The 72,089-nt window shown below is 37.0% G+C and overlaps 2 protein-coding genes across 2 annotated transcripts; one reads left to right on the top strand and one right to left on the bottom strand.

Annotated features, from left to right (window-relative positions):
• The first annotated feature begins 20,602 nt into the window (after positions 1-20,602).
• Positions 20,603-20,818, top strand: LOC119046718 (barrier-to-autointegration factor-like). Its single transcript, XM_053670562.1, has one exon. It carries the CDS (start codon positions 20,603-20,605, stop codon positions 20,816-20,818), a length of 216 nt encoding a protein of 71 aa, XP_053526537.1.
• A 15,177-nt stretch (positions 20,819-35,995) lies between these two features.
• ZNF570 (zinc finger protein 570) lies at positions 35,996-71,741 on the bottom strand. Its single transcript, XM_037141866.2, has 5 exons — positions 71,583-71,741; positions 70,742-70,816; positions 67,920-68,046; positions 67,507-67,602; positions 35,996-38,020 (listed from the first exon to the last, which is right to left on the bottom strand). Exons 2-5 carry the CDS (start codon positions 70,772-70,774, stop codon positions 36,663-36,665), a joined length of 1,614 nt encoding a protein of 537 aa, XP_036997761.2. The 5' UTR covers positions 70,775-70,816; positions 71,583-71,741; the 3' UTR covers positions 35,996-36,662.
• Between the last annotated feature and the right edge of the window lie 348 nt (positions 71,742-72,089).

The raw sequence follows: 72,089 nt of genomic DNA, 5'->3' as shown, positions 1-72,089 counted from the left end.
AATTCTATATATAAATTGGTCAATACACAAACCTAAACATGATAAAGTTTTATAGAACTAAACACAGACATACATGACTACAAGTAAAACTAGGAAAATATAAATAATACCAGTGGATTACATCAGTGTCAATATCTTGGTTGATAGTGCATTACATTTTATAAGATGTTATTTCTTAGAAGTCTGGCTAAAGTCTACACAAGACATATATAATTAAATATACTAAATGCTAACTACTCATTTTTCTTTTGCTTTCAAGTTTTCTCAGTAAACTCTTGATTGGATAAAGCTTGCTCTGCAATAGATTCCTAATGAAAGACTATGGGTATTCACACATATTAAAACTATTTGTCTATAGCCATGTAATGGACAAAAAATGGCTGGAAATAAAATACCTGACCCACATTATCACTTGAGGTTTACAAAATCTGTTCCATCTCTGCATTTCTTTTTAGTTTTTGAAAAGTATGTCATTGCCCTCTCCTCCCAGATGAATGGAGAAACAAATGACAACTAAGACTATATTAAAATTTTGAAAATATTTGCTTCACATTTCTATCTAGCTTCATTGTTTTATATTTTAGAATTTTCTAATATATTAATTAAACTTTTATATACTTTAGAAATAAGCCATCTTTCATCTCTCTTTCCCTAGTGCTTACCATTTTCTAAAATGCAGCCAATATGTTTTACTCAATTGAACAAAACACTTTATAAAAAACATACAAATTAATAATCATGTTTAATGTAGACAAATACTTTGAAATTTAAATATATATGTATTCTTTTAATTAGAGAAGTAAAGCAATATCAATTGGTAAGTAGAAATTTACAATATAAACACATCAAATCTTTTATAAATTTAACCCTTGTAACCATTTTCACTGAAATTCTATTTCATCTGACAAAAAAAACCCACTTTTTTGTTGAAAATTTCCATAAACTATATTTATCCATCATCTTTTAAAAAAATTTTTAATAAATTTTGTTTAGTTATTTTTCAAGTACATTTTTTTAATATATTTCTCCCATCCCACCCCACCCCCCGCCCTGTCTCCCCCTCCCTCCCATTTCCACCCCCACCCCCCCAGTCCTCATCCCTGTGTCTTTCATACTTGTTCCTCAAAATCCCTCCCCCTTTTTCCCCTTAAATTCCCTTCCCTCTCCCCTCTGGTCCCTGCCCACTTGTTCTCTATTTCAGTGTCTTTGTTTTTATTCTGTTTGCTTGTTTGTTTTATTCTTTAGCTTCCTGTCAAAGGTGAGATCATATGGTATTTGTCCTTCAATGCCTGGTCTATTTCACTCAGCATAATGCTTTCCAGTTCCATCCATGTTGTTGCAAAGGGTAGTAGCTCCTTCTTTCTCTCTGCTGCATAGAATTCCATTGTGTATATGTACCACAATTTTTTGATCCATTCATTTACCGATGGGCACCTAGGTTGCTTCCAGCTCTTGGCTATTGTAAATTGTGCTGCTATGATCATTGTGGTGCATAGGTTCTTTGAAATTGATGTTTTAGGATTCTTGGGGTATAATCCTAGCACTGGAATTGCTGGGTCAAAAGGCAGGTCAATTTTTATTTTTCTGAGAAAATTCCATACTGTTTTCCATAATGGTTGTACCAGTCTGCAATCCCACCAACAGTGAACTAAGGTCCCCTTTTCCCCACAACCTCTCCAACATTTGTTGTTTGTTGCTTTCTCTATGATAGCCATCCTGACTGGTGTAAAGTGGTATCTCATTGTGGTTTTAATTTGCATCTCTCTGATAGCTAACGATATTGAGCATCTCTTCATGTGTCTCTGGATATTCTGTATGTCCTCTTTAGAGAAGTGTCTGTTCAAGTCCTTTTCCCATTTTTTAATTGGGTTCGATGTCTTCCTAGAGTGGAGTCGTGTAAGTTCTTTGTATATTTTAGAGATTAAACCTTTGAGGTATCATTGGCAAATATGTTTTCCCATACAGTTGGTTGTCTTTTTAATTTAATACTGTTTTCTTTAGCCATGCAGAAGCTTTTTATTTTGATGAGATCCCATTTGTTTATTCTTTCCTTTATATTCCTTGCTCTAGGGGACATATCGGTAAAAATGTTGCTGTGTGGAATATCTGAGATTTTCTTGCCAATGTTCTCCTCTAGGACTTTAATGGTGTCACAGCTTATATTTAAGTCTTTTATCCACCTTGAGTTTATTTTGGTGTATGGTGTAAGTTGGTGGTCAAGTTTCATTTTTTTGCACGTAGCTGTCCAGTTCTCCCAACACCATTTGCTGAAGAGGCTATCTTTACTCCATTTTATGTTACTGCCCCCTTTGCCAAATATTAATTGACTGTAGAGAATTGGGTCGATTTCTGGGCTCTCTGTTCTGTTCCATTGGTCTATGTGCCTGTTTTTATGCCAGTACCAGGCTGTTTTGATTACAGCGGCTTTGTAATACAGTTTGATATCAGGTATTTTGATGCCTCCTACTTTGTTCTTCTTTCTCAAAAGAGCAGCTGCTATTCGGGCTCGTTTATGATTCCATATAAATTTTTGAAGTGTTTGTTCTATGTCTGTGAAATATGCCATTGGTACTTTAATAGGTATTGCATTGAATCTGTATATTGCTTTGGGTAGTATGGACATTTTGATGATGTTAATTCTTCCAATCCATGAACAAGGTATATGTTTCCATTTGTTTGTGTCTTCCCTGATTTCTTTCTTCAGTGCTGTGTAGTTTTCTGCATACAGGTCTTTTACCTCTTTGGTTAGGTTTATTCCCAGATATTTTATTTTTCTTTTTGCTATATCGAATGGGATTTTTTCCTTGATTTCTGCTTCTGCTGATTCATTGTTTGTATACAAAACTGCCTTGGATTTCTGGATATTGACTTTGTATCCTGCTGTTTTGCCAAATTCATTAATTAGTTTGAGCAGTTTTTGGGTAGAGTCTATCGGATTTTCCATGTACACTATCATGTCATCTACAAACAGTGACAGTTTTGTTTCCTCCTTTCCTATTTGGATGCCTTTTATTTCCTTTTCCTGCCTGATCGCTGTGGCCAAAACTTCTAATACTATATTGAATAGAAGTGGTGAAAGTGGACATCCTTGTCTTGTTCCTGATCTTAGTGGAAAAGCTTTTAGTTTTTGTCCATTGAGTATGATATTGGCTGTAGGTCTCTCATAAATGGCCTTTATTATATTGAGGAATGCTCCCTCTATTCCCACTTTGCTGAGTGTTTTTATCATAAATGGGTGCCGTACCTTATCAAAAGCTTTTTGTGCCTCTATTGATATGATCATGTGGTTTTTGTCTTTGCTTTTGTTTATGTGATGAATTACATTTACTGTTTTGCCAATGTTGAACCATCCTTGCATCCCTGGGATGAATCCCACTTGGTCATGGTGTATAATCTTTTGGATATATTGTCGGATGCGATTTGTCAATATTTTGTTGAGGATTTTAGCGTCTATGTTCATCAGCGATATTGGCCTGAAGTTTTCTTTCTTTGTTGTATCTCTATCTGGTTTTGGAATTAGGATGATGCTGGCTTCATAAAAGGAGTTTGGGAGTTTTCCATCCTTTTGGATTTTTTGGAATAGTCTGTGAAGAATGGGAGTTAGCTCTTCCTTAAACGCTTTGTAGAATTCTCCTGTGAGCCTATCTGGTCCAGGGCTTTTGTGTTATGGGAGTTTTTTGATTACTGCTTCAATTTCTTTTGCTGTTATTGGTCTATTCAGGTTTTCTACTTCTTTTTCATTGAGTTTTGGGAGATTATATTTTTCTAGAAATGTGTCCATTTCCCATAGGTTCTCTATTTATTCATCATCTTAATTCCAATATATTTATGTCTTTGCATATAAGACTCTTGTGAAAAAGAAAACATTTAAATGAACCATGTTTTTTTTATCCATTCTGCCAATCTCTGCAATTTAATTGGAGAGTTTAATGAGTTTACATTAAAGGTAACTAAGAAAGGGAGGACTTCTGATATTTACCTATTTATTTTTTATGTTTTATATATTTTTAAATTGCTATACTCTTTCATTCCTGTTGTTCTTATTTGATTTTTTGTAGTATATAACATTGATTATAATTCCTTTACTATATATTTTTAGCTACTTATGTAGTATTCTCCTTGGGAGTTATGGTAAACTTTCATGTTTGGATAATGCCAATTAAGTCTCCACAATCTGATCTTGCATATCTCTGTGCACCCTGTTTTGTACTGTTATTGTCACTGACTACATCTTTATACATGTGTGCCCGTTAGCCTAGATTTATAATTTTCTATGTTTTGATTTTATTTTTCTTTCCTATTTTCTATTTTATTTTTTAATTATAGAGTATTGATTATGCTATTACAGTTGTCCTGATTTTCCCCCTTTGCCTCCTTCCACCCGGCACCCCCCACTTCCTCAGGAATCCCCCCACCATTGTTCATGTCCATGGGTCTTGCATATAAGTTCATTGGCTACTCCATTTCCTTTACTGTACTTTATATCCCCAGGGCTATTTTGTAACTTATTTGTACTTTTTAATTGCCTCACCTCTTCATTCCGACCACACCCCCTTCCCATCTGGCAACCATCAAAATGCTCCATGATTTATCCATGATTTTGTCTCTGTTCTTGTTGCTTAATTTATTTTTTTAGATTCAATTATTGATGGATATGTATTTTTGCCATTTTATTCTTCATAGTTGTGATGTTTTTCTTAAATAAGTCCTTTTAACATTTCATATATGGTGATGATGAACTCCTTTAGTTTTATCTTGTCTGGAGAGCTCTTTATCTGCCCTTCCATTCTAAATGATACCTTTGCTGGATACAGTAGTCTTGGATGTAGGTTCTCACTTTTTGTGTTTCCAAAGCTATTCATGCTTTGAATACTTCTTTCCAGCCTCTTCTTGCCTGTAAGTTTCTTGGTTTTTTTTTGGGGGGGGTTGTTTTGTTTTTTTGAGAAATCAGCTGATAGTCTCGTAGGAACTCCCTTATAGATAACTCCTTTTCTCTTTCTGCTTTTAAGATTCTCTCCTTATCTCTAATCTTTGGCGATTTAATTATGATGTTTCTTGGTGTGTTCATCTTTTGGTCCAACTTGTTTGGGACTCTCTGACTTCTATGTTTATTTCCTGAAACACATTGGGGAAGTTTTCTTTCATTATTTTTTTCAAATAAGTTTTCAACTTCTTGCTCTTTCCCTTCTCCTTCTGGCACCTCTAATGTTTGGGTGTTCGAACATTTAAAGTTGTCCCAGAGGTTCCTAAGTGTCTCCTCATTTTTTTTGAAACCTTCATGCTGTTCTGGTTGAATATTTACTTCTTCCTTTTGCTCCTAATCATTGATTTCAGTACTGGTCTCTTTCCCTTCACTGGTGGTTTTTTGATATATTTTTCTTTATTTCTATTTGTATAGCCTTCATGTCTTTTGTGTCTCTATTCAATCATTTTTGTGAGCATTCTGATTACCAGTGTTTTATAATTTAAAATGAAATCATTAACCATTTACTTGGAAATTTGAGAAATCTGGTTAACATGGTAAACTAAGCATTTTATTACAAGAATTCCCACTCATTGCAAGCAATGAAATAGCTACAAACTCAACAAATGTGACAATTTTCTTTCCAAGAAATATAAAGAAAAGCAGTCTTGGAGATATTAAAATAAGTGTGCTTAAAGTTTTCAAATAAATTAAATAGAAATCATCTAATAACAGGATGACATGAAAAATAGGAGGATTTATTTTTGTATTCAGTTACTTTTGTCCTGCCTTTTTCCCAATTGCTCACTCCTACCACATTGCCCCCCAGTCATTATCCCCATTGACCATGCCCATGAGTCCCCTATTTGTGTTCCTTTACTTGTCCCTTCCCCTTGTTTCCTCCATTACCCCCCTCTACTCACCCTCTTGGCACTCTTCATTTGTTCTTTATTACCAAGTGTCTGATTTTATTTTGTTCATTTGTTTGTCTATTAACTAGGTTCTACTTACAGGTGAGATTATATGGTATTTGTCTTTCACTGCCTGGTTTATTTCACTTAGCACAATGCTCTCCAGTTCCATACATGCTGTTGTGAAAAGTAGGAGATCCTTTCTTTCTGCTGTGCAGTATTCCACTGTATAAATGTACCACAGGTTTTTGATCCACTCATTTACTAATGGGCACTTAGAATGTTTCCAGCTCTTGCCTATTGTAAATTGTGCTGCTATGAACATTGGGATACATAGGTTCTTTTGGATTGGTGTCTCAGGGCTCTTATTGGTGTCTCAGCAATCCCAGCAGTGGAATTGCCAGGTCAAAAGACAGTTCCATTTTTAGTTTTCTGAGGAAATTCCATACTGTTTTCCAGAGTGGTTGCACCAGTCTGCATTCCCAGCAACAGTGCACTAGGGTTCCCTTTTCTCCACAACCTCTCCAACACTTGTTGTTTGTTGCTTTATGATGGCCATTCTCAATGGTGTGAAGTAGTATTTCATTGTGGTTTTAATATGCATCTGTCTGATGGCTAGTGATGCTGAACATCTTTTCATGTGTCTCTGGGCTCCCTGTATGTCCTCCTTGGAGTAGTGTCTGTTCAGATCCTTTGCATATTTTTACATTGGATTGTTTGTCTTCCTGGTGTTAAGTTGGATGCGTGCTTCTTTATATTTTGGAGATCAAACTGTTGTCTGAGATATCATTGGCAAATATATTTTCCCATATGACTGGTTCCCTTCTCATTTTGCTGATGTTTTCTTTAGCCATGAAGGAGTTTTTTTAATTTGATGAAATCCCATTTGTTTATTCTTTCCTTTATGTACCTTGTTCTACCAGACATATCAGTGAAAATATTGCTACGTGGAATATCTGAGATTTCTCTGCCTATGTTCTCCTGGACTTTTATGGTGCTGAGACTTATTTTTAACTCTTTTATCTATCTTAAGCTTATTTTTGTGTATGGTGTAAGTTGGTGGTTGAGTTTAATTTTTTTGCAGGTGCTTGTCCATATCTCCCAACACCATTTATTGAAGAGGCTATTATTATTCCACTTTAGGTTCCTACCCCCTTTTTCAAATATTAATTGACCATAGATGTGGTGGACCCTGGCCAGCAGAGTCCACCTGTTGTGGCTTACAGAGAGAATGAATGCACAGGAGACAACAAACCTGTGGAGAAAAAGGGAACAGGCACAACTACTCTCTCAAGGGGAGAGTGCCTATGGGTGCCTTGGCCACTCCCTCAAGAGGGGAGCACCTGGACCATTGCCTAGACAGGCTTTTATTGTTTTCCTGGGGTCTTACATCATAGAAAGATTTATTATCTATTACATAGAATATTATTGTCTACATTTTAGGTACAATCAAGAAAATGAAAATAACATGCATAGGGGAATGGTGATGAGCTGATTAGCTCTGTCCTTGAGAGAACTCATACAGGCTTTGGAAATTACCTTGAAGATAGACAATACATATTTGTTGTTTTAGAGCAGGGTGATGGAGTTTTAGCAAGAGCAAGCCATAACAATCTGTATGTATCTTCTAGGCCTGATTCCCTTGGGAAAACTTGGTTTGAAGGTCTGGGTCCTGCCCACCACTTCACTTCTGTAGGTTTTCCATACAGAGCTGAGTCACATTTGCCAGACCAAAACAAACTGGTCCCCTATACATAGAGACTTGGGTTTATTTCTGGGCTCTCTCTATCCTGTTCCATTGATCTATGCCAGTACCAGACTGTTCTGATTACAGTGGACTTGTAATTTAGTTTAGTATCAGGTATTGATTCCTCATACTTTGTTCTTCTTTCTCAAAATTACTGCAGCTATTCAGGGTCATTTATAGTCTGATATAAATTTTTGAACTATTTGTTATAGATGTGTGACATATGTCATTGGTATTTTGATAGGGATTGTATTGAATCAATAGATTTCTTTGGGTAGTATGGACATTTTAATGATGTTGATTCTTCATTTCATTTAGATAGTATATGCTTCCCATTATTTGTGTCTTCTTTAATTTCTTTCTTTAAGTGGTATGTAGTTTTCTGAGTACAGGTTGTTTACCTCCTTGGTTAAGTTTATTCCTAAGTACTTCATTTTTCTTGTTGGTATACTAAATGGATTTTTTCATAAACCCTGTTTCTGTTATTTTGTTGTTGGGGACAAAAATGGCATTGATTTCTGAATGTTGGCTTTGTATCCTGCTGTTTTGCCAAATTCACTTATTAGGTCGAGTAGTTATATATAGGGTTTTCTATGTACACTAACATGCCATCTGCAAACAGTGTCAGCTTTACTTCCTCCTTTCCAATTTGGGTGCCTTTTTTTTCTTTTTCTTATCTCATCACTATGGCTAGAACTTCCAATAATATGTCGAATAAAAGTGGTGAAAGCAAATATCCTTGTCTTGTTCCTGATCCCAGTGGGAAAGCTTTTAGTTTCTGCCTGTTGAGTATATTGGCTGTAGGCTTCTCATGTCTGGCCTTTATTATGTGGAAGTATGCTCCTTCTACTTCCACTTTGCTGAGTGTTTTTATCATAAATGGGTGCTGTACCTCGTCAAATGCTTTTTCCAAGTCTATTGATATGAACATGTAATGTTTGTGTTTCCTTTTGTTTATGTGATACATTACATTTATTGATTTGTGAATATTGTAACATCCTTGCATCCCTGGGATGAATGCCACTTGATCATGGTATATGATCTTTTTAATGTATTGATGGATGCAGTTTGCCAATATTTTGTTAAGGATTTTAGCATTTATGTTCATCAGCAATATTGGCCTGTGGTTTTCTTTCTCTGTTTTGTCTTTATATCCTTTTGGAATTAGGGTAATAGTGGCCTCAATAAAAATTTTTTTGGAGTGTTCCCTTTTCTTGGATTTTTTGGAGTAGTTTGAGAATAATCAGCGATACCTCTTCTCTAAATGTTTTTTAAGATCCTCTCGTGAATCCACCCTGTCCAGGGGTTTTGTTTGCTGGGAGTTTTTTGGTTACTACTTCAATATTACTAACTGATATTGGTGTATTCAGGCTTTCTGCTGCTTCTTGAATCAGTTTTGCAGGATTATATGTTTCTAAAAATGTCCATTTCTCCCAGGTTTTCTAATTTATAGCATATAACTTTTCATAGTAATTCCTTATGATCCTTTGTATTGGTTTTAATTTTGCCTCTTTTGTTTCTGATTTTATTTGAGTCTTCTCTTTCATTTTCTTGATGAGTCTGGATAAAGGTTTGTAAATTTTTATCTTTTCAAAGAAGCAGCTTCTGGATTTATTGATCCTTTGGATTGTTCTTTTAGTCTCTATGTCATTTAATTCTGCTCTGATATTCATTATTTCCTTCCTTGTACTTCTCTGGGCTTTGTTTATTGTTGTTCCTCAGTTTTTTTTGTAGATGTAGGATTAGGCTGTTTATTTGAAATGTTTCTATTTTTTTCTAGGTGGGCCTGTATTGCTATGAATTTTCTTCTCAGGACTGCCTTTGCTGTGTCCTGTAGGTTTTGGGTTGTTGTATGTTCATATTCAGTTGTTTCTAGAAACTTTTTGATTTCTTGCTTGATCTCATTGTTCACCTATTCATTGTTTAATAACATGTTATTTAGTGTCCATAGATTTGATTGTTTTGAGCGTTTTCCTTGAGGTTGGTTTTAAGTTTCAAGGCATTTTGCTATGAGAAAATGCTTGATACGGTTTCAGTATTCTTAAATTTGTTGAGGCTTGATTTGTGTCCTCAAAGACTGACAAGGTCAGTCTTTGGGAATGTTCCATGTGCATTTGACAAGAATGTATATTTTCCTTCATTGGGAAGAAAGGTTCTGTACATATAAGTTATTCCAATTTGATCTCACATGTTGTTCAGTGCTATAATGTCCTTATTGATTCTTTGTTTGGAAGATCTGTCCATTGTTGACATTGGAGTGTTAAAATCCCCTACTATGAGTGGTTGTTTATATCTTTCCTGAAGTTCTCCACAATTTTCTTTTTTTTAAAATATATATTTGGCCTTGGCTGGTGTAGCTCACTGGATTGAGCTTGGGCCTGCGAACCAGACAATCGCGGTTCGATTCCCAGTCAGGGCACATGCTTGGGTTGCAGGCTGGTTCCCTGCAGGCCAGTTCCCAGCAGGGGAAGCACGAAGGGCAACCATACATTGATGTTTCTCTCCCTCTCTCCTCCCCTTCCCCTCTAAAGACAAATAAATAAATTTTAAAAAATATATATATATTATTGATTATGTTATTACAGTTGTCCCATTTTCCCCCTTAACTCCCCTCCACTCCTTTCCACCCACATTCCCCCCTTTAGTTCATGTCCATGTGGCGTATTCATAAGTACTTTAGCTTCTACATTTCCCATACTATTCTTACCCTCCCCGTCTATTTCCTACCTACCATCTATGCTACTTATACTCTGTACCTTTTCCCCCTCTCTCCTCCTCCCACACCCCTGTTGCTAACCCTCCATGTGATCTCCATTTCTGTGATCCTGTTCTTGTTCTATTTGTTTGCATTTGTTTTTGCTCTAGGTGTGGTTGTTAATAATTTTGAATTTGCTGTCATTTTACTATACATGTTTTTTTTAATCTTCTGTTACTTATAATAAGGACTTGGTGATGATGAACTCCTTTAACTTGACCTTATCTGAGAAGCACTTTATCTGCCCCTCTAGTCTAAATGAAAGCTTTGCTGGAAAGAGCAATCTTGCATGTAGGGCCTTGCCTTTCATGACTTAGAATACTTCTTTTCAGCCCCCTCTTGCCTGCAAGGTCTCTTTAGAGAAATCAGCTGACAGGATGGGAACTCCTTTGTAGGCAACTGTCTCCTTTTCTCTTGCCGCTTCTAGGATTCTCTCCTTCATTTTTATCTTGGGTAATGTAATTATGATGTGCCTTGGTGTGTTCCTCCTTGGGTCCAACTTCTTTGGGACTCTCTGAGCTTCCTGGACTTCCTGGAAGTCTATTTCCTTTGCCAGATTGGGGAAGTTCTCCTTTATTATTTGTTTAGGTAACTTTTCCACTTGTTGCTCATCCTCTTCTTCTTCTGGTGCCCCTATAATTTGGATATTGGAACATTTAAAGATGTCCTTCAGGTTCCTAAGCCTCTCCTCATTTTTTTTGATTTCTTGTTTCTTCATTCTTTTCTGGCTGGATGTTTCTTTCTTCCTTCTGGTCCACTCCATTGGTTTGAGTTCCAGTTTCCTTCCCATCACTATTGGTCCCTGTACATTTTCCTTTATTTCATTTAGTGTAGCCTTCATGTTTTTCATCTAATTTGCAACCAAATTCAACCAATTCTGTGAGCATCCTGATTACCAGTGTTTTGAATTGTGCATCTCATAGGTTAACTATCTCTTCGTTGCCTAGTTATATTTACTCTGGAGCTTCAATCTGTTCTTTTGTTTGGGCCATTTTTTTTTCTTGACACACCTGTTACATAGTGAGGACCTGAGCCTTAGGTGTTCACCAGGGTGGGGCAACCCACTTGCTGGGTTATGCACTATGTGGGGGAGGTGTCTGAGAAGGAACAATGGCGCCTTCCTCATTCTCTGCTGAATTTCAGTCTCTTTCTCTGCTTCATACAGGCAAATTGTGCCCTTCTGGTGCTGATTCTCATGTGGATGGGTTTATGTATGTTCTGGGACCCTGTGGGTCTCTCCAACAAACTGTCCTGTGAATCTGGGAGTTTCTCCTGGCACCTCAACCCCCACAGGTGTTTTCAATTGGTGTTTTGAGGCTTTATTTCCCCACACTGAGACCCTGGGTTGAGCCATCTGTCTTGCTCCCCAGTTTCGCCTGGTTAGCTGTGCATGAATGTGGGACTGCTCAGGCCACCAGCCACCTGTGTGCCATGCCTCTCCACAATCTGCCACCTTGCTGGGTCCGCCCACTGCCACCTAGTGCCCAGCCATTGCTTTACCGCAACCCCTCTGACTGGCCACCCGACTCCACCCCTCTTACCAGTCTGGATGTATATGTCTATTTTAACTCCTTGGTTGTTGGACTTCCATACAGTTCAATTTTCTGTCAGTACTGGTTGTTTTTTATTTCTAAATTGTTGTCCTTATTTTGGTTGTGGAAGGAGGCACAGCATGTCTTCCTACTCCTCCATCTTGGCTGGAAGTCCTACAATTTTCCTTATAAACTTGGGTGCTCCTATGTTGGGTGCATATGATTACATGTTTATATATGCCTGATGGATTCTTAAGTATTATAAAGTGACCTTCTTTGTCTCTTTGTATGGGCTTTGTTTTGAATTCTATTTTGTCTGAAGTATCACTACTCCAGCTTTTTTTCCTGTCCATTTGCTTGGATGATTTTTTCCCAACCATTCACTTTCAGTCTGTGTAGGTCTTTTAAAATGAGGTGGGTCTCTTGAAAGACAGCATATATGTGGGTCCTGTTTTCTTCTCCATTCAGCTACGCTATGTGTTGTGATTGGAGCATTCAACCATTTACATATAATGTTACTACTGAAAGGTATGTATTCACTGTCATTTTTTCCCCTTTTGTACCTGTGTTCTTCTCTCTCACTCTATACCTTCATCTTAAAGCTTTCACTTTAGACTATGTTGCAATGCTGGTGTATTCTTTACCTTCTTTTTCTGGCAAACTCCTTATTTTGCCTTCCATTTTAAATGACAGCCTAGCTGGGTAGAGTAGTCTTGGTTGCAGGCCTTTACTTGTCATTATTTGAAATATTTCTTGCCATTTCCTTCTTGCTTATAGTGTTTCCATTAAGAAATAAGCTACTAACCTTAATGGAGCTCCTTTTTATGTTATTAGTTGTTTCTCCCTTGCTAGTTTTAAGATTCTCTCTTTGTGTTTCAAAGTTTGTATTTTTATCTATGTGTCTTAAAGTAGGCTTCTTTGGATTCATATGATTGGGACCCTATGGGTTTATGAATTTGCTTGGATTTTTCTCTCTCCACATTGTAGAATTTTTGTCATTATTTTTTCAAACAGGTTTTCTATCCCTTACTCCTTTTGTTCTCCTTCCAGTATTCTTATGATTCGAATGTTGTTGTGTTTCATGTTGTCTTGAGGTTTGCTTAAGCTATCCTCATACTTTTGAGTGTTTTTTCATGCTCCTGCTCTGCCTTGGTATTTCTGTCTTGTCTTCCAGCTCACTCATTCGGTCCTCTGTTTCATCCAGCCTGCTTGTAATTCCTTCTAGTTTTTTTTTTTTTTTCAGATACTATATTCTTCATGTCTTCCTGGTTCTTGTTTATAGTTTCTATTTCCTTTTCAATACTGTTGTAGTTCTCCCTCAGTCCCTTGTAGTTGTCAATGAGTTTCTTGAGCATCCTTATAAACATTCTTTCTAATTTTATATCGATAGTTTGCTTGCCTCCATTTCATTTAGCTCTTTTACTGGGGAGTCTTCCATTGCTTTCATTTGCGGGTTCTTTGTTTGTATCCCCATTTTAGGTGATGCTTTTTGTTTGTCTGTCTCAGGGTGCTCTGCTTTGCCAGCTGTTTTTGCGGAGTTGATTTCTGTTGTAGGAATTGTGTGGGACTCAGTGGTGCAGTCTCTTTGATCTCCTTATCTGGATGCTCTAGGGTTGCCCTTCTGTTTGTGTGGGCTCTCTGATTATACTTAGGCTTTAGTTGTTGGTGGCTTCTTTGTTGGTTGGTTCTCCCCCTCCAGTGGCTTACTGGTATTCACAACTCCCTCCTTATCTTGTATGCTATGTACAGGTGTTGGTTAACAAAGCAGTATTACTAGACCACCAAACCTAAGCCAGCAAAAAGAACCCTCTTACCACATCAGCAATCTCAACCACAATTGAGCCACAATTGGGCTAAGATTAATAAATGTGAAGACAGATTACAGATATTATAAGATAGGACTAAGGGAATATGAAATGGCTAAAATAAGATAACATTTTATTGAGTGGCATGAGGCAGGAGAATTGATAAGAGTAGGAATACAACCAAGGTAAAGAAAGGGAGAGAACAAAATTTAAAATGTAAGTAAAACATAAAAAGACAATGGGAACCATGAGATAAGAAAAGGAAAGAGTATACTATGAGGTTTCAAGTAAAATTGAAAATGTATTGGACCAATGAGAGCAAATTGGAGAAAACCCGCAGTAAGGTTGACAGCAACAACAGCTGAATGAAGTTTAATAAAGATGTTACAGGAATAAGAATATTGTGGAAAAGCAAAAAGTGAATATGAAATCTCTACCATAAAGAAAAATGATTTTTAAAAAAATATTATTTATTTATGTATTTTTACAGAGAGGGGAAGGGAAGGAGAAAGAGTGGGAGAGAAATATCAATGTGTGGTTGCCTCTCGTGTGTCCCCTATTGGGGACCTGGCCTGCAACCCAGGCATGTGCCCTGACTGGGAATTGAACCAGCGACCCTTTACTTCACAGTCCAGTGCTCAATCCACTGAGCTACACCAACCAGGGCAGAAATATGATTTTGAGGATTGGGAAAAGCGCAGGTTGAGCAAGGGGGAAAAAATGAAATAAAATTCCTCAGTTGACTGATCAGAGGCATGGGGAAGGTGAAATGCAGTAAGACAGGGGATGAGTATTCTATGGGATAAAGCACAAATAGTGAATAAATAGGAGTTCTGTTGGCAAACTATAGCAATAACTGTGGCATTTCACCCAACTAGCCACTGTTTATAAAAGCTGGAAAAGAAATAAGACTCTTATGAGAGGGAAAACAAAGGTGAGCTGACTTAAGAAAGAAGAGCACTTATGCGAGGTTAGATAGAGGAGAAACAGAGTAGGGGATAAGGACATGCTGTAGTATGAGAGGAAATAAAGTTTACAAGAGCGGTAATAAAGCTCAGGAAGATGACACAATTGATTAAGGCCAGGGGAGGATGCTGTGGGGTTTGGAATAACAATAATATGATGAAAAATGTATAATGTGAATAAAAAGTAAAAGACAAAGAGTAGTGAGTTATTTGGAATAAGAGTGAAGTGAAAGAAGCTAAAATGCAATATGAAAGTGAGAAGGACAAAACAAAACAAATAAAAAAACTAAACATGCAAGTTCTGATGAAGAGAAGGTGAAATTTGTCTCCATTGTTGTTCACCTTCTGACTTCTTTCTGGATCTGTCTGGGTTTTTGTAGCTCCAGGCCTTACTCCAAAAAAAAAAAAAAAAAAGAAGCCACCTGCTGGTTGTTATGTCTGCACTGCAGGTTGTATAGATCTTCCCGGTTCCTGCAGGCAATGAGGGACAAGGCTTGTTTTTCCTTTCCTGTGGTTCAGCAAGTATGGGGGCTCAGTCTGGGCTACAGTAAGCCACCTCGCTTTGCACTCCTTTGATCAATTCTGAGGTGCACTGAATGGGAGCAAATCGTGCCCACACTCCTCTCTCTTTGTTGGCCAGGCTGCAGCATGAGCAAGGACCCTGCACAGTGTGCCTCAGTCCCGCTTTGGAATAAAGTCTCTTTGGGCACTGCCACCACTCTGAGCCACTGCGCAGCTTTCCATGCACTCCAAATTCTCTGGTAAGTCCACAGTCCATCTCAGTTCAGCCATTCAAAGCCCACCTCTTCTCTCAGCTCCAGGTGCCTACAGGATCCCCCCCTCTGGCCTTGTCCTGTCCAGAGACCACTGTGACAGCTTGGGTGCACCACCAGCTATATGTGTGCCTCCATGCCTTTCTCCCCATCTTCCCCTCATTGAGTTTTCATTGTTCAAATCTCTTCTGGTGCGAGTCTGGGATCCCTGTCCTGGAAGGGGAGGGAGCCACTAGGTGCTATCACAGACCCGGTTCTCCTCATAAGTTGCCCCTGCAGCAGCTGTGGTTTCTGGTGCCATGCCCTGGGACTTTCCCAGTCTGCCTGTAAATCCTCCTTACCACCTCTTTTGAAGTGTCCTTTCCACACTTTGGCTTCCAAACTTCATATTAGCTAAGACTCTGTTGGCTGTTCACTTTGTTTTTCAGAGGATCAGCTAAGTGCCCCAGTTGGGTGCACAAGCAAGTGGGCTCAGCTCCCACCTATTTTGCCACCATCCTCTCTCTGGATTTATTTTTAAAACTATTAAAATCTGCCCTGACTGGTGTGGTTCAGTGGATTTAGTGCCGGCCTGTGAACCAAAAGGTCGGCTGGTTCAATTCCTGGTCAGGGCATATCTGATTACCAGTGATTTGAACTCTGCATCTGATAGGCTGATGTCTCCTCCTCGCTCTGCTCTGTTTCTGGAGTTTTGATCTATTCTTTCATTTGGGCCACAGTTCTTTGTTTCTGCATACCTGTTACATTGTCAGGGGTAGAGCCTTAGGAGCTCACTAGGGTGGGACAACCCACTCCTCAGCATTGTGGTGCTGTGGGGGGAGGGAGGGATCACAGATGGAACAATGCTGCCTGCTTGGGTCTTGCCCTGCTTTCAACAAACTTGCAGTTTCTCCTGCTGCCAAACCCCCTACAGATTTTTACAGCCAGAGGTTTTGAGTCATTATTTTGCTGGAACCCTGGGTCACACAGTCTGTCTCACTCTTTGGTTGTTCTGCCTGGTTTATCTGCATTTGAATGTGGGACTACCAGCTCCCACCTTGCTGCACGCCCTCTCCACCCTGGCTGCCTGTCTGTGCTCCTCCTACCAGTGTGGATGAATATTCTTTAACTCCTTGGTTGAAAGACTTCCATACAGTTCAATTTTCTAGCAATTCTGGTTGGTTTTGTTCTTTAATTGGTGTTTCCTTCTTTTGGTTGTTCAAGGGAAGCATATCTACCTATACCTCCATCTTGGCCAGAACCTCCTGGTTCTACTTCCTTTTAGCTGTAGAGTTTCTGCTGAGAATCCAATGATAACCTAATGGTCTTTCTTTTATGGGTTACTTTCTTTTCCCTGGTGCCTTGAGAAATTTTCATCATTAATTTTTGACAGTTTAAGTACAATGTGCCTTGAAGATGGCCTATTAAATGTTCTTTTTGCCTCTAATTCAAAGATCAAGCTTTTTAAAATAGGTTTGGGAAGTTCTCTCCAACTATTTTTTAAATAGGATTTCAATGACCTTTTCCCATACGTGTTTTGGTATGTTTATTATTCTTATGTTGCTCTTTCTCTTGGAGTCAGATAGTTCTCATATAGTTGTTTCACTTTTTTCTCTCAATTCTTTCTCTTCTTTCCTGTATGTCACTTCTAGATTTCTACCTTTAATATCACTAATTCTTTCCTACATCTGGTCAGGCTCTATTTCCTATACTCACTAGTACATTCTTCATCTTTTATTGAGTCCTCTATCTCCAGAATTTATATTTGGTTCTTTTTAATTTTTTTTTTACAGTGTAAATCTCTTTGGTAAACTCTCATTTAGTTCTTTGAATTTGTTTCTGAGTTCATTAAACTGCTTATCTGTGTTTTCTTGCATCTCACTGAGTTCTATCAAAACTGCAACTTGAATTCTCTGGCATTAAATCGCATATTTCCATACCTTTATGTTTGTTTTCTGGAGATTTTCCATTTTCTTTCTGAGCTGCCTTTCTACCTTGGTTACTCGTGGTATTTGATGGATTCCTTCCCTGTCTAGGCATCTATGTATGAGTGGCACTTCTCTGATTGATACAAAGAAGTCGTTTTTGGAAAAAATACTTGCTTCTATTTTCCAGTAAGTGGCCCTGAATCATAGGAGTTTTAGCTCTCATATACTCCTCTAACTTTTCAGCTCTCTGTGGGGTGGTGGGAAATGCCCTGTATTCCATGGGGAGGTATGTGCCTTTCTTGTGATTCTATTTCCCTTGTCCCAGAGGACCAACCCTGCAGGGGAACATAGGGGGCCATGAGGATCCAAATGTGTGAAATTCCAATGCTGTCCTTCACAGCCAGAATCCTCAGGTAGTGCAGGCATAATGTGTGGCTGTAGGGTGAGCTGGGGGTATCCAACTGCCTCTTTGTTGATTTGCTGTCCCAGCAATAGTGACCAGTGCACCTCCACAGAATTTCCCCTGCATCTCTACCCAATCCTGGGATTGGTAGAAGTGCATGTCCTTCACTAAGGGAAAAAGTGCTTCTATAATGCCAGTTCATGGGTTTGTAGATATGCTCTGCAAACTGATACAAAGGGTGAGGGAAGGTGAAATCTGAAAAACTGGGAGAAAGCAGCCTGGTTCCATGTTTTTGTCTCTCTGTCTGAAATGCTAACTGTCAGCATCTCTATGCTTTGTCCCTGCTCAGGTAACTGGGTTCAGCTGCTGCTACTGCTGATCATTCCTGCAACTACTGCTCTTTTCTGCATGAATTCTCACTAAATCTCTTTCCTCCTGACTGAAAAAAAATGCAAGCCACAATGAGATTCTTCCCCTTTCTAGGCTGAGCCCCACAGTTAGCTCTGGGCTACAGGGCTTGTCTAATCTCTTCTGCCCTCTCACCTCCCTGTTTGTTCCCACTTCATATGTCCCACTTCATATGTCCACCTTCATATGTTTTGATGTGCAGATCTCTCAGAGATGTTTGTGCATTGAACAGAAAACCCTCTGATGAATTATAGTTGCTAAAAGTATTTAAATTTCAAGGGGAGAGACCAAGGGGATTTCTCATGCTATCACCCTTCTGATGTCACTCTAGTTGGTTGAATGTTTTTGACTAGTTATTCTAATGTTTGGGTTTCCTCTGTGATAGTTTCTGTCAAATTCATATATACATATGAATGGGACATACTTCCCTATTTTTTTGTATACTGTATACTTTTATGTTGATATCTAGATATTTTAAGTAATATAAAGCTGTAATACTGAAAATCAGAATCTTCTCTTCCCAACATATTGCTGAGTTTAACTTGTTAAGGATTGTAGCCACCATCTGTTTAGTGATTTCTGATAACTATTTTTGCAAATTGTGTATTCTTTTTGCACATGTTCACTGCAGTTTTTGTTCCATTATCTCTGCAGTCAGGCAGAGATATTAATTAAAGCTTCATACCATCAAGTAGATATAAAAATTTATAAAAATATGTACTGTTTTATTCAGCTGGGGGTGCCATAATAAAATATCAGAGTGGGTGGTTTCAAGAGAGAAATTACTTTCTTACACTTTTGAAGTTCAAAATTTAGAGATCAGGGTGCCAGTCTGTTTCCAACAAGGGCTATCCTCTTGAGTTGTAGATGGCTGCCTCCTTGCTGTGTGCTCATATGACCTCTTCTTTGTCTAAACATGAAAAAATAAAATGAGCAAGATCTCTGATATCCCTTTTTATAAAAGAGCTAGCCCCATCATGAGTTCTCCACCCTCCTGATGTCAACTAACCCTAATTACCATCTAAAGCCCCATCACCAAATATCGAGTTAGCCAAAAAGTTAATTTGTTTTTCTCTATAAGATGGCTCTAGGAGTATTTAGTTGTCTTTAACTAATTTGAAACAGTTTTGTTAGATTGTATTATGACAGCTGTCATCTCAACATAAAAACTAGTGAATTTATACATAACCATTTTAATATTAAAAATGGAAGGAAAATACACAGTTTTTGCAAATTACACTTTACTATTTGAAGAAAGGTGAAAATGCAACTGAAATGCAAAAAAAGGAAAAGATTTGTGCAGTGTATGCACTGTGACTGATCAAATGTATCAAAGTGGTTTGCAAAGTTTTGTGCTGGAGATTTCTTAATGGACAGTGTTCCACAGTCAGGTAGACCAGTTAAAGCAGATAGTGATCAAATCAAGACATTGAGAACAATCAATGTTATACCAAACAGGAGATAGCTGATATACTCAAAGTATACAAATCAATGAAGTTACTGGTAAAAATGAAAAATTTATCTTGTATTTTATAGAAAAAAAAAAAAAAACCAGACTTTTTGGCCAACCCAGTACTATCACATTAGGGCTTAAGGCTTCAGCATATGAATTTGGGGAGCAAACATTTAGGCCATAACATGACCAAACACAGCCCCTAAATATATGAAGTAAAAAAGACATGACTGAAGGTAGAAATATTATACAGTAGTAGCTGAAGACTTTAATACTCCACTTTTAATAATTAACAAGACAATGAGACAGAATATCACTAAGGATATAGAGGATAACACTATAAACCCACTGGGCCTAACAGACACTCTACCCAATAACAACAGACTACTGATTTTTTTCTCAAATGTACATAGAGTATGCTCCAAGATAGATTATATAATAAATCATACAGTGAGTGTTGATACATTTTAAAGGACTAAAGATATATTGTTTCTTTATGAATCAAAATAAAATGAAATTAGAAATAATAGTAGGAAAACAGGACATTTCACATACATGTGGAAATTAACACACCTTTAAAAGTCAATGCATTACAAAAGATATCAAAAATAAAATGAGAAAGTCCTTGATATGAATAAAAGTAAAAATACAACATACAAAGAATTATAAAGTGCATTGAGCCCAGTGAATAAACCTAGAAATCCACAGAAGTAGAAAGTCCACAAACACGTATATATTAAACATACTCATAAACAATACAAAAAAAGATCAATCATAAGAAAAATTAGAAAATATCTTGTGAAAAATGAAATAAGAACATGACATACCAAAATTTATAGGGTGCATCAAAATAAGTGCAAAGAGGGAAGTTTATCACTGTAAACATTTACATTAAAAAAAGAAGAGAGATGTTATGGGAGCTGGAGCTGCTGGTAAGCAGGACCTGGCCTGGAGCACAGAGGAGACTAATTCTGATCAAGATGACAACCTCTAAAAAGCACCAAGACTTTGTAACAGAGCCCATGGGGGAACAGCCAGTGGAGAACATGGCTGGGACTGGTGAAATCATTGGCAAGAAGCTGGAGAAAAAGAGCTTTGACAAGGTCTGTGTGGTCCTTGGCCAGTTTCTGGTGCTGAAAAAAGATGACCTCTTCTGGAAATGGCTAAAGGACACATGCGACATCAATGCAAAGTAGTCTTGGAACTGGTTTACATGCCTTTGAGAGTGGTGTGATGCCTTCTTTTGACACTCCTTGGGGAGCCCCCAATCCCTAACCCCAGTCTTGAGTCTCCAGAGTTTGCATCTGAGTTGGGGCTCCACCCTTGTCCTCTACAAAGGAAATGATTGCTGTCTACTCACCTCTGGTCCTCTGGGTCCTTTGGAGGAGGTCCTCTGGGTATTTGGGGTAATTCTCTCATCTCACCATTTCAACTTTTTTGGAATTCTTGCTCTTACTTGCATCTTCCTTCTCCTCCTGCCAGTTTCAGGTCAATAATTATCAACTTTTCTAAGTGGATTCCTGGGCCCTTCCCTCATTCCCACTTTCACCTCTGGTTCATTTTATACTATTTGGCTTCTCTTTTACCAAAAAACCTGTCTATATGGTTTTTTTGAATCAATAAAATCAATGGCCTTCAAAAAAAAAACAGAAGACCTCAAATCAATACTTTAACTTTATAGCATATGAAACTAAAAAAAGAACAAAAACCCAAAGCTATCAGTTGATGGAAATAATTAAGAGCATATTTAAACAAAATAGAGAATAAAAAATTAAAAACCAACAAATACAGAAATTGGTTCTTTGAAAATATTTGCAAAATTAATAAACCTTTAGGTACAGTGACAACTTAAAAGAGAGAGACAGAGTTCTGGCCGGGTGGCTCACATGGTTGGAGCATTGTCTTGTGCACCTAAAGGTTGTGGGTTTGATCCTCACTACTCAAGGCATATATCTAGGTTGTGGGTTCGATCCTCTATTAGTGCATATAGAGGAGGCAACCAATAGTTCTCTCCCACATTTATGGGTTTTTTCTCTCTCCCTTCTCCTCTCTCTACAATCAATAAATCACATCTTTGGGTGAATATTTTAAAAAATAAATTAAGAGAGACAGAGAGAACTCAACTTACTGTGAAATTAGCAACCAGTTTACTACCAGTTTACAGAAACAAAAATATTATTAGAGAATACTACAAACAATTTAGGCCAATCAAATTGATAACCTTGAGCCCTGGCTGGTGTAGCTCAGTGGATTGAGCATGGGCCTGTGAACCAAAGGATCACAGTTTGATTCCCAGTCAGGGCACATGCCAGTTCCCAGCAGGGGACACATGAGAGGCAACCATACATTGATATTTCTCTCCCTCTCTCCTTTCCTTCCCCTCTAAAGATAAATAAATAAAATCTTTTTGTTTAAAAAAGCTGAATGCTGATAAACAGCTTTAAAAAAAATTGATAACCTTGATAAATGGACAAACTTCTATACATACACAAACTACAAAAACCAACTCAAGAAGAAACAGAAACTATGAACAGACTAGTAACAACAAAAATTAAATCAGTGATCAATAAGATCCAAAGAAAAGTCCAGAACCAGAGTTTTTCTGGTGCATTGTACCAAACATTAAAAAAAAAATTAACACCATTACTCCTCAAACTCTTTCTGAAAACAAATTGCAAAGAATACTTCCAATCTCAATTAATGATGTCAGCATTAACCTAATATCAAAGCAAAATAAAGACACTACAAAAATACCTAAATCTATAGGTCAATACCCATTATGAATATAAACTCACATTTCTTGAACACAATATTATCAATAATAATATGCTAATAAGTTCAGCAGCTTATTCAAAGGATTATATACCATAACAAGTGGAATTTATCTGCCTTGTGGAGGTTAAATAAAAGTATTATGCTACATTATTAGATGGCAGATCAAAATTATATGGTTATATCAAATGTTGCATAAATATGTTAGAGCTAAAACTATAAATCTCTTAGAACAAAACATAAATCTTTGTAACCTTGGATTAATGGTTTCTTAACATAGCAAAAGCAAAAACAACAAAAAATAAATGCACTTCAAAAATAAAAACTGTAAGCAGACCATTAAGAAAGTAGAAAACCTACAAAATGGGAGAAACTGTTTTCAAGTTTCTGATAAAGGACTTGTCTTCATCTTGTTGTGTTCCTATAACAGAACATCATTGCTGGTGGCTTATAAACAACACAAATTTATTTCTCTCTTCTGGAGAATAAAAAGTCCATCAAGGTACTTGTAGATTTAGTCTTACGAGGGCCTGCTTTCAGATTCACAGATGCACATCTTTTCACTGTGTCCCCACATAGTGAAAAGAGACAAGGGAGCTCTCTGGTGCCTTTTATAACATCATGTCGTTAAAGAAATGGAAATCAAAACCACACCCACTGGGATGTTTATAATCTAAATGATATGTAATAACAAGTACTAGAGAGGATGTAGGGAAATGGAAACCCTTATACACTGGTACTGTGAATGACATGGCCACGTTGGAAAACATCTTGGCAGTTACTCAGAAAGTTAGGCATACCATGACCTATGATATAGCAATTCCACTCATAGACCCAAAGAAATGAAAACATATATCCACACAAAAGTTTAAAAAAAATGTTCATATCAGTGGCCTGTGCTGGCAAGCCACACAAAGCTGGGTTTTTGTAACTGTGTCTTCCAGGCAGGCTTCTGTTCAGGATTCAGATGAGCATGTGCTGGGCTCTGTGACTGTATTACAAAGAAGAGCCAAGAAGAGGAAGAACCCTACCCCTTACAGGGTGCTAGCACCACACCAGAGGCTTTTTGAACCACTCCTGCCAGGTCATGGATACCCCCAATGAGTGCAGTTCTGTGTGGGAAGGAAGAGCAACTCGGAGTAGAAACATTCAATGGGGCAGACTCGAGGCAGACCAAAATTCTGGGATCCAGAGGCCTCACCCACTGCTGTACTAGAAGCTTTTTTCTCACCAGTTTGGGAAGGGTTGGGTAGGGACAGCATCTGACATTGGTTTACAACAAAGAAACTCTCAAGAGGCCTAGAACTGGCACAAGTGGCCAACTTTGGACAACACCAGAACAAAATCCAACAGGTTTCACAAACAGCAACATCCAAAGGGTGATTGCAGAGCACAACAATCTGCTGAGGCTAATGCCATATATTTCTAATCTTATTATTTTCTACTTCATTTTCTTTTCTTCTGTTTCTTATATCTCTTATGCTCTCTTTTCTTACTCTATTTCTCTATTTTTTCTTTTAAAATTCTTTGTTTTTCTTTTCCTAAGCTTTTTTATTGTTTAGGTAGAGTTGTCTCTATTCCCCAATTACCCCTCTACCGCACCCCACCAACCCCCACCTCGCACCCTCAAAACTATCCCCTTTGGTTTGTCCATGGGTTCTTTACACATGTTCCCTGAGGACCCTTCACCTTCTTTCCCCCGTTATCTCCCTCCCCGCACCCCCTCTGGCCACTGTCAGTTTCTTCATTTCAGTGTCTGTGGTTATATTTTGTTCCTTTGTTCTGTTATTATTAAAGTGCAGTTGTCTCCATTTCCCCCCCATCACTACCTTCTGATCCACCCATCACCACAACCCATCCTTGATCCCACCCACTTTGGCTTTGTCCATGTGTACTTTATACATGTTCCTTGACAACCCTTCCCCTTTTATCCCCATCATCCCTCCCCCTTCGCCTCTTCTTACTGTCAGTTTCTTCTTTATTTCAATGTCTTTGGTTGTATTTTGCTTCATTGTTTGTTTTGTTGATTAGGTTACAATTATACCTGAGATCATATGGTATTTATCTTTCACTGCCTGGCTTATTTCACTAAGCATAATTCTGTCCAGATCCAATCATGCTGTTGCAAAAGGTAGTAGAGCTTCTTTCTTCCTGCAGCATTGTATTCCATTGTATAAATGTACCACAGTTTTTTGATCCACCCATTTACTGTGGGGCACTTAGGTTGCTTCCAATATTTGGCTATTGTAAATTGTGCTACTATGAACATTGGGGTGCAGTCTTATGAATTGGTGTTTCAGGATTCCATCAATCCCTTTGGAATTGCTGGATCAAAAGGCAGTTCCATTTTTAGTTTTCTGAAGAAATTCCATACTGTTTTCCACAGTGGCTGCACCAGTCTGCATTCCCAATAAGTGTACCACAGTTCCCTTTCTCTATATGCTCGCCAGCATGTGTTGGCTGCTTTGCTTATGATGGCCATTCTCACCAGTGTGAAGTGGTATCTCATTGTGGTTTTAATTTGCATCTCTCTGATGGCTATCGATGCTGAGCATCTTTTCATATGTCTCTGGACCCTCTGTATGTCCTCCTTGGAGAAGTGTCTGTTGAAGTCTTTTGCCCGTTTTTTAATTGGGTTGTCTTCCTGGAGTGGAATTGTGTGAGTTCTTTATATATTTTGGAGATCAAAACCTTTTCCAAGGTATCACTGGCAAGTATATTTTCCCATACAGTTGGTTCTCCTTTCATGTTAATGCTGTTTTCTTTAGATGTACAGCTTATTTTGATGAGTTCCCATTTGTTTATTCTTTCCTTTATGTCCCTTGCTATAGGTGACACATCAGCAAAAATGTTGCTGTGTGAAATATCTGAGATTTCCCTGCCTATGTTCTCCACTAGAACTTTTATGGTGTTGTGACTTACATTTGTCTTTTATCCATCTGGAATTTATTTTTGTGTATGGTGTAAGACCTCCCAAAGCCATTTGTTGAAAAGGCTACTTTTAATCCACTTATGCTTCTACCCCCTGTCAAATTTTAATTGACCACACAGACATAGGTTTTTTTCTGAATTCTGTTTCATTGATCTGTGTGTTGATCTATGTGTCTGTTCTTATGCCAGTACCAGACAGTTTTTTAAGTTAATTTTTACAGACAGGGGGAAGGAGGGAGAAAGAAAGTAGAGAAACATCAGTGTGTGGTTGCCTTTCACACACCCCCTACTGAGGATCTGGCTTGCACCCAGGTATGTGCCCTGACTGGGAATCAAACCTGTGACCCTTTGGTTCCCAGACCCTCAATCCACTGAGCTACAGCAGCCAGGGCCAGACTGTTTTGATTACAGTGGCCTTTTACTATGGATTGGTATCAGTTATTGTGATGTCTCCTACTTTGTTCTTCTTTCTCAAAATTGCTACAGCTATTCAGTGTTGTTAATGGTTCCATATAAATTTTTGAAATGTGTGTTCTGTATCTATGAAATATATCATTGGTATTTTAACAGGGATTGTGTTGGATTTACAAATTGCTTTGGGTAGTACAGACATTATAAATTGATGACATTATATTAATTGTTAATATGATGATAATTGTTTCAATCCATGAACATGGTATAAGCTTCAATTTATTTGTGTCTGACTTAATTTGTTTTCAGTGTTGTATAGTTTTCTGAGTACAGGTTTACATTCTTGGTAGGTTTATTCCTAGGTACTTCATTTTTCTTGTTGCTATAGCATATGGGATATTTTCCTAATTTTTGTTTCTGATGTTTCATTGTTGGTATACAAAATGTCTTAGATTTCTGAATATTGACTTTGTATACCACTGTTTCCCAAATTCACTTCTTAGGTTGAGTAGTTTTTTGGTGGAGTCTATAGAGTTTTATAAATATACTATCATGTCATCTTCAAAAAATGAGTTTTACTCCCTCATTTCCTATTTGCGTATTTTTTATTTCTCTTTCTGGTCTAACTGCTATGGCTAGGATTTCCAATACTATGTTGAACAAAAGTTGTAAAAGCAAACATCCTTGTCTTGTTCCCGATCCCAGTGGGAAAGCTTTTAGTTTTTGCCTGTTGAGTATATTGGCTGTAGGCTTCTCATGTCTGGTCTTTATTATGTGGAAGTATGCTCCTTCTCCTCCCACTTTACTGAGTGATTTTATCATAAATGGGCACTGTACCTCATCAAATGCCTTTTCCAAATCTATTGATATGATCATATAGTTTGTCTTTCTTTTTATGTGATATATTACATTTATTGATTTGTAAATATTGTACCATCCTTGCATCCCTGGGATGAATCTCACTTGGTCATGGTGCATCATCTTATCTGATGTATTGCTGGATGCGGTTTGTCAGTACTTTCTTGAGAATTTTAGCGTCTATGTTCATCGGCGATATTAGCCTATAGTTTTTTTTCTTTGTTTTGTTTTTGATTTGGGGATTAGAATGATGGTGGCCTCATAAAGAGTTTGGGAGTTTCCACCCTCTTGGATTACTTGGAACAGTCTGAGAAGGATAGGGCTTAGCTCTTCCTTAAATGTTTTATAATTGTCCTCTGAAACCACCTGGTCCAGGGCTTTTGCGTGCCGGGAGTTTTTTTTATTTTTTATTACTACTTCAATTTCATGAGCTGTTATTGGTCCCTTCAGGCTTTCTGCTTCTTCTTCATTCAATTTTGGAAGATTATATGTTTCTAGAAATTTGTCCATTTCACCCAGGATTCCAAATTTCTTGGCATAAATGTTCACAGGAATCCTTACAATCCTTTTTATTTCTGTGGTATCAGTTTTAATCTTTCCTCTTTCATTTCTAATTTATTTGTTTCCTCTTCTGTTTTTTTTTTGATGATAATTGTTTCAATCCATGAACATAGTATAAGCTTCAATTTATTTGTGTCTGACTTAATTTGTTTTCAGTGTTGTATAGTTTTCTGAGTACAGGTCTGCTTAAAGTCTTATCAATTTTGTTTATCTTTTCAAAGAACCAGTTCCTGGATTTATTGATCCTTTGAATTTTTCTTTTCAACTGTATATCATTAAGTCTGCTCTGTTCTTGGTTATTTCCTTCTTCTACTCGCTCTGGGCTGTCTTTGTTGTTGTTCCTCCAGTTTGTGTAGATGTGGTGTTAGGTTGTTTATTTGAAATGTTTCTACCTTTTTTAGGTAGGCCTGTATCACTATGAACTTCCCTCTCAGGACTGCCTTTGCTGCATCCCATAAGTTTTGAACTGTTGTGAGTGCATTTTCGTTTGTTTCCAGAAACTTTTTTATTTCTCCTGTGATTTCATTCTTAACCCATTCATTTTATTTAAAAAAAATATTTTACTTATTTATTTATTTTTAGAGATGGGAAGGAGACATCAATGTATGGTTGCCTCTTGCGTGGCCCCCACTGGGTACCTGGCCTGAAACCCAGGCAAGTGCCCTGACTGGGAATTGAACCTGTGACCGTTTGGTTCACAGCCTGCGCTCAATCCACTGAGCTATGCCAGCCAGGGCCCATTCATTGTTTAATAACATGCTATTCAATCTCCATGAATTTAAGTGTTTTTGAGTTTTTCCCTTGAGGTTGGTTTCTAGTTTCAGTCCCCTGTGGTCAGAGAAATGCTTGATATGATTTCAATTTTTTTTAAATTTGTTGAGGCTTGTGTCCTATCTTGTGGTCTGTCTTTGAAAATGTTCCAGGTACATTTGAAAAGAATGTGTATTTTGCTTCTTGGGGATGAAAGTTTCTCATATAACCAGTTAAGTGCATTTGATGCAGTGCATTGTTAAATGCCACAATTTGTTGATATTTTGTTTGGCAGGTCTATCCATTGGTGACAGTGGAGTGTTAATATCTCCTATTATAAGTGTATTGCTGCCTACATATTTCCTGAAGTCTCCCAAATTTTCCTTATATATTTGGGTGCTCCTATGTTGGGTGCATATGTTTACAATGTTTATGTCTTCTAGATGGATTCTTTCCTTGAGCATTGTGAAGTGTCTTACTGTCTCTTCTTATGGCCTTTCTTTTGAAGTCTACTTCGTATTATACAAATATTGCTACTACAGCTTATTTCCTATTAATTTGCTTGGAATATTTTTTTCAACCTTTCACATTCAATCTGTATAGGTCTTTTATCGAGGTGGGTTTCTTGTAGGCAGCATATCTGCGGGTCATGTTTTGTTATCCATTCAGCTGCCCTATGTCTTTTGATTACAGCATTTAATCCATTTACATTTAGGGTTATAGTGACAGGTACTTATTCATTGCCACATTATTACCTTTGTACCTGTGTTCTTCTTTCTCTCACTCTTTCTCTTCATCTTTTTAAATCAGTCCATTTAGCATTTCTTGCAGTGACAGTTTTATGGAAGTGTACTCTTTCAGCCTTCTTCTGATTGGGAAACTCCTTATTTCACCTTTCATTTTAATTGAGAGCCTCGCTGGATACAGTAGTCTTGGTGGCAGGCCTTTGCTTTTTATTACTTGGAATATTTGTTGTCATTCTCTTCTGGTTTGTAGTATTTCTGTTGAGAAATCAGCTGCTAGCCTTATCAGAGTTCTCTTGTATTTTACTTCTTGTTTCCTCCTGTCTTTAAGGCTCTCTGTCTTTAAAACTTGACATTTGATATATGATGTGTTTTGCAGTAGGCCTATTTGGGTTCATCTTGATTGGGACCCTCTGTGCTCCTTGAACTTGTGTGGTTTTTCCCTTCTCCCAGGTAGGAAAATTTTCTGTCATTATCCTTTTCAAACAGGTTTTCCACCCATTGCTTCTTTTCTTCTCCTGGTATTCCTATAATTTGAATGTTATTGTGTTTCATGTTGTCCTGCTTCCCTTAAGCTATCTTCATATTTTTTGAGTCTTTTCATGCAGCTACTCTATCTGGGTGTTACCTTCTACCTTGCCTTCCAGCTCACTAATCCAGTCCTCTGCTTAATTCAGCCTGCTTGTAATTTCTTCTGGCATGTTTTTTATTTTAGAAATTTTATTCTTTATTTCTTCCTTGGTATTGTTTATAGTTTCTATTTCCTTTTTCATACCATTGTAGTTCTCACTCAGTACCTTGTAGTTTTTCCTAATGCAACTTGTAGGGAGAGTTGCATTAAGTACTGGGAAGTTTACACTTAGAGAGTCTCTCCTTTGTATCCACTTGTCAGTCTAAAATCTATGAAGTAACACCTAGCAGCTTGGAGAATACAGTTTACTTCAAAGCTATTCATGAGCGTGAGATTTAAGCAGTACAGTGATATTCTAGATCCTAGGGACCTATGACAAAAGTATTTAAATTCAGCATTTCCTTAACTACTAAAGGCACTAAAAACTACTACTAAAAGCACTCAAAAATAAAAAATTCTGTGGGATATTAATTATAACGATAGTTATTAAGTTAATATAGGCAAACATTTTTAAACTCAGAGGTATAGTGTATCTTTGTTCCTATATGCTACATACCTTAAGTAAATTTCAGTCTCTACCCCATTTACACTGTAATAATCTCACATCATTTCCATTTTTGTTTCCTTCTCCCTACTCCATACATTTTATAAAATACTAATAGCTACAATTAAGACTGCTAGGCATTTAATGTGGGTTATGATAAATTCATGTCACAGTCCTATGACAAAGGCAGAATTTATCCCCCTTTAACATCTAAGAAAACTGACTTCTGAAAGGCTTGTAACTGGTCCATGACAACTCTAGACATTTAGGTTAAAAAACCAGAGAATAATTCATGCTGCATAAAAAATGGTGCCCTGGAAATGTTAAGAATGAATGATGATGGATAAAGTTCCACATATATAGTCAACTAATTTTTGACAAAGGCACCAATGGTGAAAGGACAGTCTTTTCAATAAATGGTGTTGACACACAAAAGAATAAAATTAGACACTATACATGAAGAATAATGCAAAATGTATTAAAGACTTAAAGATCTGACACCATAAAACTCCTATAAGAACACACAGGGGAAATATTCCCCGACATTGGTCTTCACAATGATTTGTTTGGTTTTGACACCAAAAACATACATCGAAAGCAAAAATAAACAATTAGAACTACATCGAGACTTCCACCAAGATGGAGGCATAGGTGGAAACACTTTGCATCCTCACACAACCAAATCTAAAAGCAACAAAGTTTTAACAACAATAAACATAACCAAACCACACAGAAAATCGACAATACGGAGTCCAAAAATAATGAAATGCTCAGCTAAATCGGTGAGAGGGGTGAAGCCAGCAGTGGAGCAGGTTGGGCAAAAAAGATCCCTGACTGGGGTGGTGCTCAGGTAGCCAAGGGCGCGGATCCCAGGTGCGGGCTGGCTACGGGCGGACACAGGGAAGAGGCGCGGCTGGCTAGCTGAGGCGGGGCTGACTGTCTGCGGTTGGTTGCTCATTTGCATGTAGATAAACCAGTGAAGAAGGGAGCATTGAGACCCCACGGTGCAGTGTGGCGGGCTCACACATTTGTGCTCAGATAAACAGGCGGGGGCAGGTGGGGGCGAGCAGTGAGGCAGACTGGGCCAGTGGAGAGGACCGCCACTGAGCCCTCTCTGACCCCGCCTCCACATACACCGTCACAAACCAGTGACCAGGGTGGCCTTGTCCTGGTAAGCAACTAAGGCTCTGCTCCTCATACATAACAGGCACAGATAAAAACATGGCTCAAGAACAACTCAGAGCCCCAGAGCCAATAAATCTAAGGGATGAAGAAATACCCAAACTTTCAGATGCACAGTTCAAAACACTGGTGATCAGGATGCTCACAGAACTGGTTGATTTTAGTCACAAATTAGAGGAACATATGAAGGCTAAACTAATTGAAATGAAGGGAAATACACAGGAAACCAGTAGTAATGGAAAGGAAACTGGGACTCAAATCAAGGGAGTAGACCAGAAGGAAGGAAAAAAATGACCAAACAGAAAAATATGAAGAATCATAAATTCAAAAAAAATGAGGAGAGGCTTAGGAACCTCCAGGACATCTTTAAACGCTCCAACATCCGAATTATAGGAGTGCCAGAAGGGGAAGAGGAACAGTCACAAGTGAAAACCTTATTTTAACAAATAATAAAAGAGAACTTCCCCATTCTGGCAAAGGAAATAGACTTCCAGGAAATCCAGGAAGCTCAGAGAATCCCAAAGAAGGTGGACCCAAGGATGAACACACCAAGGCACATTATAATTACATTAGCCAAGATTAAAATGGAGAGAATCCTAGAAGCAGCAAGAGATAAGGGGGCTGTCACCTACAAAGGAGTCCCCATCAGACTGTCAGCTGATTTCTCAAGAGACCTTACAGGCAAGAGGGGCTGGAAAGAGGTATTCCAAGTCATGAAAACCAAAGACCTACAACCAAGACTGCTCTATCCAGCAAAGTTTTCATTTAGAATGGAAGGACAGATAAAGTGCTTCTCAGATAAGACCAAATTCAAGGGGTTCATCATCACCAAGCCCTTATTATATGAAATGCTAAAGGGAATTACCTAAGAAAAAGATAAAAAAGATGAACAGTGAAAGGACAGCAAACTCATAGTTATCAACAACCACACCTAAAACGAAAGCAAATTAAGAGGACAGCTAGATCAGGAGTGAACCATAGAAATGAAGATCATGTGGAGGGTTAACAACAGGGGAGTGGGAGAAGGAGAAGGGGGGAGCAGGTACAGAAAATAAGTCGCATAGACAGTAAATAGAAAATAGATAGGGGGGAGGGTAAGACTAGTAGGGGAAATATAGAATCTAAAGAGCTTGAGACACGTTTTCATGAACTAAAGGGGGGGAATGGTGGGGGAGGGGTGTGCAGGATGGAGGGGGAAATAAAACAAATGTAATGGCATAATCAATATAATCAATTAAAAAAAAAGAACTACATTGAACTACAAAGCTGCTGCATAGCAAAGGAATCAGTCAACAAAATGAAAAGGCAACCTATGAAGTGGAAGAAAATACAGGAAAGTTATATGTCTGATGAGGGCTTAATGTCCAAAATATATAAGAAATATAACTCCATACCCCCCAAATCCTAATTTAAAATGGGCAAAGGACCGGAATAGACATTTATTTTATGAAAGAAGAATACAAATGGCCAATAGGTATGTAAATAGATGTTCAACATCATTAATTATCAGGAAAATTCAAATCAAAACCACAAAGAATTCAAAGAGTTAGTACTTCACACCTGTTTGAGTGGTTACTAAAAAAATGTCAGAAGACAACAAGCATTGAAGAAGAGGTGAAAAAAGTAACCCTTTGTACACTCTGGTAAAATAAGTAAATTGTTACATCCATTATGAAAAACAGTATAAAGACTCCTCAGAAAGTTAAAAACAGAACTGCCATATGACCTAGCAATTCTGAGTATACATCCAAAGGAAATGAAACAACTTTTGTGTCTACAGAGATGGATTAAGAAAATTGTGTGTATGGAATATAATTCAGCCTTTAAAAGGAGGAAATCCTGCCATTTTCAACAACAGGAATGAACCTGGAAGACATTAAGCTAAGAGAAATAAACCAGACATAGAAAGACAGATATCACAGAATCTCACTTACATGTGGACCCTTCAAAAAAAGAAGTTGAACTCAGTAACAGAGAATAGAGAATAGTAGTTACCAACAGGGTGAAGGTGGATAAAGGGAGAGATTGATCAAAGGATACAAATTATCAGATGTAAGATAAGTAAGTTCTGATCACATAATGTGTAGCATGGTAACTATAGTTAATAATAATGTACTGTATACTTGTAATTTGCTAAAAGAGTAGATTCCCAGTGTTCTCACCACACGCACGCACACACACACACACACACACACACACGAAATGGTAATTATGTGACATAATAGACATGTTTGCTTGATTGTGGTAATCATTTCACAATGTATAAATAAATCAAAACATCATAATGTACACGTTAATTATATATCCAATTTTGTCTATCATACCTCAAGAAAGTCAGGGGTAAATGATGGGGAAAAGAAATGTTATATAAGTAGGCTATAAAATGTTCAATGTAAAATCATAATCGTTCTAAAAATTCTGAAAACTGAAGGTCACCAAATTGTTAACAGTGATTGCACCTGGAAGTTGATTATATGTGAGCTATGTCATAAAGAGAATGGTGAATATGAATGGCAACATAAGTAGCACACCTGAGTAGTAATAACTGACAAAAACAAACATCATTTAAATATTTTTATTATAAAATAGTTTAAATAGATAAAAGATACAGAGATTAAGAACCTACTTATAAACCCATGGTCAGCTTTATCAAATTATAAGAATTGATGATACTTGTTTCTGTTTTGAAGAAATAAATGATTATTTGCATCCTTTGCTTAATCTCATTATTCATCCTCCTCAAGTTACCACTGTTCTGAATTTGATGATTATTTTCATGAATGTTATTATACTATTTCTATGTGATATTTAGCAATAGAAAAAGTGATCTGCATGTTTTCAGACATTATATCAATAATGGTACCATGTCATACAAAACTCTCTAATTCAATTTCATTATTTTTGAGAGTTGTTCATGTTGATAGAAGTATAAATAGTTCATTCATTTTAACTACATTCACCTTAATGGCTATTTTGATTGCTTTCAACTTTAAATCTCACAAACAATTCTGAAGTGGATCTTCAAGTACATGTCCCTGAAAATATGAGAAGACTGTACTAGGCATGTCCAAACTTTTGGTGTCTCTGCACCACACTGGCAGAAGAGTTTTCTGGGCCATACATTAAATACATTGTGACATGTAATCACCAGAAAATCACCAGAAAATGTTTTAAGTAAATTTACAGTTTTGTGTTGGGATGCATTCATAGCCACACCTGGCTGCATGCAGCCAATGGGCTGCAGTTTGGACACCCCTGCTAGAAGTTTAAATGTGGATGATGTGTCAAAGAGTATCAACATCCTCAACTTTACTAGATATTGCCTAATGATCCTAAACACAACTACTTCCAAATAGTGCTGTATGAACATTCCTATTGCTGTACATCTTTTTAATCATTGGCAAAGTAATGTTTTTGCCAATGTGATGATCTTGAAATAATTCATTGTGGTTTTATTTACATTTCTCTTACTACTAGTGACACACATAGTGAATTATTCTAATATCCCCAAACCCATTCTTTCTTTACTAATATGATTTTTTGTCATATGCAAAATTTCTACAGATAGCTCATATTCAAGAATTTTCTTGCCATTCTTATGAATTCATACTTCATAGATTAATTTCACAACAAACTTGTGAAAATAAGGGGCAAAAAGGCCATTCAGAATTATGGTTCAAAATGCAGTAAATTGTGAATTAGGAATAATATCTTTGTTATCTTGAGTTTCTTCAGTCTAGACTATATATACTCCTGAGTTTACTTCATTATTCTTCAGTTAAGCATAAAATTTAAGCATGAATGTGAAAATTTATGCTTAAATTTAAGTATAACACTCTCAGCCTCTGGAATTTAACTCCTTGAGAACATTGCCTTTGAACTGATCATCATCATCTCCTCATGCCTGAAGCAGTGACAGTGCCTGGCAAATAGTAGCTACTCAATATTCGCTGAATGAAAATATACATATATTGTATATATATAATTATAGTATATGTACACGCAATGTATATATTCAGAATATATTCTGTAGTCATATATATATACAACCTGTAGCTTTCTTTCCTAAATTCCCTTTTGATTTCAATTGTATAATCACTAGATAAAAACATTTATAAACATTGTACTTTCTACAGCATGGAAGAGTTTAGATGCTTTGAAATTACCTAGATTCAATCATACAACTACCTGGGCCTGGGCCTAGTGCCTTTTCGTGGTACAGTATGAATTTCCAGGTTTATGGGTTTTGGTTTTTTGTTGCTTTTTGGAGTTAGTAGTGATACTCTATTCGTTTATATAAATGTAAGCTTTGTATTCTATAGTAATTGGTTTACTCAACTCATTCTCTCTAGAAACCTTCTAAAACTGGTGTTATATTTTTATTATCTATGTCTATATTGACTTCTCACCTAGAGTACAAAGACCACACTTATGTTCTAAAATTTTTAGTTTTCCCAGTTCTGACCTGTTGCTTCCCAGGGATGTTTGTCTACTTTGTCCACTAAGGAATCTTGTTTTATCTATGAAGGGTAAATGAGTTAACATATGTTGAATGTATAGAAGAATGTGCTATATTTAATGCATCACATGAAGTACTTTACAATCATGATCCTTACTCAATATGTATCAATTTATAACATACATTGTTTCATTTAATATTTTCTAAAATACAGTATCCTTGCCCTGGCCAGGTATGTCAGTTAGTTGGACCATCATCCTGTACACCACATGGTTGTGGGTTTGATTCCCAGTCAGGATACATATGTAGGTTTGTGGGTTTGATTCCCAGTTTGGGTATGTACAAGAGGCAACCAATGTTTCTCTCTTACATCAATGTTTCTCTCTCTTCTCCCCTTTCCTCTTTCTTTAAAAATCAATAAACATAAAACATACCCTCAGGTGTGGATTAAAATATAAGATACTGTATCTTATATTTAAAATAGGGATACATTATCCTTATTTTAAGAATTAAAGAAAACCCTGATTTAAAAAAAAATTATTTATTTATCTTTAGAAGGGAAGGAGAGAAGGAGAGAAATATCAATGTATGGTTTGCTTCTGGTGCATCCCCTGCTAGGAACTGGCCTTCAACCCAGGCATGTGCCCTAACTGGGAATCAAACTGCAATCTTTTGGTTCACAGGCCCGTGCTCAATCCACAATCTTTTGGTTTGCAGGCCCGTGTTCAATCCACTGAGCTACACCAGCCAGGGCTGAAAACCCTGATGTTTAGATAAATTAGGAAAATTACTCAAAGTCACGCAATCCCAAGGCAGTGGTAGGGTATAATTTTCTAGAATGTAAGGTTTTCATCCCAGGAAGTGCTTAGTGTTCAGAGAGAGAAAAATAAGGCTAAAAGGTACAAAAGAACCAGCTAATAAAGCAATTCATAGACAATTTTTTAAAGACTGGGGATGTTAGCTTAAGGACAACAGCAAGTCAAAAAGTTTTAACTGGAATCAGTGATGTATATATTCTTACACTTCAAAAAGATCATTTTGGGTGCCAAGTGAGAAATAAGTTAAAGGAAAGCGAAAGTTGATAAAGGAAGTCCTTTTAGAAAATCTATAGCAGTGATCCAGGTGAGATGGATCATAGACTAGAGTGATATTAAAGAGGGAGAAAGAGTATATATCCAAGGAATATTTACAATAGTGTCTATAGGGCTTGGTGATTGACTGAATTAGGTAGTGAGAATGACACCCCAAGATGGATTCTCTGATGATGAGCAAGGTGAGCATGCTGCCTGAAGGTTTTCTTGCATTCTTTACATTCATAGGGTCTCTCTCCAGTATGAATTCTCTGATGTTGGGCAAGGGATCCACAGTAACTAAAAGCCTTTCCACAAACATTACATTCATAGGGCTTCTCTCCAGTATGAACTCTCTGATGTTGGGTAAGAGATGAGTCATTGCTAAAAGCCTTCCCACATTTAATACACTCATAGGGTTTCTCTCCAGTATGAACTCTTTGATGTTGCGCGAGGTAGGCAATCTGGCTGAAGGCTTTCCTACATTCCTGACATTTATAAGGTTTCTCTCCGGTATGAATTCTCTGATGTTGAGCAAGGTGTGAATTCTGGCTGAAGGCCTTCCCACATTCTTTACATTCATAGGGTCTCTCTCCAGTATGTATCCTCTGATGTACAGTTAGATATGCACGAAGGCTAAACGATTTCCCACACACATTACATTCATAAGGTTTCTCACCAGTATGAACTCTCTGGTGTTGAGCAATTGATGATCTATTACTAAATGCTTTCCCACATTCAACACATTCATAGGGTTTCTCTCCAGTATGAACTCTCTGATGTTGAGCAAGATAGGCAAACTGGCTGAAGGCTTTCCTACACACCTTACATTCATAAGGTTTTTCTCCAGTATGAACTCTAAGATGTTGAACTAGGTGTGCATTCTGACTAAATGCTTTCTTACATTCCTTACATTCATAGGGTTTCTCTCCAGTATGAATCCTCTGATGTTGAACAAGATTTGATCTCTGGCTGAAGGCTTTCCCACATTCTATGCATTTATAGGGTTTCTCTCCAGTATGAATTCTTTGATGAAGAATAAGGGATGAGCTCTGGCTGAAAACTTTTTCACAGTCATTACATTTCAAAAGTTTCTTCTCTGTATAGATATTCTTCGGCTTAATAGCCATTAAATTTCTTTTAAACCTTTTATTATGTATATCATGTTTATATATTTTTTCCTCTTTTGAAACAATCTGTTCTGTATGAAGTAGTGTGTTCACATGAAAACTTTGCCAAGATTTCTTATATTCTTGTCTTCTTTCATTAATAAGGCCTTCTTCATGAATGATAGTCTCTTCTTTAAAATATGCGTTCTGATTCACTGTTTCCCTCTCAAAATGGCCCTCACATTTCCATTCCCCTCTTAAATTGGAGTACTCAAGGCCAAAGCTTGTAAATTTTTCTATTATCTTCTGAGATGACTGTGCTTCATAAATGTCCTGTTTTGGGGTTAATTCTTCACTCTCATACACAGATTCCCAGCCTGAAAAATAATAAGAAAAAATGTCTCCTCTATTATGTACCAGGTGGTACATTTATGAAAGTACATAAAGTGAAGTGAGTTTAATAGCAAATGAAACCAATGAGAACACTGGCTTTCATAGTTCTGAAGTGTGTAAGAAAAAACAACAACAAAAAAACAGGTTATACAGAAACTTGGTGGGGAATGATTAGAATTATAGAAAAATCAGTAAGGTAAATCTCAGGTCAAGAAGAAATTATGAAATAAAAACTCTCAGTAAAGTCGGAACAGAGAGAACATACCTCAACATAAACAGTACATGTGAAAAACCCATAGCTAACATCATACTCATGATGGACATCATACTCATCATAACATACTGAAAAGCAAGTTTTTTTTTTAAGATAAAAAAATCAACAAGATATTCACTCATGCCACATTTACTAAGAATAGGATTGGAAGTTCTAGCCACAGCAATCGACAAGGAAAAAAAAGGAAATGGCATACAAATTGGAAAGAAGTAAAGCTGTCATCATTTACAGATATCATATATTTCTATCATATTTCTATCATATATAGAAAACCCTAAAGCTTCCACAAAAAACACTTTAGAACTAATATATCCAGTAAAGTAGCAGGATACAAAATTAATATTCAGAAATTGATTGCATTTTTATATACCACTTTTGAAGTATCAGAAAAATTAAGAAAATAATCCAATTTAAATTGTATAAAAAAGAATAAAATACCTACAAATAAAATTTAAACAAGGAAATAAAAGACCTGTACTTGAAAAACTGTAAGAAATTGAAGGTACAAGCAAATAAAGGGATATACATGGCCATGGATAAAAAAAATAACATTGTTACTACCCAAAGTAATCTACAGACTCAATCCAATACCTATCAAAATACCAATGGCATTTTTCACAGAACTAGAACAAATACTCCTAAAATTTATACTAAACAACAAAAGATCCTAAATTGGCATGGCAATCTTGAGAAAGAACAAAGTTGAAGGTATCATGCTACTTGACTTCAAACTATACTACAAGGTGATAATGATCAGAACAGCATGATATGTGGCATAAAAACAGACACAGATCAGTGGAACAGAATAGAACTCAGAAATAAACCCATGACTATATGGCCAATTATTCTATAACAAAAGAGGCAAGGATATATACAGTGGGGTGAGGACAGTCTTTTCAATTGATGGTGGGAAAACTGGACAGATACACGCAAAAAGATAATAGAACACCTTCTTATGGGGTATCTAAAAAAACTCACATGGAGTAAAGAGTTAACTGTAAGACTTGAAACCATAAAACTAGAAAAAAAACAGAGGCAGTAAACTTTTTGACATCGTTCTTAGTAACATTGATTTTGTACATGTCTCCTTGAGTAAAGGAAATTAAAAAAAATAAAGTACTTATATAAGATATCAAATACAACATAAAAAATATAGTCAATAATTTTGTGATAACCACATATGGTGTCGGATGGGTACTAGACTTATTGGAGCAATCATTTCTTGAGGTCTATAAATATCTAATCACTTTGTTGCACACTGAAAACTAATATAACTTTGTATGTTGACTATTATGGAAAATTAATTTCTAAAAAGGAGAAATTAAGAAGATGGCTGGACTCAGTTAAAACTTTATGCATGTTTGAATAATACAGGCACCGAAATAACCTCCATTGATATAGTTGCTTCTTTTAAGAACATTCACTTAACATTGTGAAAGGTGCTATTCTAGAAGCTTTCAATATCACAGTAAACAAAGCAAAGATCTTTACCTTCATGGACCGTATTTTCTTTGGGAGACAGAACATAGGTGCTAATTAACTAAATTTTATTGTATGTTAGAAGGTACTAAGTGCTACAGAAAAAAAAGCAGGTAACACTATTACATGGATATCTCCCTGTCTCTCTCCTCCTCCTTCCTTCCTCAATTCCATCCCTCCCTTCCTCTCTCTCTAAAATTAATTTTTTTAAATCCTTAGAGGAGGATTTTTAAAAAAATCAGGTAAAAGATGAGGAGTGTTGAGGTCAAAGATAGGAATCATTAATAAGCTAATATTTATTAATGGACATAATAAAAAAATCAACAAACAAGTGCTGGCAAGGTCATGGAGAAAAGGGAATAGTACACTGTTGGTGGGAATGCAGACTGGTACAGCCACTGTGGAAAACAGTATGAAATTTCCTCAAAAAACTAAAAATGGTACTGCCTTTTGACATGGCAATCACACTGCTGGGACTACACTCTAAGAATCCTGAAACACCAATGCAAAAGAACCTATGCACCCCAATGTTCATAGCAGCACAATTTAAAATAGCTAAGTGCTGGAAACAGCCTAAGTGCCTATCAGTAAATGCATGGATCAAAAAACTGTGGTACATTTATACAATGGAATACTACACAGCAGAAAGAAAGAATGAGCTCCTACCCTTTGTGAGAGCAGTTAGCTATGTAAAATAAGCCAGGAAGTGAAAGGCAAATACCATATGATCTCACTTGTAAGTGGAGCCTAATTAACAAAACAAACAAATGACCAAAACAGAACCAGAGACATAAGAATAAAGAACAAACTGACAGTAACCACAGGGGAGGGGAGAGGGGGAGAATGGGGGACAGAAGGTAAGGGTTGTCAACAAACATGTATAAAGAACCCATGGACAAAGACAATGGTAGGGGGGCATTGAATGTGGAAGGTGGGTGTGAGCAGCAAAGGGGAGAGTAATGGAGGGGAAATGGGGACAACTATAATTGAACAACAATAAAAATAATGTTAACATTTAAGCAAAGATTTGAAGAAAGTGATTAGTTGCTTGGATATTTGGAGAAAGTTACTTAGATATCTAAAATAGAAGCATATTTGGTACATTTGAGGACTAACAAGAAAGCCAGTGTGGCTGGGGAGGAGGGAGTAGTAAAAGATATAAGATAAAGGGTAACAAGATTACTGAAGCATTAGAGGCATCCTGAGCAATTTGACTTTTACTCAGCGGATGGAGAGTCACAAGTGTGAGTAGAGGAGTGACATAATTACTAATTAATGAGCACAGTGGAAGTTGGGAGGCAAGAGGAGAAGGAAGGGGACCTACTTCAGTAATAATCAAGAGATTCTGTCCTCCAGGGGGACAGCAGTCTTCTAGAAACCCAGGCATCCTCTTAAAGAACCAGCACACAAAATCTTGTTCAAGCTACTTACCCTGGGCTGGCAGAGGGAGAGCAGACTGGAGTAGTGTGAGTACAGACTGGGTTTTGTGGCTCCAAGGAGAGAGCCAAAGGGACAGCTGCTGTTATCCCTGTGCTGAATGTATTTCCCACATTGTACAGAAATGCCATCTTTCCTAAGTTGAGCACTCCCCTCTATACTGCATTGACCTGGAGAAATGCACTAGACCTACCCTATTAATTCCCTGTCACCTGGCCCTGCTGAGTTCATGCCCTGCACAGAAGACAGCTGCCTAGGCACATGGTGTAGAGGTCCAGGAAGATTCAGGGTGTGTCAGCATCTGAGTATGTGGTTCTGGGGCTCCTGTGCCATGCACCAGAGAGACCCTAATGTCCCAGCCAAGAGATCCACTAGCACCACACTCCCGACTCTCAGTGGCCCTGATCTGCCTAGCTCATGCTCTTTGGCCAGACTAGACCTGCTATACATACTCTCTTGAAAGACTCTTGAAGAGTTCCAGGCAGATTTAAGGACAGACTGAGTTGTGTGGGTTTAGGGTAAGGGCCATTTTTCTCTTGCATGTCTGATGAGCACCACCATTCCAGGAGAGAGCCCTCCATTCACAAAGCAAAATCTTGTGTTTGGGACTGATGAATGAATGCTACTGGTCTCACCCTGATGAATCCGAGACCCTGCTTTGCCACAAAGGTCCACAGACACCCAGCGGGTAGCACCTGGCTATGGTGTACCTGGAGACTTTTGCCTCAGACCCAGCACTGGTTCTGAGTTTAAATCTGTGTAAATCTGGTGATCACCATTTGTTCTTACCGGGAGACTCATAGAAACCTCCCTCATGCAACTTGCATGCACACAGAGGCTCTTTCAGTAACTGAGACTAACAGTCAGTCAGCAGGCAAAGGCAAATCTCGGGGTGCCTTGGGCCTTTTGCTGACCTGCACCAAGACTTGGTCCTGGTGAAAACCAACTATGGTGCACAGCTTGGCCCCTCCCACACATAGCCAGGCCCAGTGGAGTCAGCCACAAACTGAATCACTTTGTATTTCCAAACAGGTAGCCCAGGGCCAGCCACAGGCAATGCCTGATATCAGGTCTGGACCAGAGTCCCTTGATAGACAGACTCATAAAACATCAGGGCACAATGCAATTAGATCCAAAAGTAGCAGACACAAAATCTTAGCAGGCACCAGACCCTGCTGTGGCAAACTTTGCTTCATGGTGTCAGCCACTGCATAACATCTCATATACTATGGTCATAGTCAATACTATCAGCCAACTGAAAGGTCAACCTACTCACTAAATATCAACAATAATAAAATCTCATATACAACAGGAGGGTTCATATAACCCACACAAGGCATTCCTGTATCATCTAGTTCAGGTGATGAAGGAGACTGCAACTGAGCCTCACAACACCTACTATATAATGACACCAAACCAAGACTGGGAGGCATAGCAGATGTACTAACACAGAGAAACAGACACAGAGAGGTAGCCAAAATGAGGAGACAAAGAAACATGCCCAAAATGAAAGAACAGGGGAAATCCCCAGAAAAAGATCTAAATAAAATGGAGGTAAGCAATCTACTAGAGTTCAAAACAATGGTTATAAATAGTCTCATGGTATGTAGAGTAAGAATGGGTTAACTCAGTACGAACTTTAAAAAAGGGTAGTGGGCATAAAACAGGACATAGAAACCATAAAAAAGAACCAGGCAAAAATGAAGAATACAATATCTGAAATGAAGAACACTCTAGAAAGATTCAACAGCAGGCTAGATGAAAGAGAGAATCCAAATCAGCAATTTAGAAGACAAAGTAGCAGAAAACATCCAATTTTTGCATCCAGAGCAGCAAAAAGGAAAAAAAGCATTAAAAAATAAGGATCTTTTAAGGAACCTCTGGAACAACATGAAGATCCGTATCATAGGGGTACCAGAAGGAGAGAGCAAATGCATTGAGAATCTATTTGAAGAAATAATGACTGAAAACTTCCCTAACTTGGTGAAGTAAAAAGACACACCTGTCCAGAAAGAACAGAGAGTCCCAAAAAGATGAAACTAAAGAGGCCCACACCAAGAAACATCATAATTAAAATGGCAAAGAAGGTTAAAGACAGAGAACAAATCTTTAAAACAAAGGAAGGACAATTAGTTATCTAAAAGGAAACTCTCATTAAACTGACAGCTGATTTCTCATCAGAAACATTTCAGGACAGAAGGGTTGGCAGGAAATAGTCAAAGTGATGAAAAGCAAGGATCCCCCCCTCAACCCGCCACCTCAAAAAAAGATGACTATACTCAGCGAGATGATCATTTAAAACTGAAGAACTGTAGAGCTTCCAAGATAAGAAAGCACTAAATGAATTCATTACCAACAAACAAGTATTACAAAAACCATCAAAATACTTCTTTAAGAAGAAAGAAAAAAGAGGAACAGGTTATAAAGAATAAAGTGGCAATAAATACGCACCTATTGATAATCACCTTAAATGTAAATAGCTTAAATTCCCCAATCAAAAGATACAAAATAACTAAATGGATTAGAAAACAAGACTCTTGTATATGCTATCTACAAGAGGCCAAATTCAAAAGGAAAGATGCACACAAATGGAAAGTAAAAAGATGGAAGAAAATATTTCACGCAATGGGAAATTAAAAAACAATCTGGGATAGCTGTACTTATATCAGACAAACTAGACTTTAAAACAAAGGTTTTAATAAGACACAAAGAAGAACATGGTGATTAAGGGATCTATCCAACAAGAAAATATCTTTTATAAGCATTTATGCCGCCTACCTAGGAACACTTAAATATAAATAAATCTTCATGAACATACAGTGAGAGATTGACTATGTAATACAGTCACAGTAGGGGATTTTAACATCTGATTGACATCAGTGGATAGATCTTTCAGATAAAAATCAACAAGGAATCAGCAGCCTTAAATGACACTCTAGACTAAATGGATTTCACTGATATTTTCAGAGGATTTTACCCCCAAGCAGCAGAATATACACTCCATTCAAGTGCACGTAAAACATTTTCAAGGATAGACTACATGATGGGCAACAAAACAAGGCTCAATAATTTTCAGTATATTGAAATCATGTCAAGCATGTTCTCCAACCACAATGGTATGAAACAAGAAATCGGTTACAAGAAAATTTCTAAAAAACACAAAAATATGCAAGATGAATAACATGTTACTAAAGAATGAATAGACTAACAATGAGATAAAGGAAGAAATCAAAAGCTACCTTGAAACAAATGAAAATGAAATAATATCAATCCCAAAGCTATGGACACAACAAAAGCAGTCCTAAGAGGAAAATTTATAGCATTGCAGGGCAACCTCAAAAGTAAGAAAAATCACAAATAAATCATCTAACCTTACAGCTTGAAAAAACAAACTAAAAACAGGATATCAAAAAAAAGCCCACAGTGAATAGAAGCAATAAAATAATAAAGATCAGAACAGAAATTTAAACAGTAGAGTCTAAAAAATACAAACAAACCTCAATGAAGCCAAGGTATGTTTATTTGAAAAATAAACAGTATTGATAAACCTTTATCCAGACCCATCAAGAAAAAAGTTAGAGGATCCAAATGAGTAAAATTAGAAATTAAAGGGAAGCAACAACTGAAACCACAGAAATTCAAAAGATTATAAGAAAATATTACAGACAACTATATGCCAATCAACTCAATCTGGGAAAAATGGATAAATTCCTAAAAACACACTATATTCCAAAACCGCATGCAGAAGAAATAAAGAAATAAACAGATCATTTACAGAATTGAAACAGTAATAAAAAATACTACCCCTCCCCTGCCCCCCCCCCAAAAAAGTCCTGGACTGGAATGCTTCTCAGGTAAATTTTTCCAAACTTTCAAAGAACTAACACCTATCCTTCTTGAACTATTCTAAGAAATTCATGAGGAAGGAAGACTCTGAAGTTCATTTTATGAGGACAGCATTACTCTAATACCAAAACAAATAAAGACAATGAAAGAAAATGAAAGGCTAATATCCATAATGAACATAGAAGAAAAAATCTTCAAAAAAACATTAGCAAACCAAACCAGCAATACATTAAAAGGATCATACACTATGATCAAATGTGATTTATCCCTGACACACAAGGTTGGTACAATGTCTGCAAATGAATTAATGTTTTACATCACATAAACAAAATGAACGATAAAAATTATATGATCAGATAGATCAGCAGGTGGCGAAAAGGCATGTGACCATATTCAGCACCCAATTATGATAAAAATTTTCAGCAAAGGGGAAACAGAGGGAACATAACTCACAATAGCAGGGGATATATGAGGCAAGCCCACAGGTAACATCATATTCAATAAGAAAAAAAACTAAAAAAATTTTCCTTAAGATAAGAAACAAGACAGTACACTTTTGCCACTCTTATTCTACATAGTACTGGAAGTCCTAGCCACAGCAATCAGGCACAACGAAGAAATAAAGGGCAGCCAAATTGAAAAGGAAGAAGTAAAACTATTATTATTTGCAGGGGACATAATATTGTATGTATGTGAACACTAAGAATTCCACCAAAAACTACTAGAAAAAATGCAGTTAAGTAGCAGGATAGAAAATTAATTTTCAGGAATAGGTTTTACTTTGATACACCAATAATGACGTACCATAAGGAAATAATCCTACTTACAATCGTGTCAAATAAAAATTACCTACAGATATATTTAACAAAAAGATTTGTACTCAAAGATGATAGCAAGGTAGGTGGGAGTTAAACCCACTTGTTCTTGTGTACCCAACTGGGACATCTGGCCAATTTTCCAAGGAATGAAGTGAACAACCAACAGAATTCCAGCTAATAACAAGTTTGGAAGCCAAAGGATGCAGAGGATGTATAAAAACAGATGGTCAAGAAATTTTGCAGGTTGATGGGAGGGTCCCTGGGCCCTGCTCTGAAGACTATGGCTGCTGCAGTAGCTTTGAAGGAAAGCTGGGTCAGCGATTGTAGCTTGGCAGCTCCCTCCCCTCCCAGAGAGGCAAGTTTACGGACCAGCACCAGGAGAGACCTGGGTACTTCAAGTCACTGAGGGGATAAAGATGCAGTAAGACACACAGCTGGTGGTGTACACTGGCTGGGACTGTGGTTGCTGGCTGGGATGGCACCAGAGAACTTGGGAAGCCATGTCACACATGGAGATGGGAGAAAATATGAGCCACTACTGTCCAAGAACCAGGTAGTCTCTGGACTGGTTAGAGTTGGTCTGTGTGGAAAGCCGGGTGCCTGTTAGGAATGGCCTGCTGCGAACAAGGGGAATTCACTCAAACAGGCTCTCAGACACTGTGCAGGGAGCGCTTGCATGAAGCAGCCACACCTGAGAAGAGGGAGGACATGATTTCCCATCACTCAGGGCACCTCAGAGACTGATCAAAGGTGGGCATCAGGGGCTCAGAGAGGTAGCAGCACCCAGAGAGACTTAACTTAATAGGGGAACTAAATAGCCCTGAAGAAACTTGGGGTTCATGCACACCCAGGCCAACAAAGAGGGAGGAGAGGTATGATTTGTTCCACTCAGTACACTTCATGTACTAACCAAAGGGCCGGACAACGAAGTGAACTATAGGTACCAGTCTCCCAAATATGAGCAGTGGACAGCGTGGCTGCACATTGCTCTGAGGGTGTGGAATGGTAACTGGGTATCTGTGAATATTGTAGCCCAGACTGAGCCCCCATCCTCATGGAACCACAGTAAAGGAAAAAAAATGGAGCCCAGCCTCCTCTGCCTGCAGCATCCAGGAAAACCAGCAAAACCCACTGGGCAGGTTTAAAGTCAGCAGGAGGCATTTTTCCCCCCTCAACTGTAAGACAATAATACCTAGAGCTGAGAGAATACCAAAGACAGATCCAAAAAGAAGTCACAAGGCTAACACCAACACCTGAGACAAATTATACTTGCTATCCTTCAACAATAAGACATTTTGAGTTTTATTATGTATTATTATTATTATTATAATGACTATTATTACTATTTTACTTCTCTTCTTTCCATTTAGTTTTGTTTTTCTGGTTAGTTTGTTTGATTTCATTGTTTAATTGGTTTCTTTACTCTCCCTTTCATATTGTATTCTAATTTTTCCTCTTTCACTTCACTCATATTCCAATAACATACTACTTTTGGTCTTTTACTCTTTATTCTCTTTATTCAGATTATATATTTATTACAATATTCTTGTTATTACAAATCCCACACAGCAACCTTCCCTGGTTTTAATCCATTTCATCATCTTACTGAATTTTATTACTGTTGTGGTTAACTTTATTCTCTCACACACTATGCCAACTTTCTGTTCCTTACTCTCACTATAGCTTACAATCTACCCTCGCATAAATGTGCTGCTTTCTAGAATCAGCACACGTTCTTTTTCCCGTCTAGTAAGAGTCTTATCCCCTTTCACCTTCTATGAAAAGTGGCTAGTTGGGTGAAATACCATAGATACTGCTGTACTTCTCCAAAGGACCTCCTATCTGTCTCTACATGTTAGTACTTTAAATCTCATCGAATACTCCCCTGCTGCCTTACTCCACTGCACCTTTACCCTACCCCTGATCACACACAAGATGAGGTGGGAGTTGTGAACACCAGTGAACCCACTGAAGGGGAGAACCCACTAACAAAGGAGCCACCAACAGGTAAAGCCCAAGTACAACAAAAGAACCCGTACAAATGGAAGAAATGGCAACCCTAGAGCATCCACACAAGAAGATCAAAGAGACCATGCCGCTGAGTCCCACCAAACTCCTACCACAGAAGCTCACCCTAAACTCCTACCACAGAAGCTCACCCTATGAAAACAGCTGGCAAAGCAGAGCATTGGGAATCAGAAGAAAGAAAAAGAGTCACCTAAAATGAGAAGACAAAGAAAAGACCTGCAATAGAAAGGAAAGTAGAACTTGATAGTAAAAACACTTAATGAAATGCAGGTAAGCAAACTATCAGACATAGAATTCAAAAGAATGGTGATAAGGATGCTCAAGGAACTCACAGACAAATACAAGGGATTGAGTGAGAACTAAAAGAATATGAAGAAGGAAATAGAAAATATAAACAAAGACCAGGAAGAAATGAAGAATACAATTTCTGACATAAAAAATACACTAGAAGGAATTACAAACAGACTGGATGAAGCAGAGGACTAAATAAGTGAGCTGGAAGATGAGAAAGAAAGAAACACCCAGGTAGAGCTGTAGCACAAAAATTACAAGAAATATGAAGATAGCTTAAGGGAACTGCAAGACTGCAACATTCAACATTTGAATCACAACAACATCTGAATCATAGGAATACCAGAAGGAGAAGAAAAGGAATTAGGGATAAAAAACCTGTTTGAAAAAATATGACAGAAAAATTTCCAAACCTGTGGAGTGGAAAAGCAACGCAACTTCAGGAAGCACAGAGGGTCCCAATCAAGATGAACCCAAAGAGTCCTACTCCAAGATGCATCATAATTAATATGCCAAGTTTTAAAGACAAAGAGAGAATCTTAAAAGCAGCACAGGAGAAATAGGAAGTAACATGCAAGGGAACTCCAATAAGGCCAGAAACTGATTTCTCAACAGAAACACTACAAGCCAGAAGAGAATGACAAGAATATTCAAAGTAATGAGAAACAAAGGCTTGCAACCCAGACTACTTTACCCAGCAAAGCTCTCAATTAAATTGGAAAGTGAAATAAGGAGTTTCCCAGGAGTTTCCTTCAACAAAAGAAAGCTGAAAAAATACACCTCCACTAAACCAGGACTGCAAGATATGCTAAAAGGATTGCTCTAAGAAGGGGAAGAAAAAGAGCAAAAGAGAGGGGAACACAGGTACGAAGGGGGAAAGTTAGTAACTAACCGTCAATAGTAACCTTAAATGTGAATGGATTAAATGCTCCAATTAAAAGACATAGAGTAGCTGAATGGATAACAAAACACGACCAACACATATGCTGCCTACAAGAGACACACCTCAGAAAAAAAGACCTACCCAGACTGAAAGTGAAGGGGTGAAAAAATATCCCAAGCAAATGGGCAGGGAAAAAAAAAACACCCTGGTGTAGCAACTCATATCGGAAAAAATAAACTTCAAAACAAAGGCCAGAAAGGAGACACAGATGGATATTTCATAATACTCAAGTGAAGAATCCATCAAGAAGATATAAACATTATAAACACATATACACCCAAAATAGGAGCACCCAAATATATAAGGAAAATCTTGGAGAATTTCAAGAAAGATACAGACAGCAACACACTTACACTAGATTTTAACACCCCACTTTCAGAAATGGACAAGTTTCTAGAAAAATATAATCTTCCAAAACTGAATGAAGAAGCAGCAGAAAGCCTGAAAATACTGATAACAGCTGGTGAAATTGAAGCAGTAATCAAAAAAGTTGTGGCAAACGAAAGCCCTGTACTGGATGGTTTCAAAGGAGAATTTTACAAAACATCAAAGGAAGAGCTAAGCCCCTGTCCTTCACAGATTACTCCACAAAATCAAAGAAGAGGGAAGACTCTATAACTCTTTTTATGAAGCCAGCATCATCCCAATCCCAAAACCAGGTAAAAAGATACAACAAAGAAAGAAAACCTCAGGCCAATATCACTGATGAACATAAATGCTAAAATCCTCCACAAATATTGCAAATCACACCCAGCAATACATTAAAAAAATCATACAACATGATCAAGTGAGATGCATCCCAGGGATACAAGGATAGTTCAATATTTGCAAATTAATGAACATAATATATCACATAAAAGGAAAGACAAAAATCACATGAACATATCAATAAATGTGGAAAAAGCTTTTGATAAGGTACAACACCCATTTATGATAAAAAAACAAACAACTCAGCAAAGTGGGAGTAGAGGGAGCATACTTAAACATAATAAAGGACATATATGAGACCTACAGCCAACATCATACTCAATGGGCAAAAACCAAAACCTTTTCCACTAAGGTCAGAAACCAGATAAGGATGTGTGCTTTTACCACTTCTATTCAACATAGTATTGGAAGTCCTAGCCACAGCAATCAGGCAAGAAAAGGAAATAAAAGGCATCCAAGTTGGAAAGGAGGAAGTAAAATTGTTACTGTTTGCAGATGACATGATAGTGTACATGAAAAACCTCACAGACTTCACCAAAATACTACTCAACCTAATAAGTGAATTTGGCAAAACGAGGAGATACAAAGTTAATATTCAGAAATCAAAGGCATTTTTGTAAAACAACAAAATATCAGAAACAGAAATCAGTGGAAGAAATCCCATTTGCTATAGCAACAAGAAAAATAAACTACCTAGGATTAAACCATATTAAAGAGGTAAAAGACCTGTACTCAGAAAGCGACACAACACTGAAGAAAGAAATTAAGAAAGGCACAAAAAAATGGAATCATATACCATGTTCATGGATTGGAAGAGTTAACATCATCAAAATGTCCATACTACCCAAAGCAATTTATAGATTCAACATAATCCTTAGTAAAATACTAATAATATATTTCACAGATATAGAACAAACATTTCAAAAATTTATGGAACGATAAGCAATCCCAAATAGCCACAGCAAATTTCAGAAAGAAGAAAATTGGAGTGATCACAATACCTGATATCAAACTATGATAATGAAAACAGTCTGGTACCAGCATAAGAACAGACACATAGATCAATGGAACAGAACAGAGACCCCAAAAATAAACCCAAGTGTTTATGGTTAATTAATATTTGACAAAGGGAACAGAAGACTAAAATGGAGTAAAAACAGCCTCTTCAACAAATGGTATTGGGAGATCTGGATAGCTATATGTAAAAAATGAAACTCGCTGACCAACTTACACAATACACAAAAATAAACATAAATCATACCACCATCAAATTTCTGGAGAAGAACATAGGCAGGAAAATCTCCAATATTCCACATAGCAATATTTTGACTGATATGTCCCCCACAGCAAAGAACATAAAGGAAAAAATAAACAAATGGAACTTCACCAAAATAAAAAGCTTCTGCACAACTAAAGAAACATCAGCAAAATGAACAGGGAACCAACTCTATGGGAAAATATATTTGCCAATGATACCTCAGGCAAGGGTCTGATTTCCAAAGTATATAAAGAACTCACAAAACTCCACACCAGAAAGACAAACAATCCAATAAAAAAATGGGCAAAAGACCTGAACAAACATTTTTTCCAAAGAAGACTTACAGAGGGTCCAGAGACATGAGAAGATATTCAGCATCACTAACCATGAGAGAGATGCAAATTAAAACCTCAATGAAATATCACTTCACATGGGTCAGAATGGCCATCATAACTAAATCAACAAACAACAAGTGCTGGGGATAATGTGGAGAAAAGGGGACCCTAGTACACTGTTAGTGGGAATGCAGACTGGTGCAGCCACTATGGAAAACAGTATGGAATATCCTCAGAAAACTAAAAAGAAAACTGACTTTTGACCCAGCAATTCCACTACTGGGATATACCCTAAAATCCTGAAACACCAATTCAAAAAAACCTATGCACCCCAATGTTCATAGCAATACAGTTTACAATAGCCAAGTGTTGGAAGCAACCTAGGTGCCCATCAGTAAATGAATAGATCAAAAAACTATGGTACATTTACACAATGGAATACTATGCAGCAGAAAAGAAGGAGTTCCTACCCTTCACATCAGTAATGGATGGAACTGGAGAGCATTATACTATGTGAAATGAGCCAAGTGGTAAAAGAAAAATACTATATGATCTCACCTATAAGTGGAACTTAATCAACAAAATAAAGAAGCAAGCAAAGTATAACCAGAGACATTTAAATAAAGAACAAACTGACAGTAACCAGAGGAGAGAGGTTTAGGGATAATGGGGGTAAGTAGGGCAAGAGTTCTCAAGGAATATATAAAAAGTACACACGGACAAAGTCAAAGGGGTAGGTCAAGGGTGAAAGGTGGGAATGGGTAAGGCAAGGGAGTGGTAGGGGTAAAAAGGAGACAATTGTACTTGAACGATAATAAAAAACAGACTTTTACTCAGAAAATTATAAGATACTAAAGAAACACCTTGAGGAAGATAAAATAATGCAAGCATATACTGTGTTCATTGATAGGAAAAATTAACATTATTAATATATCCATACCACTTAAATGAATCTCTAGATTCAACACAATACCTACCAAATATCAAAGGTCTATTTCACAAAATTAGAGAAAACAATCCAAAAATGTATATGAAACAAAAAAATACCTTGAAAAGTCACAGCAATCTGAAGAAAAAAAGAATAATGTTGGTGGTATCACACTACCTGATATCAAACTGTACTATAAGCCCACAAAAATCAAAACAGCATGGTACTGGCATAAAAACAGACATATAGATCAACAGAACCAAATAGAAAGCCCAGAAACATACCAATGCCTATATGATCAATTAACAATTGACAAAGGAGATAAGAAGGTAAAATTATGTAAAAACAGTCTAATGAATAAATGGTGTTGGGAATATTGAACAGATAAGTACCAAAAAATTAAAACTAGACCATCTTCTAATGCCATATATAATGAACTAAAAAATGCATTAAAGACCTGAATATTAGATGCAAAACCACAAAAATCCTAGCAGAAAACATAGCCAGTGAAATCTGTAACATTTCTCTTAGCAACATTTTTTCTGAAATATCTCCTGTCAAGAAAAAATAAAAATAAACATATGGAACTACATCAAACTAAAATGTTTTTGCATAGCAAAGGAAACTAACAAAATAAAAAGACAACCTACTGAATGAAAAGTAACCAATAAAACAAAAAGACACCTTGGCCAGATAACTCAGGTGGTTGAAGCATCGTTTGGTCCACCAAAAAGTTCCGAGTTTGGCCAGAGACATGGAAATAAAGAACAAACTGACAGTGACTACAGGAGAGGGGGAAGGGGGAAGAAGGGGAAGAGTCAGGTCATGGAACATAGATAAAGAACCTTGGACAAAGACAATGGAGGGGAGAGGACTGAATGTGGAAGGTTGGGGGTGGGTATGGTAGGGGAGAGTAATGAGGGGAAAATGGGAACTGTAATTGAACAACAATACATTTTTAAAAATTTTTTATTTATTTATCTTTAGAAGGGAAGAGGGAGAGAACTATCAATGTATGGTTGCTTCTCATGCATGCCCTGCTGGGAACTGGCCCCTGCTGGGAACTGGCCTGCAACCCAGGCATGTGCCCTGACTGGGAATTGAACCGTGATCTTTTGGTTTACAGGCCTGTGCTCAATCAACTGAGCTATACCAGCCAGAGCAACAATACATTTTGTTTGTAAGTTGCACATTCAATTCCTGGTCAAGGTGTAAATAAGAGGCAACTGATATATGATTCTTTGTCATATCGATGTCTCTCTCTCTTTCTTCTTTCCTGTCTATGTAAAACATATCCGTGATTAAAAAAATGGTGGAAAAAAATTTTCAATATTCACCAAAGATTCATCTGATAAGGGGTTAATATCTAAAATTCATAAAGAACTGATAGAAATTAACAGCAAAGAGGCAACAATCCAATTTAAAAATGGGTAGAGGACCTGAACAGTAACTTCTCCAAAGAGGACATACGGATGGCCTATAGACATATGAAATGATGTTTAACATCAGTAATCATCAGAGAAATGCAAATTAAAACTACAATGAGATATCACCTCACACCTGTCAAAATAGGTTTCAACAAATAACAAGTTCTCACAAGGATTGGAGAAAAGGGAACCCTAGTGCACTATTGGTGGAAATGCAGACTGATGCAGCCACTGTGAAAAACAGTATGGAGAGCCCTCAAAAATGAAAAATGGAACTGCCTTATGACCCAGTGATTCCACTTCTGGGAATATATCTGAAGAAATCCAAAACACTCATTTGCAAAAATACATGCAACCCTATATTCATTGTAGCATTATTTACAATAGTCAAGTTATGGCAGCAACCCAAGTGCAGATCAGTAGATGAGCAGATAAAAAAATTGTGGTACATATATACAGTAGAATACTACTCAAAAAATAAAAAAGAATGGAATCTTACCATTTGCAACAGCATGAATGATGCTAGAGTGTACTATGTTAAGTGAAATAAGTGAGTCAGAGAAATAAAAATACTGTATGATTTCATTAATATGTGAAATTTAACAAAATAAGCAAATAAACAAAATTGAAACAGAGTCATAGAGAGACAGACTGATGGTGGTCAGAGGAAAGGGAGGTTGAGGGATGGGCTGAAAAAGGTGAACAAATTTAAAAGTACAAATTGGTAGTTACAAAATAGCCATGCTGCTGCAAAGTACACCATAAAGAATATAGTCAATAATATTATAATAACTATGTATGGTTAGGGGGTTCTATAAATACTGGGGGAGTACTTCGTAATGTGTGATTGTCTAACCACTATGATGTACACCTGACACCAACACAAAATATTTGTAAGTGTAAATTGTAATTGAAAATAAAATTTGAAGTCCTTTTAAAAAACCACAAAGAATTAGTAATAGCAACATCTAATAATAATAACCATTAAAATTATGTATATGTTGACTTATAAAACACCTTAAATGAATCATTAGATAAGGCACAGAATATAGAAACTATAGAAAGATGACTTTACTACATATATTTATTTTTTCCAAAAATATATTATTTCACAATTTTAGAATCATTTTTAAAAAGCAATGGATGTATAAAGAAAATAATTAACTTCAGAAGGTACCCTTAACATTGACAACAACAATGAAGACAGAAAATACCCTAGAAATAAACTTCAAAAGAAATAAGCAAAAGCTTTACAATTCTAATGAATGTTCCACCACTCCCCCCAAAATATCTGAATAAAGGGAGAAGATGCGCACTTTACTCTTATGTAAAAAGAATCAACAATGTTCAGCCAAAATTCTCACTATATCTATTACTTTTATTCAATTATAATCAGAGCCTCATTGTGATATTTTTTATCTTCATTCAAGGATAATTTTTCATTGCTTTTAGAGAGAAATGGGGGAGAGACAGAGAGAGAAGCACCAATGTGAGAAAGAAAGATCAATTGGTTGCCTTTCATAGGCTCCCTGACAGGGGATCAAACCCACAACCCAAGTATATGCCCTAATGGGAATTGAACCCACAATCTTTTGGTGTATGGGACAACCTTCTAATCAAGCCACACTGGACAGGGCTCTTATGCTTTTTTTAAAGACCTGTGTAATAAATAATTTGACATGCCTTTGTCCATTTCCCAGGAGGCAACCTGCAAAAACCTCTACACTCCTAGGAAGAGAGTATTTATTACTCGTGGTGAGTCTCTTGGACCACACCTGATATTTTATATTAATAGGGTGACTCATGACTGGCCCATAAATAATTTTTGCTAATGTGATGACTTAAGATAAAGGCTAGCAATGCGAGAAAGACCAACCATGTGATGAGAGGGTTGGAGCTTTGGGCTACCATGATATCAACCTGGCTTTTGGGAAGGGAAGGAAAGCTGGACATTGAACCATGCTGGACCATTCACTCAATCAGCCTACATAATGAAACTAAAAAACAAAAACAAAAATCTCTGGGCACTAAAGCTTGAGACACCTTCCCTGGTTGGCAATATTCCTTTGAATACTGAATACAAGAAGTTTCTTGTTTGCACCTCTCCCATACCTAAACCTTGGTGTACTGGCCAGTTCTTTTTTTTTTTTAATCCTTTGTTATAATTAAATAAATAATCATATAACTTTTTCCTGAGTTCTGTGAGTCACACTAGTAAATTATCAAAACTTAAGCACCTCTGAATTTGTATCCAGGTGGTTGGCAATGAGGGTGGCCCTGAAAACACCCCAACTTTCAGCTGGTGTCTGAAATTAGTGCAGTCTTCTGGAGCACTGTTCTCTCACACATTGCAGTTTGGCATAATTTCTGAAAGGTTATTGTTTTTTCTTTTAATTCTAAATGTCATTAAGAAATAAAATGGAACCAGGGTAGACTATATGTTAGCCCATAAAACAAGTCTTAATACATTTTAAAAGACTGAAATCATACAAAGTATCTTTTCCAATCATAATTTAACTAAACTGAAATCGATAGCAAAATAAATACTGGAAAATCCAGAAATATATAAAATTCAACAACATACACTTAAAACAACTGGTGAATTGAAGAAATCACAAGAGGAGTTTAAAATATCTTGAGACAAATGAGTATAAAAACACAACATACCAAAATTTATGCGCTACATCAAAAGCAGTGATGAGTGTAATTTGTTTGCAAATGCTTACATTAAAAAAGATCTCAAATCAGACTTCTGGCCAAGAGGGAGGCATAGGTAGATATGCTTTGCTTTCTCATACAACCAAAAGAAGAACAGCAACCAGCTTAAAAACAAACAAAAAAAGACCCCTCCAAAACTGCCAGAACATTGAACTATATGGAAGTCTGACAGCCAAGGAGTTAAAAAGAAACATTCATCCAGAATGGTAGAGGGATGGAGATGGGTAGCTTGGGCAGAAGATGTGCAGTAGGGTGGACCAGGCAGGTGAGACAGTGGCTGGTGGACCCAGGGTCCCACATTCATGTGCGGATAAATGGGAGAAACAACTGGGGAACGAGACCATGGAACACAGGGTTCTAGTGCAGGGAAATAAAGCCTTGAAACCTCTGGCTATAAAAACCTGTGGGGGCTGCTGTGGTAGGAGAAACTCCGTATCACAGGACAGTCCATTGGACATATATGGACCCATATGTCCTAGAACACATGGATCCTAGAATATATATAAACCCACCTGAGAAATAGCACGAGAAAGGCCCAATTCACTTGTGGGTAGAGGGGGAAGTGACTGAAAGTGGGGTGAGAGCCAAGCAAGTGGCATTGTTCACTCTCACACATACAGTGCCACAACACAGTGAAGTGCATTGCCCTGCCCTGCCCTACATAAGGCTCTGCCCCTTACAACATAACAAGTGCACCCAGACAAAAAAATTATAGCCCAAATGAAAGAACAGATCAAAGCTCCAAAAAGAGAACTAAGCAATGAAGAGAGAGCCAACCTATCAGATGCACAGTTCAAAACACTGATGATCAGGGTGTTCAGAGAAATGGTTGAGTATAGTCACAAAACAGAGGAAAAAGTGAAGGCTATTCAAAGTGAAATGAAGAAAAATATATAGGAAATCAACAGTGAAGGGAAGGAAATTGGGACTCAAAGCAACAATTTGAAGCAGAAGGAAGAAATTAAAATTTAACCAGAACAAAATGCAAAAACAAGAATTCACAAAAAGTGAGGAGAGGCTTAGGAAATTGGGGACAACTTTAAACATTTCAACATTCAAATCATAGGGGTACTAGAAGGAGAAGAGGAAGAGCAAGAAATCGAAAACTTATTTGAACAAATAATGAAGGAGAACTTCCCGAAGCTGGCAAAAGAAATGAATTTCTAGTAAGTCCAGGAAACTCAGAGAGTCCCAAAGAACTGGGATCCAAGGAAGCATACACCAAGGCACATCATAATTACATTATCTAAGATTAAAATAAGGAGAGAATTTTAAAACCAGGAAGAGGAGACAGTTATCTACAAAGTAGTTCCCACTAGACTATCACCGATTTCTCAAAAGAATCTTTGCAGGCAAGAAGGGACTAGAAAAGAAGTACTCAAAGTCATGAAAGGCAAGGACCTACACCCAAGATTACTCTATGCAGCAAAGCTTTCATTTAGAATGGAAGGGCAGATAAAGTGCTTCCCAGATAATGTCAAGTTAAAGGAGTTCACCATCACCAAGCCCTTATTATATGAAATATTAAAAGGATTATCTAAGAAAAAGAAGATCAAAACTATGAACAGTAAAATGACAACAAACTCACAACTACCAACAACTGAAAAAAAAACTAGAATAGGAACAGAACCACAGAAATGGAGATCACATGGAGGGTTATCTGTGTTGGTGGAGGGGAAGGTACAGGGAATAAGAAGCATAAATGGTAAGTAAAAATTAGACAGGGGTAGGTTAAGCATAGTATGGGAAATGGAGAAACCAAAGAACTTATACGAATGATCTATGAACATGAACTAAGCAGGGGAGAAATGCTGGAGGGAGAAGGGGTACAGGTGGAGGGCATAAAGTGGAAAAAAATGGGACAAGTATAATAGCATAATCAATAAAATAAGAGAAGGAACATTAGTACCAACTTTAGAGAAATAAAAAGGATTATAAGAAAATACAGCTGCCCCTTGAACATGGGTATAAACTGTGTGGGCTCACTTATACATATTTTTTTTTCAATAAATACTGTAAATGTATTTTCTCCCCCATTTTCTTATATTGTCTTTTCTTTAACTTACTTTATTGTAAAAATATAGTATATAATACATATCATATAAAATGTGTGTTAATTAACTGTTTATGTTATTAATAAGGCTTCTGGTCAACAGAAGGCTATTAGTAATTAAGTTTTGAGGAAGTAAAAAGTTATACATGGATTTCTGACTATGTGAAGGGTCAATACCCTTAATGCCCATGTTGTTCAAGAGTCAACTGTACTCTAAACATTGATACTATCAAACTGAATAAGCTAGTAAAATAGATAAATTTGAAGAAACATAACCTACCAAGAGTGAATCATGCAGAAACAGAAAATGTTAACAGACCTATAACCAATAAGGCGACTGAATCGGTAATCAAAAACCTCCCAATAAAGAGAAGCCTAGTACCAGATAGTGCCAGTGCTGACATATCACCCATTTAAAGAATTAACACACATCTTTCTCAAACTCTCCTCAAAACTGAAGAAGAGGAAAGACTTCCAAACTCATTGTGAGGTCAGCATTACTCTGACACCAAAACTAAGACAGTACAAGAAAATTATAGGCTAATATCTTTCATGAATACTGATTAAAATATTCACAACAAAATACTAGCAAACTGACTTCAACAGCATATTATAAAGATTATATAAAAAAAAGATTATATGCCCTGACATCCTGGAATTCAAGGATGATTCAACAAAAAACAATGCAGTACACCACATTAACAGAATGAAGGAAAAAAATTACATGGTCATTAAACTGATTCAGAAAGAGGATTTGACAAAATTTAACATCCTTTCATGATTAAAAAAACCCACTTTAAAACAAACTAGGAATAGGAGGAAACTACAACATAATAAAGGCTACATATAAAAAGCCCACAGCTAACATCATACTCATCCAATGGTAAAAGACTGAAAACTTTCCTCTAAAATAGGAATGAGACAAAGACATCTGCTTTCACTACTTCTAGTCAGTGTAGTATTGGATGCTCTAGCCATACCAATTAGGCAAGAAAAACACATTTCTACCATCCAAATTAGAAAGAAAGAAAGAAAATTCTCTTTGTAGATGATAAGATCTTCTACATGGAAACCCTAAAGACTCCACCAAAAAAAATTTGTTAGAATCAATAAACAAATTTAGCAAAGTAGCAGGACATAAAGTAAATGCACATAAATCAGTTGTACCTCTATAGACTAACAATGAACAATCTAAAAAGATTAAAATTCAGAAAAAATTTCCATTTTGCAATAGCATCAAAATGAATAAAATACTTAGAGATTAACCAAAGAGGTGAAAGACATAAAATGAAAACTACAAAACATTGCTGAGAGAAATTAAAGAAGATATAGAGACATCTGTGATCATGAATTAGAAGAGTTAACATTGTTTAGCTGTCCCTACTACCTAAAGCCATTTATAGATTCATTGTAATCCCTATCAAAATCCCAATGACATTTTCCCAGAAATAGAAAAATCAATCCTAAAATTCATATGAAATCTCAAAGGAACTGAAGAGCCAAAAAAAACAATCTTGAAAAAGAATACTTCCTGATTTCAAAACTTAATACAAAGCTACAGTAATCAAAAGAGTATGGTACTGGCATAAAGATAGCACTAGATTTACCAATGATTTCTTGATTATAATACCAAAAGGAGGAAATGAAAAAAGGAGACAAAAAATGGACTACATAAAATCTTTTAACATTTTGCACATTTAAGGACACAATCAACTGTGTGAAAAAGAAAACCTCATGTAATGAAAGAAAATATTTGGAAACCTTGTATCTGAAAAGGGATTTAAATAAAGAACTCCTACAACTTAACAAAACACAATAAAAAGCATTCAAAAAATTGATTTGAGTAGACATTTATCCACAGAAAATATACACATGGCCAACAACCACATGAAAAAATGCTCAACATCACTTATCATTAGAGAAATGCAAATCAATACCATGAGATACCACTTCATACCCATTACAATGACTACTTTTTTTTAAAAAAAGAAAGTAACAGGTGCTGGGGAAAATGTGAAGAAATTGGAACTTTTGTGCACTGCTGGAGGGAATGTAAAATAGTATAGCTGCTCTGGAAAACAATATGGCAGTTCCACAAAAAATTTAATATAAATTACAATAAGATCCATCAATTCCATTTCTGAGTACATACTCAAAAGAATTGAAAGCTAGGTGTCAAATACATATTTGTACATCCATCTTCATAGCCGCATTATTCACAATAACCAAAAATATAGAAGCAAATAAAGTGTTCATTGTTGGATGGAGAAACCAAACATGGTATGTGCATGTAATGGAATATTTTTCAGCTTTTAAAAAGGAGAAAATTATGACACATGCTACCATGTGGGTAAACCTTGAGAACTTTATCTTAAGTGAAGAAGCCAGTCACAAAAAGACAAACATTGTATGATTCTAATTATATGAGGCACCTAGACTATTGAAATTAATAGAAAGAAAGTATAATGGTGGTTACCAGGGACTAGAGACAGGGAGAATGAGGAATTATTATTTCATAAGTTCATAGAGTTTCAGTTTTACAAAATAAAGAGAGTTCTGTGGAAGGATGCTGGTGATGGCAGCACAATTATATAAATGCTACTGAACTATACACTTAAAAGTGGTTAAAAGAGTACATTTTGCTGTATGTATTTTACCATAAATTAAAAAAAATTAAACCTGTTTTTAACATAATATAAAAGAATAAAATCCTTACTAAAAAATAGACCTGACAAATAAACAAAAACTACAAATAGTCCATTAAAAATAGGTAAGTAGCCCTGGATGGGCTCAGTGGATTGAGCACCAGACTGCAAAGCAAAGGGTCACTGGTTTGATTCCTAGTCAGGGCACATGCCTGGGTGGCAGGCCAGGTCAGGTCCCCAGTAGGGGGCGCCACGGAAGCAACGACACATCGATGTTTCTCTCCCTCTCCTTCCCCCTTCCTTCCCCTCTGTCTAAAATAAATAAATAAATATTTTTAAAAAATAAAAGGAAAGAAAGAAATACAACTATAAAGTGTTAAGAGTGATCTCTAAAAAATAGGTAAGTAATATGAAGAGACCACTTAAAAAATAACATGCAACGAATCCATGTAACAATGTCAACATCATATACTCAGAGATATGTAAATTGGGAAATACACTGTGACATTATATTTAATCTATCATATTATCAAAAAGTGTAGCCCTGGCTATCATGGCTCAGTGGATTGAGCAACGGATTGTGAAGCAAAATGTTGCTGGTTTGATTCCCAGTCAGGATACATGACTGGTTTGTGGGCCAAGTCCCCAGTAGGGGGCACACAAGAGGTAACTGCACATTGATGTTTCTCTCACTCTCTTTCTCCCTCCCTGCCCCTCTCTATAAAAATAAATAAAGAAAATAATATAAAGAAAAAAAGAATTATACTCTATAACTTTCAAATAAGCAGACAGAGAAAAAACAGGATTTATGGAGAAAAATAAGATTGTGGAAATTAATTTGTTAGTACCACAAAAAATGTAAATGACTACTGTCATTGGGTTAAAAGATGAATATTATCAAACTGTAGCTATATAGTATTTATAAGAGAAACAGTATACAGAATAGAAGTAGAGAGCAAAAGGGTGGAAAAAACTATACCAAGTAAATATTAACAAAAGAAAGTTAAAGTAGCTATATAAATATCAAGCAAAATAATTAAGGGAAAATTCATCACTAGATTTAAAGAGGGTAACAATAGTACAAGGAAGAATTCATCGGAAAGATCAAACAATTCCAAAACCATAAGATCTAATAAAATACTTTCAAAATACATAGAGCCAGTTGTAAGAATTACAAAGAAAATTTATGTATTCACCATCAGAGTAGAAGTTTGTAACATGTTTCCCCATAATTGTTTACTCAATGAGATTTTTTAAAAATATCGATAAGGATATGGAAGATTTGGCCAGCAAAATGAGTAAGTTAATCCAACGAATGTATATCAAATGCTATAATCAACCAACAGGAAATACACATTATTTTTCAAGGGAACACAGAATATTTACAAAATCCCTAGGACGTAAAGCAAGTTTCAAAAAATTTCAGTGAAGGCATACTAAACAACACACTTTCTAAATACAATGCAATTAAACCAAATAAAAATCTTAAATTTTGAATTTAAAACTCCCAATAATTCACTGGTTAAGAAGAAATCAGTGAAAATTAGAAACGCTCAGATATACAATAACAAAAGCTACATGTGAAAACATGCAGGATATATTGCTAATATAGCCTTAAAGACTTCAAATAGAAAAGAAAAAAAATCAAAAACAATGAATTATCAACTTAAAAGTTAAAAAAATAGGATATATAAATGTAGGAGGAATAAAATAATAAAGAAGATAAATTCATGAAATTTTAAGGAAACTATGTTAGAGAGAATTAGTAAAATTTAAAAAGTCTGAAAAAACTAAAAAACTGATAACATCCCTGTAAAGATTTGTCTCTCCCTTTTGAGAAGGAAAAAAAGAAGCCATAGTTTGTATTGGAAGAAGTTGGTAGCTACCAACTTTTAAAAATAATGGATAACTTTAATAAATTTGAAAACTTACATAAGTATTCTTAGATTAAAAAAATCCCATAACTCCACGACTACAGGAGAATAAAAAGTATAAAATCTAAGAACATAGCAATTTAAATTTTTTTCATACACACACACAAATTCCAGGCCAAGGTAAATAAAGTTGTACAAAATATTAAAAAAACAAACAATTTTGATTTACACAAATTCTTCTAAGGAAGAAAAAGGGGACTAGTCATGGGCAGATTTTGTGAGACTAAGACAATACTGATTCCAAAATACGACAAGAAGAGTATGTGAAGGAAAAATGGAAAGATAACGTCACCAATAAACACAGATGTAAAAAACCTAAAAAAACCCAACTGCTGTATCAATAACAGTGAACAGAAAATATATAAAGATGGGTTTGTATCAGGAATATAAGATTGGTTGAACATTAAAAATGTAATATGTAATTCACCACATTAACACATGAAAAACTATTTAATCATGTATAGATAGAGAAAAACATGTCTTAAAACTCAAATGCTTTCCACAATCAAAACTTTAGTAAACAGAATTGAAAGGGTGTCTATTAAAAACTTTCAAACATCAGAATTATTCATAAGAATATATTAAAGCATGTTCATTGAGACCAGAAGTTGACAAGAATGCCTGCTATCACTACTTCAGTTTATACCACACTGAAGACTGAAGACAGGGCAACAGAAAACAGAAATTAATGGCATAAGAATTTAAAGTGAAGAAACTGCCACTATTCACAGATTTACCTGCTCAAAGAAAAAAATTCAAAGAAATCTAAAATTTTTTTGAAGATTTTATTTATTTATTTTTAGACGGAGGTGACAGGAGGGAGAAAGAGAGGGAGAGAAACATCTATGTGTGGTTGCCTCTCATGTGCCACATCCTACTGAGAACCTGGCATGCAGCCCAGCCATGTGCTCGGACTGGGAGTCGAACCAGTGACCCTTTGGTTCATAGGCCACTACTCATTCACCGAGCCACACCAGCCAGGGCAGAAATCTGAAATTTATTATTATTAGTAGGACACCTTATCAATGTTGCTGGTGATAAGGTCAATGTATAAAACTTAACTTTGTTTTTGGATATGAATAACAAATAGAAAATATAGACAACATTTAATATAGCAGCCAAACCAATATGCGTATAAATTGATCTAGTAGAAGATGTGAGCCCTGGCTGGTATAGCTCAGTAGATTGAGCACGAGCCTGTGAACCAGAGGATCGAGGTTCGATTCCCAGTCAGGGCACATGCCTGGGTTGCAGGCCAGTTCCCTGCAGGGGATGCACTAGAGGCAACCATACATTGATGTTTCTCTCCCTCTCTCCTTCCCCTCTAAAGATAAATAAATAAAATCTTAAAAAAAAAAAAAAAAAGATGTGCATGGCCTGTTTGCAGAAATTTATAAAACATATTGAAGGAAATTTAAAAACCTCAATAAATGGAAAGATAAACCATATTAACAATTAGAAAACAATTTAATTGATATATAAAATAAATCAATTAACAAATCAAAAGCCAATAGCTTTACTGTTTTCCGGTAGAAATTGACAAGCTGACCCAAAACTTTTCTTAGATGGCCAAAGAGCAAAGAAAAGATTCTAAAGAACACAAACAAGGTACAGGGTCTTGCCCTAACATAAAGCCTATAATAAAGTATTTTATTTAAGACAGGCTAGGCATAAGGAAACAAACAAATGGAGCAGAGCTCAAAATCAGACCCATAACTATACTATAACCTGATATAGTAAGAAGTAACATTCAGAACAATGAGCAAAAGGGCTCATTTATTCAATACTGCATTTTTTGGTCCATAAGATGCATCTAGGTTTTAGAGGAAAAGAGAGCAAAAATTTTTGAGGCAAAAAACGCGGTAAAATATTTAATAACATAAATAACATAATATTTCACCAATGTAAATGTAAACAGAACTCAACAGCAGCATTAACAACCACTATTCCTCCCAGATTTGGGGGTGGGTGGGTAGAGTGGGTCTTATAGTCCCAAAAATATGTAACTACCTAGGACATTTAGTTTCCTATAAGGCACTAAAATTAAATTTACTTCAATCTCAAAAATTAAACTCAATTGTATTATGGCCCTAAATATAAAAGGAAAATCTTTAGAAGACAATTTGAGAGTATATATAACTTTGGAATACAGAACAGTATCTTGAAATAAAATATTAAAAATATAAACTACAAATGTACGTATAAAAGACAGCCTTCTTAAAAACAGGCAAAAGACTTGAACAGGTACCTCACAACGGAGGAAATGCAAATGGCCATTATAAATATAAAAATATGCTCACCATGACCAATGTGGCTCAGTTGGCTGGGCATTGTCCCACAAAGCAAAAGGTTACCGGTTTGATTCCCAGTCAGGGCACATGCCTGAGTTGCGGGTTCAGTCCCCAATTGGTGTGAGAATGAATGGCAACCAACTGACTGATGTTTCTCTCCCTCTCTTTCTCCTTCCCTTCCCTACTCTCTAAAAATAAATAAATATGCAAAAACAATTTTCGAAAAGAAAATATGTTCAATGTCTTTAGTAATCAAGGGAATTCGGGTTACAAGTATAAGAAGATAATATTTCACGTCCAGCAGGGTAGCAAAATTTTTTTTATTTGTCTATTCCAAGTGTGGTGCAATGACCAATCTCACACACAGCTGTTAAGATATGTAAATTAGTACAAGCACTTTGGAAAATGAAATAGCGTTGTCTAGCAAATTCCTGGCTCTGTTCTCTAAATGAACTCCAGCATATGTGCAGCCATAGTCACATATAATAAAGTTCATAGCAGTAACATTTACAACAGAACAAAATTAAGACAATTCAAGCGCCCTTCAATGGATAAAGCATGGTTTACATAGTGGAATATATTACATTTCAGCAGAAAAATTACTCAATGAACCATAGCTATTAAAATCAACGTGAACCAATCTCAGGAAAACAATTTTGAGTTTAAAAAGGTCAGAATTACATACACAACATATTTCCATGCATAAAAACTTTAAACTATGGATATATGATATAACAATAGAGAGAAACCAAACAATAATAAGCAAAACTCTAGGATAACGGTTACCCCACTGAGGGGTGGGGGTGAACTATGAGTAGAAAATGGGATACTATTAGGCAGGGGCCCTCAAGGACCTAAAATGGCATTTACAATTGTCTATTTCTTACACTAAGAAATAGGTATATGGGCTTTTGTTCTGTTACTATCTAAACTACACATTTATGCTAACATATTTGTAAGTTGTTTAATAATAATTAATAAAAATTTAATCATACACATTTGACATATATTTGTGTCAAATAATATTTGACACAATATTTGACATATGATGATTGCACATCAAAATTTTTTTTCTCACAAAACTGAACAAGAACATAAAAGACTGGGAAGAGGCAGTAGCAGTTGAGTTGGGGCGTGGTACTGACAGAGATGTTTACAAAGATCTTGATTTTCTTCTAAACTTCAGTTCTCTATTTTACCTCAGTGATTCCTGTGTCCATATGAAAACCCTTCCTATGCCACAAAGAACAACTCTTATTATCTTCTTCCTCCAATGTTTTCTAGTTTCTGACCTGTGTTTGTGCTAAAGACAATCTTCTCAGTTACCCAACTCCTCTGCCTCTCACCTTTTTCTGTGTTTCCCACTTACTGCAAATTTCTCTTCATATATTCCATTTATAGCTATATCATAACGCTGTGGCTAGCCTACTAACTTTTTATTTATGTAAGTATACAATACCCTAGCATCTTGCAAGACCCTTGTTTAAAGTAAAATCTCAAAAAATGTTGATTAAAGGAAAAATAAACTGACCACTAAGAGAAAAATGAGGTATTTGGAGGTGAACTAGTACTAGTAATAGCAGCTAACAGCTATTGCATTCATAATACGAGACAGGGACTGTTCAAAGCACTTTAAAAGTAATTACCCCATTTTACACATGACAAAACAAAAGCACAGAGAGGTCAGTAACTTGCCCCAAATGTCACTGCACGTGGCAAAATTTGAACCTGGTACATTAGGTAGAGCCGTCTGTCAAGCTCAAAAGTTTATCAGATTAGGAAAAGATTTTTTTTTTAAATACTGAAAGGAGCTTATAAAACTGGTAAGAAATGGGACTCAGAGAATAGATAAGTGAGTTATTAAAAAGAAGGAGGCAAAGTGTTAAAGGAGAGACAGTTATGAATAACAAATTTGAGAGAACACCCCCAAAGGCCCCAAGTTTGTACTAAGACCAAGGGCATTTGAGAACATGCCAAAGAAAAATGAAGAGGCGACACCTTTGAGTCATGCTGACCTGCCCCCTGCAAAGTTTTTTACCTATTTTTTCTTTACCTACCTGAGCACAAACCTTTTGCCAACTCTCTCTTTACCATCCATGGCTCTTTCCCTTGTTCCAACAATAATATTATGCTTGGCTTAGAAAAGCAAAGTCCTGCATAAATAAAAAGAAACAGAATTTGGTCATACTGTGGGTATCCCAGAATACACATCTAATCCTTTGATCATCAGGGGAGAGTGGACTTAATAGTAAATCAGAGAATAATGTGTTAATGACATGTATTCAAAGATAGGGAAGCTGAACATTCCGGCACAGACCAGTCCACTGTCAACTCCACAAATATTAAAGCATTATTTGGTGCAGGAAACACACATTTGGCTGAGCACTGCAGATGCTATCCAAAAAAGTCATAATGGTGGTAGCGAAGAGCCCCTTATGAACAGAAGTTTGACTCTGCAAGATGTTCTTACCCAATGATACCAAGATCCTGTAGTTCTCCAACATCACGTTACTGTACAGATGCCTTTGAGAAGAATTTAGATAATCCCACTCCTCTTGGGAGAAGTCTATGGCCACATCCCTGAAGGTCACCAACTCCTGAAATGAAATAAAGTAAAATAACCTCATCTCTTACCATATTTACCTCATTCATTTTGCCCCCCAGCCACCGTGGGCTCTCACACATATACCCTCACACACGTCGAGCACGTTGCCCCTCGGGCTTTTGTACTTCTTGGATCACTGCTTAAAAACAGCCATGGTCCTGCCCCAGTTTTCTGTTCCCGACTGTGGTTATTTTTCTCTATGGCACTTAATTTTTTCATTATTTATTGTCTCCCCCCCACCGCCCACACTAAAATATAAGCTCCACGAGGGCAAAGTACCATGTTTTGTTTTGATTACTGTGCTATGCCAGTTACAGTATCTGGCCCACATGTGATATTCAAACATTCACTGAATAAACTGAATTAATAACTGAATTGTTTGAAAAGTTCAAGAGGCTGTGAAAGGATTAAAAGTGAGACCAGAAATTGTTTGCTGTATCTCTAAAAAATGTGCTAGACCAAACCGGTCATAAATTCCATTAGAATTCAAATACTCCAATCCGGAGTACCTAGATTAAATGGGTATCCCCCTCATAACAGCACTCCTGCTGAAGTGGGCCTGGAAAAGTTCTTAAAAACGTGTGAGCCATGCTGTGATTCAATTGAATTCCAGACTTTGATAATGTGACCGCTTGCTGATGACACTAACACACGTCATGTCTCCGTGTGTGCATGTGTACAGAGTTTGTTTTTTTTCCAAACCTGAAAAAGGTAAATCTTCCATGGCAAGAAAAGACTTCATTATTGGTCATTTGATACAATTTGTCATGGTTTAAAAACAAGCTGCTTACACCAAATAAAAATTCTTAAAGTGCTTTGCAACACTCAGTAACCTTTTTAAATTTAATTATATGAAGTAGTTTGTGAATTTCTTCCTCTCTGTTCTTGCACTAACATACCTCATAATGTTGCAGAAATGTTCCTGTTTAGACTTTGGTTCATATGGTAGATATGCTATCAAAAACTTTTTTTTAGATTATATAAACACATATAATAAATGTATAAATATTTTTATATATGATATACACATTTTTTCACTTATCCTTTCATCTTATACAGTTAGTGAAAATAATTACAATGTCAACATAAGAAGCTTAAATTCTAACTGTAAAATATTTACAATTAGACCTCTAACAAATGAACATAATACTTGGTTTCAAAATGCGGTCATAATTATAATCAAACCAGTCTGAAGCATAACCACAGTTCCCTTCACCACTGAGGCTCTTACAGAAACATGGCTCCAAGCTGAGAAGACTGCTTCCCCCAATTCCTGCCATGTGGTGACTCATTTCCCACGACCCTTGTACATTCCTGAAAGTGAGATGGGCGACCTCTTTGAGCCTTACACTTGTTTCCAGACTATTCCCTTCTTCCCTTCTCCCCCAAATACACCTACTTTTATATCTCATGAAATCACACTATCCTTCATTGTTTTCACTATCTACCAATTCCTGGTAGATACCAACTCTCTGTCATTCTTTGAACACATGGCTCACTGTCATTCTCTCCAATGCTATTCCTGTTATAATCTTTGATCATTTCAATATTCGTATAAGTAATCCTCCCACAACCTGGTCTCTCAGGTCTCCAACTCCCCTCACCTCCAATAATGCCTTTCATACTTGTACAGTCATTCACTTCCATTGTAATGCCCCAGACCTTGTCATTACAATAAGGACCAAACCCTCCATAATCTCTGACTTCCACCTTCTATATTCCAACTTTTGCCCCATGGTGTCCCATTAGGATAATTATTTCACCCCAAAAGAACCTACAGATCATTGATCTTGCCATGGTTTCACCGCTCCTCACCTCTTCGTTCCCTCACCTCCTAGCACAACCATTTACTCTAATCACCCCATGCGCACACCTTCAACTTTCCTGCTCTTCTCTCACTTAACTGTATTCACCTGGTTAAATCACAGCCATGTCTCAGCATATACTCAGTTTCTGTACTCTACACAGCTGAACTTTACCATTGTGATCCTATTAAAATGAGAATCAGATCATGTGACTCCCACACTATAAAACTTCCATAGGCTCATTTCACTCATCTTGAGATGTCTGAATTTGAGGTTTCTATTACACAGTCAAACATAGGCAGTTGAATATACTAGTCTGGGTTATATGAGAGAGGTCTGAGCTATATACAGTTCGGTAATTGTTGGCATATAGATGGTATTTAAAGCTGTGAGATAGGATAAGATCACCAAAAGAGTGATCATAGACAGAGCACAGAAGAGGACTAAGGACTAAACCCTCTGCATTAATAGGTGCTTTATTAAAATGCGCTGAATGAATGAATGTTTGGGCAGAGACTAGAATGAAGTTGGTCTGTGTCTGTCAGTACAGCACTCCGGGCAGAGGAAACAGCAAGGGTAATATAAGGCCGTGATTAAGAATATATCCAACTCATCACAAGGAAGCTAGTGTGGCTAAAACCAAGTAAGTTACAGACAGGGTGAGAAAAATTAGATGAGGTCAGAGGGATGATATAGTCAAGGACCAGATTATGTATGACCCTGCAGGAAAAGGCATTTATCCTGAACAGGTGGGAACTCATTGGAGAGTTTTAAGAAGTAACATAATTGGTTACTCAGAAAAAGTTTCAGAAGAAAGAAAATTAATGTCTGCTTGGTTTAAAAAGCAGGAAAATCTTTTAGGAAAGGGAAAAACCAACTCACCTGGTACATGGCTTTAAGAAGTCCCACAGCCATTAGTTCTTCCTCTTGGCTATTCTCTTGGGAAACAGCTGTGTCCTTAGATGAGTGAGATGGGAAAGAGAGCATGAGAAACAAGGTTTTCCCTGCAACATCCAGAATCACCAGCCTAGAAGTTTCCAGCTTCTCTCCTACTGATAAGAGAGTAGCATCCTCTCCAAAAAAGAGAAAGCATAATGGAAACCTGGGAATTTGCATACAATTTAATCCATCCCTAAATCACCCCCTAATTTATTATTTTAACAATAGATTTTCTGGATTTTACAAATAAAAACTCGAGTAATGTATATAACCATTTATATAAAGACACCATAACTAATATGTAACAGCACCAAGGTCAAATAAAGGGTCTTCGTGATGCCACAGTCCTCTTCAAGAAATCAGTGGTGGCACGCAGTCTCAGTCTCCGTAGATACAGATTCTTAAACACTACAGCGTCAACCACCATTTTACACACATCACAGTCAGTGGCCATGGTATGAACACAGTCTCCACAAGTCACCCTCTCCCATACTCCAAAGCCTCAAAAACTAGGGTATTACAACCGACGGTCTCCCTCACACAGCCCCGTCACAAAGAAGCCGAGGGTTCTTTGTGAACAAGGGGACAGAGCATCCACCCCTACTCACGTGCTCACACTCCGTGGCACCAACCACTGACTTGCACCCACAGCCACCCAGTACGATGTGTACAAGCATGTCGAGTGCCAGTCTTGCACGGCACCATATCAACGACCATATCACATAGAGGGCCCAGGGACTGGCGGCCCGATGATTCACAGCCCACTCCTCAGATCACCTCCTACCTGTAGAACTGAACTGCGGGGGAAATCGCGTCCTCGCCTCCAAGGCTCGGCCAATTCTACAAAGGCCCACCTCCACACCTTAATAATCTGATGAAACCCAGACTCCGCGGGCCCAGATAAAAGGGACAAGTCTCCTCTGGAGGACACAAAAGAGCCCAGCTAATGAGCGCGGTGTCCACTGGGAAATGTAGTCCAAACCAGGGGGGGAAACCCAGTGCTGCCGAGTCCAAGTGCGCTGACGCTACGGACCCCAAACGCCACTTCCTCAACCTCCCGTCCTCCCACGCCCACCTCTCCCACATCTTCCGGAAGGAGCCCATTTGCCCACCTGTCGCTAATCCTCTTAGCTCCGCCCTGGGTCGGCCCTAGGGACTGAGCCAAGTTTAGTACTCGAGGGTCTGGGTCTAAAGTTCGCGGGCACAAGTGCTCGGACCACAACCCACAGCGATCTGGGCTGAGCCCGGGGTTAGCTGCAGGGAGCAGGGTCTGTGTGTGGCACTAGTGAGT

Source organism: Artibeus jamaicensis, unplaced genomic scaffold (assembly GCF_021234435.1).
Source record: "Artibeus jamaicensis isolate MK-2021 breed Jamaican fruit bat unplaced genomic scaffold, CSHL_Jam_final contig_589, whole genome shotgun sequence".
Lineage (NCBI taxonomy): Eukaryota > Metazoa > Chordata > Mammalia > Chiroptera > Phyllostomidae > Artibeus > Artibeus jamaicensis.
This window is presented reverse-complemented; position numbering and strand designations above follow the sequence as displayed.

Bases quoted from the DNA above. Each gene is read 5' to 3' on its own strand.
- LOC119046718 (XM_053670562.1), top strand. From the start codon at position 20,603: ATGACAACCTCTAAAAAGCACCAAGACTTTGTAACAGAGCCCATGGGG.
- ZNF570 (XM_037141866.2), bottom strand. From the start codon at position 70,774: ATGGCTGTGGGACTTCTTAAAGCCATGTACCAG. The intron at 68,047-70,741 runs GTGAGTTGGTTT...ATTTCATTTCAG, and splicing joins TTCTTAAAGCCATGTACCAG to GAGTTGGTGACCTTCAGGGA. The intron at 38,021-67,506 runs GTAGGTAAAGAA...ATTATTTTTCAG, and splicing joins GGCAAAAGGTTTGTGCTCAG to GCTGGGAATCTGTGTATGAG.